The following is a 72,089-nucleotide window of genomic DNA, read 5'->3' as shown; positions in this document are numbered from 1 at the left end:
TATTCTTAGAATTCCTCTTTCTTTCTGCTTACATTGCCCATCTGTTATTGTATGCATCCAATAGAGCCCTTAGCATTTTAATCATAATTGTTTAAAATTTTTGGTCTGATAATTACAACATCCTTGCCATATCTGAATCTGATTCTAAAACTTGCTGTCTCTTCAAACTGTTTTTTTGCCTTTTAACATATCTCGTAATTTTTTCTTGATAGCCAGACATGGTTTACCTTGATAGCCATACATAATGTAAATAAGCATTTAGTAATGTTGTAAGGTGTGGGTGGGGAAGAGAAATGTTCTATAGTTCTAAGTCCTGTGACTTAGGACTGTACACTTCACAAATTCTTCTCCATTTGCACTTCCCACCCTCATTTCCCTCCCCCACTTAGGTGGGACAGTACGGCTAGAGTTTGATATTTCCCTTTCCCCAAGTCAGTTAAGCTCTACTAATACCCCAGTAGGTTAGGGTCTGGTTAAATAGTTTCTTCTGAGGGCAGGTCTTGTTAAGAAGAATAGAATACTCTGGCATATTTCAAAATAATTCCATTCTCTTTCCCCTGCTGGAAGCATGAGGAGGTTTTTTTTTTTTTCTCCTCTGATAATCACTGAGAGAACCTGGGAAAGCTCCCAGAGGTAAAACTCATAAAAGTGACAGGGCCCGAATGACTGGGTCTCCTTGGAGTTTTTCTGTCTTTTCCACATTGAGCCTCCAAAATTTCATCAATAGCAGTGTAGGTTTTTCTACTCTCTCCCTGCTCTTCACAGGTTCCTATGGAGGTTTCTGCTCCAGTAACTCATGCTGTTCTGTATTCACCTGTTAGTCTCTTCAGTTTCGAAGGCCGTAATTAGCCCTGTGACCTCACTTCTCTTACAGACCTAAGAAGAGTTGGTAATTTTTTAAAAAGACATTTTAAAGAGCAGTTTTAGGTTCATAGCAAAATTGAGAGGAACTTACAGAGGAATTCCCATATACTCCCTGCCCCTACATAGTCATAGCCCCCTGGTTATCAATATTCTCCATCAAAGTGATCGATTTGTTACAAATATGAACCTACATTGACACACCATAACCTTCCAAAGGTCATAGTTTATATTAGTTCATTCTTATTATTGTACATTTATAGGTTTGGACAAATGTATAATGAAAAGTATCCATTACTACAATATCTTACAGATTATTTTCACTGCTCTAAAAATCCTCTGTGTTCTACCTATTCATTCCTTCTCTCTGACCCTGAGTTGCTGATTCTTTGTTTTTTTTATGCTATTTTTTATTGTTGGATAGAGTGGTGACTTCTAAGCTTCTTATATGTCATACTGGAAATCTTTTAACCTCACTAAATTTTTTTAAATACAGGTTAAGAGCAAGAGCTTTCTAGTAAACTTAAGAGCTTGGAGTGGGTTTTGGACTTAATCAAGGTTTTATTGTATCTTAAACCAAATGAAATGGTTCTGAAATATATGTTGCAGCCAAGGATTCAAGAAAGAATCTGCTATTCATATTGAGGAAATATCATTAAACTTCTTACATCAGCAACCTTTTTACTGTTGTTTTAGCTTAGAATTATTCACAACTAAACATGAATTTCTTGACTTGCTTAATTTTTAAATCTTTAGTACTTTTGAGTCTAGGACACAAAAACACTAGCATGCTCAAATGTGGCAGTCCTATAGTACAGCTTTTCTATAACTAAATGGGAATAACGGCCAAATGCAATTACTTTAAATTATGTATTTTTTTATTACATTCATCGTTATTTAAAACAAAGAGTTTAAATTAAGGACTGTAATTTTAACTGTTTGGAAAAAATATGTTTTTGATTTCTAATACTTGAAGCATCAAAATAAAAAAACCGAAAGTTTCATGACACTGTTGAAGTGTTTCTGGGAATGATAGGCTTAAGGGAAATCTATTTGAAACAGAAACAGTGTGAAAAAGTCTTGATGTGTGTGTGTGACATCATTTTTTCCATGGTCTGTAGATCTAGTCATTCACCTACTGATCATCTAAAAACTGGATCCAGGGTGCTTAAGAGGAATGCCATAAAAGATTCCAATAGGAAACTTCCCCCCCACATATTTGAAAGTGCTTTACTGCCATATTTTAGGTAAATATTCTAGATAAATCATATTGCTGGAGTTTTATATTTTGTTACCTTCGAAAAATATAATTGCTATTATGTCAGGATCTCAGCCACACTGCAAGTGAACATTTACTAAGCAGACATTAAACAACTAAAAAGTTTAAACAGTGTGCTTTATATATAGCAATGTAAAAGACAAATACAAATGTGAATAGCACAGTGGCTGGTTAGCTAAAAACTACTGAAGGATGTGAAATATTAAGAAGTACTTTCCTAACAATATTATACTAATATACTGAATGGAGCCTCATACTGATAGGGAATCTTACCCTTAAAAACATTAAAAATTTTTTAAAAACCCTCTTGCTAAGGTATATTTGAAATTACTATCATATTTGAGATGGGAATTTATATAATTGTTGCTCTAACTTTCTTTAACAAACAAGTCTTATTCAGTATTAATGTACTACATGTAGACATTTAAATGCTTGAATTCATGAATGATACTGAATTCTCATTATAGACATTTTTGAATGTCATTTTGAATGAGTGTCATAATGACTAATGTCATTTAAAAATACCCATTTTTATTGTTAATATGAAGTGGAAAAATGATATTGTGATTATGTTAATAAAAAGGAATCCTTACATGAAATACATGTCAAAATATAGTTGATCCTCATTATTTGTGGATTTGTATTTATGAATTTGCCTACTCACTAAAATGTATTTGCAACCCCCAAATCAATACTCTTGATGCTTTCATAGTCATCTGAAGACATGTGCAGAGCAGCACAAATTTGAGTTGCCTAAGGCTCACATTCCCAGCTAAGGTGAATAAGGTTAAACAAGTGTACTCAAGGTCTATTTAGTGCCATGTTTTTCCAAATTTTTGTTTTTGTTGGTTATTTTGCTGTTTAAAATAGCCTTCAATTATAGTGTTAACGTGCTGTCTGATATTCCTAAGTCCAAGAAGGCTGTCAAATGGACAAAATATAGGCATTAAAGTTCATTCACAAATGAATTATAGTGATGTCGACTGTGATTCAATGTTAATAAATCAACTATATATAATATCAGGTGTCTTTAAACAAAAACATATATAACAAGGGTATGTATTGGTTGACCAGTTAACAAAATGTGACCAGAGGCTTGCAGGAATGTAATACTGTATTATCCCTAAGAGCAGTGGTTCAGTGTTTGCTAATTCAGAGTTTGTGATGACTTTATAGAACATAACTGCCCAGAAAAATGAGAATAGCTGTATTTATTGATGAAGTGATGAGATGTATGGGTTAAAAAAAAAATTCAAGGAGGCAGAGAGAATTGGGTCAGGGCATAGGTAAAACACATTGTCAATGAGTTAAAAACTGGTGAGGCTACCTGATGAGTGTCTGGGGGTTCATTATTTTCTCTATTTTTGTATATGTTAGGCATTTTCCATGATAAAAAAGTTGGTTTTTAAAATCTCATTCCAAGTATTTAAAGACTTGAATTCTAAATATTTTCGTGGACTTTTGCTGTTCCCAATGAATTCAGTACTTGACTCAAAATTTTCCTAATTTGTTTTTCTTTTCTCTAGCATCCTGTTTCTGCCATGTTTACCCTATTCTACTGTTTCAGGTAAAAGAAAATGGAAAGAAGTTGAATATAATCTAATCATTTTGAAAAAAGTTTAACTGAATTGTGCAGACACAGAAAAAGTAAATTATGTCTTATAGGATTTTGTCTACCTCTCCAGAACAGTCAACATATTAAACAAATAAGCTGCTGTCAGTTCTTTTATTTACATAGCTCTCCTTCCTACCTCAAGGACTCAGTGACATCCTGTGCTCTTTTGCTTTTCTGAGAAGAAATTCTCTAAGTGGACTTTTCTGGCAAGGGTTAATACTTACACAATGAGTCCAGCAATGTTTGGTTGAGTTTGTTTGCCTTAAATGGCAAAACATTTTTTTTAGTTTCACGTTCACCTTGACCCTAGAGCATAGAGGACAGTCTCAGGACTGCCCTTGGTAGATCAAAAATGTTTAAACTGACCTGTGAGTTTGACTCAGAGGGACGAATAGGCTACCAGCTCTGCTTGTTTAATTAAAAAGGAAAAAAAAAAAAAAAGCCAGAATAGAAAGAAATAGGAGAAAAATACAGGGAAAACAACATAATTGTACTTCATGCTTTCCTAATGTTTCTTGCTTGTAGGGCTCAAAATATTCTTTAAACATTAATTCAAACATCAGTAGCTCCAAGGTACAGACAGGGCAAACATTATTACCTTCATCCGAAAGGTGAGGTTAAGCAGGGCAGTAAGTGGACAGAGCCAAGATTTGGACTCAGAACTTGACTGCTGTTCAGCAACTAGCAAAGTTAACTTCAGGACCCTCCTCTCCCTTTTCTGGGTGGTTTTCCTTCCTCACCTTAGCTGTAATCCATCCCTCACCACAGGCCTCTTTAGCTTTCTCTTCTTTCATCAGTGGGGCCACCCTATCTAAGCAGTATCCCTCCATCCATCCCCACCACTCTCTCCCCTTCTCCAGCTTTATGATTCTTTTTGCCCTTATCATCTGACACACTGTTTATGCCTGGTTTCCCTTCATTAAGATGATCTATGAGGGAATACTGTATTAATGAATCTCCAATGTCTACTGAGCCCAAAATGGATGTTGAGTAAATATTTGTTGACTAACTCCCTTTATTAAAACCTGCTTTTAGTTAAAATGCAATAGAGTCATTTCAAGGTGGTTGAAAAAACTTAACATAAGACATGTTCTAAGGGTTTTCATTATAATAGGAGAAACCTTGCTGTGATTTAGCCAAAGGAACAAAGCTCTAAATTGTAGCAACTAATAATTTGAAGAAAGTGTTTTTGTACAGCAAAGAATCCCTTTGATGATCTCTGACCTGCATCTGAGGCCAGACCTGCCAAAAGCTATCATCAGAGTCAGAGAGAGAGAAGAAAGGTGGGTGAGAAATTGACTTTGCAAAATGTACATTCCTAGTGGTGTTTAAATTGTGGACAAATAAACCACAGGCTTTCATTTCAACTGAAATATATTTAACATCAGTAGTAAAATCTTTTAGTGCTTTTAAATAACATTCTATTGTGTCCCACATCTTTCTTTATGTCAAGTATCTGACTTTTATTTTATCTAAATAAATGGTTTCCACACACACAGGAAATGAAGGAGGCCTTGCGTCTTTAGCCAAGCAAGGAGAGGGATACTTCTTTAGAGGTCGAGGCCTTCATATAATCAAAGATAAAGCAGAGAAATCCTTCCCTACAAGCTTATCTATTGAGTAAGAGTTTCAGGTAGCTCCCAGTGGCAATCTTTAAGCAGTTATGTGATTGATATACGGAGTCTGTTCTCACAAAAACTCATCAAGACAAACGGTATAATTAGGAGCAAGTCAGGGCATGATCAGACTTTTAGTAGTTTCTGTAAGTGCCAGATTAAAGTCTATTTAGATAATACATATTATGGTTACTGTGTAAGTTTATTTTTGTAAAAATTAATATTTTCATATTGGTTACTTCTAATTTATTCTCAATTGCTGCATATATTTTGACATTTTTGTGCTCAATTGCTTTAATTTATACCCAGTTTTGTTCCAGAAAGCACTTAAAGTGGCTTACATATACACACAGACACATACACACACATACATACATATAAACAATAAAAATTACATTAAAAATTGGTGGAAGAGGAAATTAATATAAAGGAAAAATGAGAGTAGGAAACGTGAAATAATAATAATAATAATGCCTAAACAATGACCATGTGCCAGGTGGTAGGCACTGTTCGAAGCACTTTGTGTATATGAATGCATTTAATCCTGACAACATATTAGTACTATTATTCTATTATTCTACCCGTTTTGCAGATGAAGTAACTAACTGAGGCACAGAAAAGTGATTGAGACCATACAAATAGTAAGTGGTAGAGCTCTGGGGCTCAAACTGAGCACTCTGCCTCCGCCATGCTTTCCCGATTCAACAATGAAGCTGGGAATAAGGTTAATACACAAAGTAGAAATTGTAAGGTCCTGCAGTCCTGCTAGAGACTGACCACAAATTTACCTCTAAGATTTTGGCAGAGAAAATTGAGAGGGGAAAAATGATCAGTTACATGATTCACAGTGTTTAGGAGATAAAAACAAGTGAGTTGCTCAAGAGTAGCATAATTATTTCTGGTTGGGAGACCAGGAAGAAAATTCTCTTGTAAATTCTCACAAAGAAGTCACTATGTAATGAAGTGGACACTATTCTCCAGCAAGGCTGACAGATTTTCATAGGGCTGTTTCTTACAACATCCTTCACTGTGTCATAATGTATAACCAGCACTAAAGCCAAATTCAGTAAAAGGCAATTCTGTAGGAGTGGGGATTTCAGAAGTTGTGGTCAGGTTTGTGGATCTCTGCTGGTCGGGCTTCATTTAGGAAAACATTTTAGGCTATTTAGAGGGAAGAATGGACTGTAGATCCTGCAGGCCACTGTCCATAATTATTATTCCTCTCAATTGAGCTTTTGTAAAACTTTGAGTGTTAGTGAATTTGAGGTTACTTCCTGACCAGGGCTTGGAGTACCACTCTCCTATGCTATTGGTTAAATGTAGAGTTTTAGCCTTAGCAGCCAACTGAACTGGTGAGGGATGGATTGATTTTCTTGTGAAAGTTGAGGAAATGCAAGGATATGATGCATACAGAGGGCTACCCACTCTGAACAGGACCATATTCAATGGAATAGAATCTGGGGCCTTGATCACCAAAAATGTATGGAGCCAAAATGACTGCAAAGATAAAGTTCCCTATAGAGAATTTCACTCTGGAATTCTTAAAGCAGGTGCAACCAAATACCTACCTTGATGATTAAATATATCTCAATAATGGACTCCTGAAATTTTTAAACTTAAAAATAAAACCAATGTAATAAATATGTAGACATAATTCTAAAATAGTATATAGGAGCTTAATCAAAAAAGTAATCAGTCTTTGTACCAGCTCTCTCCCTTCCTCTTTACTTGCCAGAGGCTATCACTTAAAAATTGTTTATTTTTACATTTTACCCAGATGCACCAATTCCTAATATTTTGCCACATTAGCTTTATCATTCTCTCATTCTACACACACACACACACACGATTAATTTTTTGAAGCATTAGAGAATAGTTTGCTTACATCATAAAACTTTACCCGTAAATACTTCAGTATGTATTTTCTAAGTACAACTTGAATATTCTTTTACATAACCACAATTCAACTATCAAATTCAGGAAGCTTACCATTCGTTCAATATTTTATTAAATCTAGCATTCATACTCCAGTTTCATCAATTGTTCCAATAATGCCCTTTAGAGCATTTGTTCTCTTTTAGTGCAAGATCCAGTTCAAGATCAAGTATTGTATTTATTTGTCAGTCCTTTTAATTTCCTTTATTCTGGAATAATTCCTCAGCTTTTCTCTTTCACAATGTTAACACTTATTTTTACATTTTATTACATTTTATTTTTAAAGCTTGAGATATAATTGCCACATAATAAATTGTACAAGTTGATGTTTTGAAATATACAACTTTCCATGTGTTCCTCTGTAAGTTCTCTCTAGCTACCTACTATCTTCCCCATCCCCATACAATCCCGATCTGCTATTACTAGATTCTTATATTTTTAGAGTTTTATATAAGTGGAATGATAAAGTGTGTACTATTTTTTCCTTTCAGCATAATTATTTGGAGATTCACCCATGTTGATGCATGTATCAATATTTCATTCTTTTTTATCATTGAGAAGAATTCGTTTGTATGGATGTACTGTATGTGCCCATTCAGCTATTGATGGACATTTAGGTTGTTTCCAGTTTGGGGTAATTACGTAATTAAGCTATGAACATTCATGTACAAGTCTTGTATGGACATAATTTGCCTTCTAGGTAAAGATCTGTAAGGGAATATGTGGATTATATAGTGGTGGGGGGTGTCATCTATTAAAGTCATTTGGGGAACTTGTCTGAAAGCTGCATTGACATTGCAAGCTTACTATTTGTGTTTATTTCAAGAGGGGGCTAAGTTCCTTTCCCCAGCTACTCCTAAGTGCCAATGCTGGAGAGCAGAGTTAAAACTATATTGGGAAGATGGAGGAAGAGAAAGATACAAGTATGCTAAATCCTCATCTATCATAACAGGAAATCAAATGTCAATTTCTAAATTAATACATTTTAAAAGCACTATAAGCAAATTACTTAAATATCTGAGAGAGAACTAAAAAAATAGAAGTTAATAAAATGGTTGACTCAACATATAACAAAACTGTTTTTGCACTTATCTTTTGTCTATTTCTAGGAAATCTACACTTAAGATACACACCTCAACAATATGAAAATACATATATACAAAGTTTGCACTGCAGCATTATTTGTAATTGCAAAATATGGTAAATAACCTAAATGATACTAATTTGGCCAAAATGGTATTCAAAAATACTGTGTATAAATGGCATGTGAATACATTTCTCTTTTAAATTCTAACTCTTGAGGCTGGGCGGAGTTTTTATGCTAAAACTTTTCACACCAAGGCATGCCAGCTTTTGTTGCCAACTAGTTATGGTTTAGGACTGAAAACTATATTCTAGAGTTTAATTGGAGAATTGCTGTCTGGGTTCACTTTTTATGGCTGATCCCGTAGTGGATGAATTGGCCTACTTGTGAGAGAACACATTTCATGTAGCATAGACCTGTGTGTGGGTATTTATCCACTGGATTTATATAGTGTATATTTTTTCTCAAGTGAAAAATGTTAACAAATATTTGCTTGAAAATAAGTTAACAAGTTTAAATACCAGGACAGTAAACAAAAGGAGAAAGAGTAAAGATACACAAGAGGGGAGAAGGGAATATGGTTACTTGGAAGAAGATAGAGAATGAAGCAAAGACACCGCCCCCCACCCCCAAACAACTCAGTCAGCTTAGCAGGCAATGTAACTGATATAGTAAACAACTGAGGTTATTTGATTTTGATGCTAGAAGGCACAATTATTACTGTTGTAATTTATTTTAACAAAAGAGAACGTGGCTTTTATTTTTGTCATTTTATATAGCAGATTTAAACACATCTAAGTATTGTTCAGTTTTATAAAGCTAAAGTATTTACTTTGCAAACTTCTCAAATTTCACATGCAGAAAGTCATGCAAACTAAATGAATAAGCTATCAACTGTTTAGCACCCTAAAGTACTTCAGCAGCTCTTGAAGGTTATTAAGTATTAAACAAATTTCTTTTGCTCTTAAAGACCTAAAAATCTACCTTGTTAGACAACATATGAAATAATTATAGATGGATAAAAGTTTGTTTTCTTATAAAAACAAAGTAAGTTATGTGGTAGAGAGATACTTTTAGAAATTGAGAAATCAATGTGAGTAAAGAAGTCAGCAAAGTCTTCAGGAAGACAAAGTTTGAGTTTAAAGGATGAGAGATTTCGGGGAGATAATTTTGTTTCAAATTAAATTTTACCATGTGCATCAATTACCACCTCAGTCTAATGTTCTGTATTACAAAAGTAGACAATTACCACTATCACTAATTCATTCAAACAGACTTCCGAACCACTGGTCTCTGTTGCAGAGTTCCTACTCTTTTGACCTCTTCATCCCCACTATTTCCTTTGGGGCTCTCTCTCATCTGGATTGAGTAGCACTTTCTCTTCAAAGTCTCTACAAATAATTATTCATAGGCTTGTGAAACTTGAAAACAATACTACAGCAAAAACTTAGGTGGTTGAATCCTTCCCAAATTTCTACTCTCAAACCAAGAGTTTTTATTAGAACTTAATTTGTGCCTCCAACTTGTGGCACTTTGGGTTACCTAGAATGTTTCTAGGCCCAATATGTATATAAAGCTTACGGCTGAGATGTGCAAAGAATCTTCGGAGTTGCTCTTAGGTTCCCTAGAGAATTGAAGTCAGGTAACATCAAGAGGAATGATGGGTTCTACCCAGTAACAGGGGCAAGGGTAAAGAAGACTGAACTCTTAGGAACATGGAAGCACATCTGAAGCCAAGGGAAAGTCTGTGCTCTGCCTAAGAACACAGAAGGAATTGAGAGATGGGGGTATATATGTATTCCAGGCCATGTGATTCTATTCTTTATAACTATTTACTGTTGTATCTATAGTGCCTTGGATTTACCATACATGTTTCTTAAATGAGTAATATTATTCAGAAGTCTTCAGAATCATCTGGTAAAGATGCTATCAATGCACAAAATTCTCTTAAAGAGTTTATAGGAAAAAAGCCATTTTTTTAAAAAAAAATAAACACAAGTTTTTGTATCAGAAGCAGTACTGAGGGAATAACATTAGGCTTTTGAGCTGCAGAGAAAGGGAATAACATTAGGCTTTTGAGCTGCTGTCTATGCTACATGAAATGTGTTCTCTCACAAGAGATTGATGAATCCATGGTAGGAAAGAAATTCAGTGCAGGAAAGAGCATCACTGAGAAGAGTGACCACTGACAGTTGGCTATTGGAAGCTGTGGTATCCATCAAGGGCAAGGGCTAGGTGCTGCCAGTCAAGGGACTGGCCCTTGCGAACAACAGAGAAGGTCCCTTTAGGAACATGATGTAACCTGCCCCTTCAGGCAGATTCAGTCAGACAGCCTTTGCAGAAGATGGCGAGTCCTCTGTGTATTATCAGTCTTTACTTTTGTTAGTCTGGTCTGACTAGACGATCTCTAGTCAAGTCTTTCTGTCTGGGAATTAAGTCTGATGACCTGAGTGAGGGAGGAAACAGGGTCATAATTTTCCAGCATTCTGATAACTTGAGTGAATTACATAAGCTCTAAATAGTAAAATGGCTCTCAGGTTCCAAGTTGGGAGGGAGTAATGACAGGAAAATGAACTGCACATATTCTCTTCCAAAGTAGTGCCAACCAATTCCATTTTTTTTTAATTCTGTAATTTTCCTACCTCTCCTAATTCAGTAAACTAATTTTTATGGCAGATGATTATAAATTTGTCACTTGGGGTTCTGCAAAAAATTTTAATCTTAGTTAGAAAAACATTTCGCTTTTTAAAAATTTAAAAATTATAGAAATTTTCAAATATAAAAAATAGGATAGTATAATCAACTCTTATTTATCCATTATTCAGCTTCAATACCTAACAAGATATAGTCAGTCTTGTTTCATTTAACAACCACCTCCAGGCCCTAAATTATTTCTATTTTTTCCCTCTCCCTCTCTCTCTTTTTCTCTTTCTCCCCTACCACACACCTTAGTTATTGGATTATTTTAAAGCAAATCCCAGACATTATCATCATTTTGTAAATATCATTAGCTCACCTAAACAAAATTTCCCCTCCCCAAACAATACTTAACATCAAATATCCAGTCAGTATTCTAAATATTCCCAGATGTTTCATAATTTTTTTTTTTTAGTTTATTTGTTCAAAATTTAAACAAAGTTCACACATTGCCTTTGGCTTGTATGATTCAAAAGTCTCTCTCTTTCATTTCTCTTTTAATTTATAGGTTACCCTTCTTTTTTTTTGTCTCTTGCCATTTCTTTTTCATTAAGAAGCCATGTTATTGCCTTACAAAATTTCTTTTTATTTTTGTTGCCTGCTATGTTTGCTTTTTTAAAAGAACACGTCTCAAAATGAATACCTGATAAAGTAAGTAGAAGAGATACTTTTACCATTTGGCAAATGAGGTGATCAGGGTACAGAGATGAAGTAAAGCAGTTTGCCCAGACTTGGAGTTAGTAAGTAGTTGAACCAGGGCTAGAATCTAGGAAACCCATTATTTAGACCTGAGAGCTTTTTTTACCCCCAAAATGGGTCTCTTATTTCATAATTAAAGCAGTATTAAAAACACCAAAAATCTTGAGGAGACTTTTGAATAAAAAGTTATCAGCAAGATTTAATAAGTTTTTATGATTTCTTAATAGCAATCCATGTACACTAAGTTATATAGACACCATTTTTCATGAATGAGAATCATTTGCGAAGTCAAGCCTCAATATATGTATGTATGTTTATATGTCTACAGCAGTATGTGTGCCTTTATGATTTTCTTGAATTTATTCTTTCATATCATTCACACATTTGAATATTTATTTGCTATACTAGATTATAAACTTTGCACTTAATACAGTGTTAGTTTCTTTGTAATTTCTCATTGTCAAATGTATGTGACTGATATTCAGGATCTTTTCAGTGAAAAACAAAGGCAAACTAGGCAGTGCGAATTCTCATGTTACTGAGGTAGAAACAGCATTTTCTGAGTAGTGAAATATCTATTGTCTCTGCTTACTTTTCACTGCCATCTACTGGTGCCTGATGTTGTTTCTGATTAAAATCCTTCAGAGATGCCCATCATAGGCACTTTTAGAGAGAAAAAAAATATGAAGTTACAAAAATTCTTCGAGAAAATTCCTTTCAAAGGAATAGGTGCTTTCTTGATAGCTAAATTTATGTTGTGTAAAATAAAAATTACTAACTTCTAAAAAAGTTTCTATAATATCTACTACAATACCCCCTAAGCATTAAGGACTGCTAATTAAATTTCTAGACTAGCTACAACTTTTAAAGCATAAAATAATTATAACTTCTAGCCAACAATTTTTATCACAATTGAATTACTGGCAAATTAATTTTTAAACAAATTTAACAATATAGTACAACACTTCTTGTTAATTAGAATATACATTATACACTTATGTACTAGATTCTGAAAACAGAGCAGAACATAAGAAAACCACGGATTCTATCCTCAGGGAAGATAATTGCAAATGTTGATGAGGAAGTAGAAGATATTTATCTTTTAAGCTTTTTCTAAGTTTATATAAAACATCAACAAAATGAATAAGATTTAATCTTTGTAGTAAAACAGGTTATTTTTTCTGCATTTTATTTATTGTTATAGATAATACAGATCAAACTAAATTTCTAAAGCTCTGATATAGTGATTTAGATTTAAGCCTTTTGGTATATCATGTTATTGAATTTTGTATTGGTGACTTACTTGAGAGAGAATGAATTGCTGAGGTTTTTTAAAAAAAATTTTTCTTCAGTTAGACATTCAATACTTTATATTAGTTTCAGGTGTATAGCATAGTAGTTAGGTATTCATATAATTTATGAAGTGATCCCCCTGATAGTACCCATCTGGCATTTTACATACCTATTACCATATTATTGACTATATTCTATATGCTGTACTTCACATCCACCTGATTACTTTGTGACTAACTTCTTAATCCCTTCACTCTTTTTACTCATCCCTCTAAACCCCTCCCGTCTAGCAACTATCAAAATGTTCTTTGTTGATTTTGTCTGGATCATACAGCCATTGCTGATAGTGAGATATTGAAGTGTCTTACTGTTATTGTATTGTTATCAATTTCTCCTTTAAGATCTATCATATTTACTTAATATATTTCCATGCTTGGGTGTTGGAAGCATATGTGACTGTTTTATCTTCATGTATTGACTTCATTATATCATGACCTTCTTTGTCCCTTGTTACCATTTTTTGGCTTGAAGTCTATTTTGTCTGATATGGTTAGGCTCGACTTATTTTGCTTTCTGCTTGCTTGGAATATCATCTTCCCTTCCTTCACTTAGATATGTGTCTTTAGAGCTGAAATGAGTCTCATGCAGGCAAAATATAGTCGGGGTTTTTTTTTTTTTTAATCCATCCAGCCACTCTGTGCCTTTTCATTGGTGAGTTCAATCCATTTACACAATTAGGGTGATTATTTTACATGTAAGGACTTAACTACTGCCATTTTACCTTTTTGCCTTCTGATTATTTTGTCTTCCCATTGTTTTTTTTTTTGTTGTTTCTGTCTACCTTTGTAAGTTGGTGATTTTCAATGATTTTTTTTTGTCTCCCCTTTTGAATGTTTTGTGTCTCTGGTCTAGATTTTTGCTTTGTGGTTACCATGAGGTTCAAATAAGACATCTCATGGATAAAATAATTCTTATTCTGTTGATAGCAGTTTATCTTTATTTGTCTATAAAGTTTTCATTCTTTTACTCCTTGGCCCATTTATATTTTTGATGTCACAAATTTTTTCTATGCTGTGAATTTGTTACCAAATTTTAATAACTTTAGCTTTTTTTTTTTTTTTTACATTGCTTGGCATGGCATTAAAAATTTTTTTAAATTAAGTCAACATTATATTAGTTTCAGCTATACATCGTGATATTTATATACCTTACAAAGTGATAACCATAAGTAACCATTTGTCATCATATAGTTATTACAATATTATTTACTATATCCCTATGCTATACATTACATCCCCATAAATTATTTTATAACTGATAATTTGTACTTGTTAAATCCTTTATTCCTTTTACCTTTTTTGTCTATCCTTTATCCATCTTCCCCTCTGGAAACCATCAGTTTGTTCCTTTTATCTATGAATTTGTTTCCATTTTGTTTGTTCATTTGTTTTGTTTAGATTCCACATTTAAGTGAAATCATATGGTATTTGTCCTTCTCTGATTTCACTTAGCATAATACCCTCTAGGTCCATCCATGTTGTTATGAATGGCAAGATTTCATTGCTTTTTTATTGCTGAGTAATATTACATCATATATACATACACACACTACCACATCTTTATAAAGTCATTCATCGATGGACACCTAGGTTGCTTCCATATCTTGGCTATTGTAAGTAATGCTGCAATAAACATAGGGGTGCATATACCTTTTTGAATTAGTGTTTTTGATTTCTTTGGATAAGTACCTTGAAGTGGAATTGTTAGATCATATGTTAGTTCTATTTTTAACTCTTTTCCCGTTTGCCTCGAGAATACTCACCCTGCAGCGCTTGCGGCTACAGCGTTTACCCCAAGATAACTCGCAGATTACAGTGCTAACCTCACCCCCAAAATTTGCCATGAAATATCTTACTTTTATTATTATTTTTCACGTTGCTCTAGTATATCCATAGTCTTTAGAAACAAATGAAATCATTCTACTTAAAACACTGTTTTTAGTAGTTTGATCGCTGAAAATGTCAAATCCTAGAAAACATAGCATTCCTATGAGTGATGTTAAATGAACACTGGCAACGAGCTACACTTTTATTTTCTAAATGAGAAAAAGGCTAATTTTTTGACGATTCTCTATACTGTTTTCCACTGTGGCTGCACCAGTTTAAAATTCCACCAACAGTACATGAGGGTTCTTTTTCCCGCATTCTCCCCCTAACTTTTGTTGTCTTTTTGAGAATAGCCATGCTGACAGGTGCTTCATTGTGATTTTCATTTGCATTTCTTTGATGGTGATGTTGAACATCTTTTCATGGGTCTGTTGGCTATCTGTATGTCTTCTTTGGAGAAATTTCTATTCAGGTTCTCTGCCCATTTTTAAATCTAATTGTTTATTTGATGTTGGGCTCTTTGGTTCTTTATATAGTTTGGGTATTAACCTTTTATCATATACATGATTTGCAAATATTTCTCCCATTCAGTAGGTTGCCTTTTGGTGTTGTTTCCTTTGCAGGGCAAAAGCTTTTTACTTCGATGTAATCGAATGTTTCTTTTTGCTTCTGTTGCCTTTGACCTAGGAGACATATCTTAAAAAACAAAAAACCAACCAAAAAACCTGCTAAAACCAATGTCAAATAGTTTATGGTTTGTTTTCTTTTGATTTTGTGGTTTCAGGTTTTACATTTGTCTTTAATCCATTTCATTGTTTGTTACGGTGTAAGATAGTGGTTCAGTTTCATTTTACAGCATGTGGCTATTGCGTTTTCCAAACACCATTAATTGAAGAGACTGTTCTTTATTGTATATTCTTGGCTCTTTTGTCATAAGTTAATTGATCATATATACATGGGTTTATTTCTTGGATCCCCATTCTGTTCATTTGATCTGTTTTTATGCCAATACCACATCGTTTTTACTATAACTTTATAATAATTTTCGAAATCAGGAAATGTGCTACTTCCAGCTTTGTTCTTCTCAGGATTGATTTGGCTACTTGGGGTTTTTGATTCCATACAAATTTTTAGGAGTTTTATTTCTGTGAAAAATACCATGAGAATTGTGATGGGAAATGTATTAAATTTATAGGTTGCTTTGCTTGTATAAACATTTTAATAATATTATTCTTCTATGAGCATGGAGTATCTTTGCATTTGTCTTTTCAATATTTTTCATCAATGTTTTATAGTTTTCAGTGTGCAGGTCTTTCACCTCCTCTGATAAATTTATTTCTAGCTCTTCTTTTTGGTGTAATTGTAATACTTTGTTATTACTGCATAGAAACACAACCCTTTTATATTGAATCCTGCATATTTACTGAATTTGTTGATTAGTTTTAACAATTTTTTGGTGCAGTCTTCAGGGTTTTCTATATATAATATCATGTCATATGCAAATGGAAAAGTTTTACTTCTTGCTTTCTGATTTGGATACTATTTCTTTTTCTTTCCTAATTGCTGTGGTTAGTTTCTAGTACTATGCTGAATAAAAGTGATGAGTGGGCATTCCTGTCTTTTTCACAATCTGGGTGGAAAAGCTTCGTTTTTCACCACTATGATGTTAGCTGTAGGCTTGTCATATATGGCCTTTAATATGTTGAAGTATGTTCTCTCTATATACCATAATCAAGTGGGGTTTATTTCAGGGATACAAGGACAGTTCAACATCTGCAAAATCATTATGATCCACATTAGCAAAATGCAGGATAAAAATCATGATTATCTCAAAAGATACAGAAAAAGCATTTGACAAAATTCAATACCCATTCACAATAAAACCCTCAACAAACTTGGTACAGAGGGAATATACCTCAACAAAATAAAGTACATATATGACAAGGGCACAGCTAGTATGATATTACTAGAAACATCAACCATTTCTTAAACCCTTCTAAAAATCTCAAGAGGCAGGAACTCATCCAAACTCATTTTAGGAGACCAGTATTACCCTGATATCAAAACTAGACAAGGATATTACAAGAAAATTACAGACAACTATCAGGATGAACACAGATGCAGAAATCAACAAAATATTACCAAACTGAATTCAACAATACTTGTGTTGGAAGAGTTTGAGAAGGATTGGTATTCATTCTTCTTTTGTAGTTTGGTAGAACTTGCCAGTTCATCTAATTTTGGACTTTTGGTACGTTTTCATTACTGATTCACTCTCCTTACTAGTAATGGGTTGGTTCAAACTTTTTATTTCTTCATTATTCAGTCTTGGTAGGTTGTATATTTCTTGCAATTTACCCATTTTTTTTCTTGGTTGTCTAATTTGTTGGCATTGAATTGTTTACAGCACTTTCTTATGATCCTTTGTATTACTCTGTCTGTTGTAATGTCTCCTCTTTAATTTCTGATTTTACTTGGGTCCTATCTTTATGAATCCAGCTAACAAATTGTCATTTTTATCTTTTCAAAACACTGGCTCACAGTTTCATTAACATTTTCTATTTTCTTTTTAGTCCCTATTTCATTGATTTCTAACTGGTTTATTTCCTTCCTTCTACTAACTTTGAGTTTCATTTGTTCTTTTTCTTGTTTCTTGAGGTTATAGTTAAGATCTTTTTTCTTAGTGTATGTAGGATTTTTATTGTTATAAACTTCCTGCTTTTGCTGCATCCCATAAGTTTGATATATTTCCATTTTTGTCTCGTTATTTTTTGATTTGTCTTTTCATTTCTTCTTTGACCTACTGACTGTTCGGTAGCAGGTTGTTTAAGATCCACATGTGTGCTTTTTCTAGTTTTCTTCTTGTAATTCATTTCTAGTTTCATACTATTTATGGTCAGAAAAGATACCTAATATAATTTCAAACTTCTTAATTTTATTAACACTTTCTTTGTGGCTTAACATGTGATCCATCTTAGAAAATCTTCCCTGTGGACTTGAGAATGTGCATTCTGCTGCTTCTTTGGATGGAATACTTTGTAAATATTAAGTACACCTGATATAACATGTAATTTAAGTCCAATGTTTCCTTACTTATTCTATGTAAATGATCTATCCATTGATGAAAGTGGGGACTGATATACCCTATTATTGTATTGTTATCTATTTCTATCTTTGTTTTTAGTATTTTATATATTAAGATGCTATGCTGGGTACATAAATATTTATAAATGTTATGTCTTGCTGTTGGATGGTCCCCTTTACCATTATATAATCTTGTTACTTATTACTGTTTTTGTGTTAAAGTCTATTTTGTCTGATGTAAGTATAGCTATCCCAACTTGCTTTTGGTTTCCACTTGTGGAATTTCTTTTTCTCTCCTTTCACTCTGCGCCTATGTGTATCCTTAAAGTTGAAGTTTCCTGTAGGCAGCATACAGTCTAGTCTTTTAAGAAATTTTATGCCAGCTATTCTATGTTCAATTGGAGAATTTGATTATAGTTAGATTAATAATTGACAAGTAAGTTCTTACTAATGCCATATCTTAATTGTTTCTGGGTGGTTTGTAGTTCCCTTGTTTTTTTATGCCTCTTTTGCTGCTTTCCTTTGTAAAGGGCTGTATATAATTTAAGACATTTATTTGGGTTTATTGGTAGACTAAAGAGTAAGAATTGACTAATTATTATGCCAAATTCTGTTAAAATGGCTTAAAAATATCTCATTAAAAACTTTCTCATAGCTCTATAAATGTGTCTCACAGGAAACAACATAGTAATTCTTTTCTGATGACTGTACTTCAAAGAAAATTTCTGCTTTGAATACTGTTAGAAAATGAAGAACCAAGTTAAAGAAAACTTTTACAATATAAAGTCATTATATAATTTTATTTTTCCTTTATCTTAATCATATACTTTAAATAAAAAGATATAAAAGATGTTAAATAAAATTTGGGAAATTAGAATAGGCAAGCATCGTTAATGCCCTAAACACAAATTCCAAATGGTTTCTTTCAAATAGCCACGTATGTAGATGTATCCAATTTTCAAATCCAGCTGCCTGATTGAATGCACCCTGGTCTGACAGAAATAATGCCAGGTAGTCAACCAAGGCCAAGTGCACACAAAAATGGTGCTGAGAGAAATGGTACTCTTTGGAGGTGCTGTTGTACTAATGTGGCCATTAAAACCTTTAATTCTGCCAGCTGTTTTTGAAATACCCAACGACACTGATATGATTGCAGAAAATAATCTCCTGAAGTATATTACCAATATGATACATATTAACATGACTCCCAGGTAGCCCTGGCTTTAGAGCCGATTCCACAGGTGCTTACTTAGGCCAAGTAATAGGATATACAGTACTTACTATTTTATTTACTGCTTAACATGTTTCTCAATTAAGGTTGGAATAACAGTTACAGGTAATAGTGTAGGTACCTATAATCTGGTTTATGGACTTGGTGTCAGAACTGTGAATTACACACACTTGGGAGATGGGGCCCATAGCTTCGATTCCATGGTACTCCCCTCAGTGTCCAGCACACTGGTATTCACATAACTGGTAGAGTTATTCAGTAAATATTTACCAGGACCTCTTTAGGCATTCCATTCAGGATTCTTGTAGAAACAAGCCAATTTAAAAAATTTTCTAGGCTTTGAAAATTTAATTAAATGAAAGGCACTTGCCATTACTGATCATAATTCAAAAAGGTGGTATTAAATTAAGGCCAGAAGTGGTGATTATTCTAGATTTGTCTACATGTGTAAAGTGAAATCCAAGAGAAAGAGTTAAGGAATATACTAGAAACAATATGGGAGAGAATATAAAAAATAGGGTTACAGTTGGAAATGAAAAAAAATCTATTTTTTTCTATAAATTACAGCTATAAAATATGAAGAAATATTGGGGAAGGGAGGAAAGTGATATTAAAAAAATAAACAAAACTCTTGCAACATAATAAAGCATAATCCCAATAGGTTTTTGGGAAACCTAAAGTTTTTAAAAAAGTTCATTGACTTATTTTGATTAATTGGGATTTTTACCATTCCACACATCCTGAATTACAACTAACTACATGTTACTTAACAATATTTTGTTAAAATGCAAGGAAAAATTTTTGGATTCTTTTGAGTCTGAACAACTGCAAAATTAAAAGGTCCCATGCTTAGATTTACATACTTAATTTTCTTACAAAAATAACTTCGCTTATTGTGCCAATATTTATCTGAACATGGTGGCCTCCAACAATAAATTAATAACTGGAATAAGCACTGTATCATTATGAGCTATTATAAAACAAAACTGCAAAGTTATTTTTCCTGTTTGAAGAGATTAGACAGAGTGAAAAACCACAACTATGAAGAAAAAAGGCAAATGTAAATAAAACATACTCATCAAAACAAAGAAGGCAAAAACATAAATACTAGAAACATATTTCAAAAGTAAATTATCACAGGGAAAACTTTCATGAAAAATATTCAGAAAATAAATTAACAAGTATCTTTAAAACAGAGAACTCTAAATACCTGACATATTTGGGATACTCTACAATGTGCAATTACTATAAATAATTTTTCCTCAGGTATTTCTGAATGCTGTAGAAATCTATAGAATTTAACTGTTACAAAAATTTTTTTCTCAATTGTGAAAAATTAAAATCAATTCTTCAACTTTTAAGAAAGAATGAAAAATCTCTTCAATATAATATAGCATGAAAATAGGGTATCTGTTTATTTTGCCTGCCACATCGTATTTTTTAAATGAAATGTATGATTCGAGAATCAATTTTGGAGAATTTTTATGAGAACAAGTGAATGAAAACCAAGTTCTTTCTTCTCATGCAAGCCATAACTTTTGATAAAAATCTACTTTGTACAATTTAGACATATATGTATATAATAGCAGAGCAGGCTTCTATTCAAGCCAGCCAGCCTAACCATCATTTCCAGGGGTCTGCAATCTATCGCTCGTGGACTGAATGTGACTTGCCTATCTGTGTATGTCCCTCAGCTAAGAATAGTTTTTACATTTTTTAAAAGGGTTATAAACAAAACAAAAACAAAGAAACACATGTGACAATGGACCACATGCGCTCTACAAAGCCTAAAATATTTATCTGGCCCTTTATAGAAAAAGTTTGCAGACCCTTCATTCATGCCAGACAGTGCACTTACAAGTCCAATATAATGTTCATTCATTCCCATCAAGAATGTAGTAACAATCTAAAAAGATGTCTTCTGATGTCATCTGTCTGAATTTTTTTTTTCTTCTTCAGTATCATTAAAGTTCATCCTACAATAATAATGTAAAAGTAATTGAAAAAGTATGAGTTTACAATATTAAAAACAAGGTAAAGTAATATAAACTAACCTAAATTTTACCTTCTCAAAAATATTCAATATTCTTATTTAATGAATCGTATGAAAAACATGTCTTGCCTATATACAACAATGGAAAAGAATATTGCACTGTTCTTAACTTGCTCATGGCGGATATTACCAGTAGTTTTATGCACTTCCAAAGTCATATTCTGATATGCTCTTTAACTTAATTTCAGTTATGCTATTTTGGTTTATGACTAAGTGTTTTCTATTTCAAATGTTTAACTTGAAAGTCACAATTTTAAAAATAAAATCTTGAGAAAACTAACATAGCTAAACCACTGGAAAAACATTTTTGTTTACTGAAACCAAGAAAATAAAGATTCATAATGACATCTTTCCTATCTTTAAGATTTGGATAAAGTATAATTCTTGAAGCAGGCTCTAAGAATTTCTGTATTGGGGTCTGTAGTTCTAATATGGTTCTATAAAGCAAGATGTCTCTAATGCTCTCCAGAGACTATGCTGTTTTTTTTTTTTCCTTCTTTCACCTTATGGGGAAAGAATCTAAGAAACTTCATGTGATTATATTAAATTCCATTCAGAAAGCATTCTAGCTTTTATGGATTCTCTGGTCTGTTTCTGCGTATGTACTAGACTGACAATTTAAAGAAGAAAAAAATAAACAGCCTTTGTGAAGAATAGCGAAAAAAAGGTTGTACTGCTTCCTGATAGATTAAAAATTCAAGGAGAGGCCAAGATGAGTAAGGGTTCCAGTACATCCTGACTATACCAAGAACAAAAGAAACTGCTATCCAAAATGTGTTATGAGGCTCCACTATATTTATTCCTAACAAGTCAATGCTTTATATTGCCATTTGAACCAAATTTAAATAATTTATGACCAGTTACTATTTTTTGTTAAATGGTTTTACTTGTCTAAATGTCTAAGCATTTCAATGTCTAGAGGCTATATTCTGATTCTTATGTTTTCCAAAAAAGAAATTTCCAACTACTTACTGTTTTTTGAAGCTTCATTTGATCTGTTTAGTATAGTAAGAATAACTTTAAATAATGTTTGCCAAAGTTAGCTCTAGACTCAGTCCTTCTTACCTTATTTCTCTTTCCGTGTTTTTGGAGATTTTCCAATTTTTCATATATTAGGGTAGCAATCTCTTTTGCATCTCTAGAATCTATTTGCTCTCCCCAAATAGTTCTCTAAAATTAAAAAACACCTTTCTTATAATCGAAACATGACATTTCCATCTAAGAAATTTGGTTAAATATTCCTTAAAGTTCTAAGTGTTCGAAACTCGAATTTCTTCAAGGAAATAATGCTGCAAAAACAGTTTACTGTTATTTAACTGAAATAAATATTAACAATACTGTTATGGGAACATGTAAAATAATTCCTTGAGAAAATGCAGTGCTTACTTCAAATGCCTCAAAACACCTAAACTGTATAAGAAAAGACATCCCCAGAGGACCCAAATCATTCCAATTTAATATAATCACTGGCAAAGGCAAAAACTTGACTAAGTACACAATGGGAAGCAATGGCCTGGTTCTCATCGGCCCACAGCAGGAAGATGGCTGAAAAGCAGGGAAGGGGGCAAGTCAATACATCCAACATATTCTGCTTATTTTGGATCTGAAGCCCTGTTTCATTCTTCTTGGTGGGAATCCCACATGTGTATGCTAGTATTTTGTTTCTTTGTATAACTGTCCACCTGGTATTTGTTTACTCCAATCGTTCTACTTTGGCCTTCTCATCTGGCCTGGACTTCGGGATGCCACCCCTGTCGTTCAGTTTAAATAGGGATGTTTTGGGTTCTAATTTGTCCTCTGGGCTCCTCTGGACACATGGTAACATCATCATTTCAAAGAACTCCCGATTGCCTGGTCAATTCTGTGACTGCTCATTATAGTGTTATTTCTCCAACTACATTTTACTTGAAAAGGTCCCTATTTATGTCACCCGTTTCTCAGTTGTTCTGAGAATTGGGAAGTAGAGATAGCAATTCCAAAAGAATGAAGATTCAGGCTCTGGTATAAGCAGCTCCTTTACTCTCAAGTTCTGTCTACCCTAGGCTGTTCTTAAGATAGAGTTAGCCTCTTAAACTAATCAAAGTCATTCACTGAAAAATCTAGATGTCTGACAATTCTAGATTTCTGAAATTTATCATTTAATTTCTTTATTTAGCTCTATTTCAAAATGTATTATAATTATCAATAAACAACAGAGCTTAATCTGATATTCTTTCTCAAACAGTATGTTAAAATATTTGAAATTATTTCAAATGTTTTACTAGAAAACACAAATATAGTACATGGCAAATATTTATTTTATCACAGTTCTGTTGTTGAAATGTCATTCTTTTACTTGGGAAGACAACAAATGTCATGATTACTTTCAGTTGACAATTATACTGGCTGAAATACATATGCTTTTGTACCAATAATCATAGAGGTTGTCACCAGAATTGTAAAACCCACTGGTAGATATCTAATAATAATTTGGGGAAAAAAAAAAAAAAAAAAAGGTATTGTCAGTGACCAAAGAAAGGAATTATGACTGAAGCAAGAGACCCTAACTTTTATTTTGTAGTCTAAACCATTAATAAACATTCCTCAAGATAAATGTTCAGGCATTAAGGCTATTTCAAAAGTATTATAATAGTATACTATACTTTCCTGGAAAAAAAACTGATTATAAAGATAATATATGTTAATTTTATAAAAGCAGGAAATACAAAACTTCACAAAGTATTAATTACCTTGAATTCTACACCGATAAAAAAAAAACACTTAATATTTCGGTATATCTTTTTAGTAGTTTTTCTATTCATGAGTATAAAAATTTTAAGGCAGTGGATATCATCAACTGTGAGACAAAAAAAAACAAAACAAAACACAAAATCACAGTGTATATGTAAAAAGGAGTTTGTTTCAGTAACAGGCAATAAAATAATGACAAATGGAGAAGAAACAAGAAAAAAGCATTACTAACGCTAAAAACAAATCTTTTGATGCCGGCCTGCTAAAACAAAGAAACGAAGAGGAAAAAGCCTGTACACACCTTTGCTCTTTCGTAGGGATAAAATTTAACAGTTGGATAGGCTCTGATACCGGCTTTCTGGCACGTTTGAGCATAAGCCTGACAGTCTACTTTTCCAGCTTTCACTTTTCCTTTAATCATCTGAAAAAAGAAAAATATGGTTTGCCATTCTCTTTGGCATAAAGTATTTTGACAACCACAAAGCAATACGATACTAAAAGTTTCCAATCTTTATAAATCTAAGTATTTGTTATTTTAAAAACTTAGTTTTAATCCTTACCATTCAAAACGAGATTGTTTCCAAATTTTTACTGGCTCTTTAAATCTCCTATTTGTCCACCACCACCTCCCCAATATCAAATAAACTCTTTTGACCTAACGAGAAAACTGAGAAGCTTTACCCAGAACTATCTCAACTTCCTCGTACCTACACCTTGTCCGTCATACCACAAACATCTCAGATTCTGTCTTCACTCCACCTTTCTCTGGTCTCATGTGCTGAGGTAGCACTCTTCATCTTGTGGAAGGCTGACCACTCCAACTCTCCAGGTCTTCCTTGTCAAATCTCTTACTCTCTTCAGTTTTTACACACATGATCAAAAAAAGATTCCTTCCATAACTGCACTGGTTCCCCTAGCTACCACCCTGCTTCTCTTTCTTTTTGACTTTACTCTTTTACTACTTTTTCTCTTGTCATTTACTTATTTATGTATTTATCAACAGATTTTGGTCTAACTTCTGTTTTTACTGCTCCCCCCACTGAAACTGCCATAAATTCACCAATGACTTCTATTTGACCCAAGTGAGTGGATTTCTTTTCAATCTTCTTAATGGGTACCTGACATTGCTAACCATTCTTTTTTCTTTCTTGGCATTTACCACTATTTTCTCTTGGCTTTCCTACCCCTCTATCTGTTCTTCATTTCTAGAGAGGGGACCTCCTTCTACACCTGCCTTTAAATTATAATATCTAATTACAGTTCTATTTTTGGTCAATAATTCCTTCACTGTGAACACTCTCTCAGGGAGGTTTTATATACCCATATGATGCTGAACCCCAACCTCTCCCCTCAATCTCACAGTCATGTACTGGGCTAGCATGTACTGGGATGGCTTCAGCCAAAGAAGCACCTTAAATACAAACAACATTTCTAAACCGAACCTTCCATCATATTAACCTACTCTTCTTCTGTCCTAGCTACTCAGTTCAGGCCAGAAACTGGGACCATCCTAGACTCCTTCCTCTCCCACCATTACCACAATCAAACTCGAAATCCTATTCTTATATCTCCCTTGTATTTCCCCATTCTTTCTAACACCATTGCCTCAATCCTGGTTCAAGTTATCTTCTCTCACCTTGGGACAACTAAAATATCTTTTCTGCCTTTAGTTTTATCCCCAAGGCTGGGGTACTCAATAGGCAAACTATTTAGGGCGCCAGCAAAGCTGCAGGCAGAAACATATATGCGTGTACACATACACACATCCACATACCTCTCCCCTCCGAAGGTGAGAGAAATCCAGACAAAACTAGAAATCTAAAGTTTACGTCATTTCTATATTTATTTCATATATTCGTTGCTTTGTATTCTCAATTACTTATAGGAGGGCCCCATATTGTTTTTGGTACTCTAAATGTCTTTCTCTGGCTTTGCTGGCTTGTGTTTAGTCCATCCAATATGATCTGCCTAAAATGTAAAATGGTTTTGGCCATATCCAATCATTCTCCTCTAACGTTTATACAGAACACATTCTGAACTATATGAATCACCGAGGAAGAGTGTACAATATGAATAGTAGGAGGAAAAGGACTAAACCTCCTTCTCCTTGCCTGTTTATTGAACCTCACTTTTTGCCATTCCCCATCTGGTCTTTATATTCTGATAGCACTGGACCAAGGATGAAGATCTCCAAACATGCCCCACTCTCTTATGTCTTTTATCTTCGCAAATACTATCTTTTTTCCTTAGAGTACTTTCTAGCCAATCCTCTTAAATGCCAACTCCTAGTCATGTTGTAATTCTTATCTCAAATACTAACTTTTCTGTGGAGCCCTTCTGTCTTCTCGTAGCATGACTCTGACATTCTTTTTCCCATGTTCTTGCCTCACTCTAATTTCACTATAACAATAATCCTGTTGTAGTACATATATTTATTTGCATTTTATTTTCCCACTAATATAAACTTTAAAGACATGGAACTTTTGTCCTTCCATTTTTGTAGCCCAGTATTTATTTCACTTGGTACTTAAGATTTATTGAATAAATGACCTTTGTCATGTTTAACGATTTTCTGCTATGTTTAAACATTTTGTTAGCACTGTTGGAGAATGACGTCAACATCGTGGCCGGAGTGAGAAGGCTCCATTGTTTCTCCCCTTAAGTTTACAACAAGTTGAACTATAACTCGATAAGAGTATCCTGATCAACACACAAACGTGCCTGAGAGATCCACGTATCAGGATATACGAAGGTGGGCATTTTGGAATGAAAGGGGAAGCAGGATGGGGGAAAGACAGGGAAAGCAGCCACAGAAGCAGTATGGCATCCACAACAGCTCAAGCAAGCATGGTAGCAGAGGAGGAGTTGGCTGCAGCCCTCACATTGTGAGCCTGAGACTGGGCAGAAGCAGTTTCCCTCCCAGAAAAGGCAGTTCCCTTGCCCCCTCCATACTGTGGCAGAACTACATAGAGGTAACTGGGAAACTTCAATTAAAACAGTAGCCAAGTTATTACTAGCAGGTGAGTAGACCTGCAAGATAGTGAGCCTGCCTCCCCTCCCCCACAAGCCCCAGCACAGCCCAGTAAAGCCAAAAACACAAGGAAAAAGTACATAGTTCTGGGAGCTTACAAAACCGGTTCCACCACCTGCCACATCCTTCCACCACAGTGGTGGTGTCTCATAACTGAAGCAAGCTGGTCACAGGGAGGACATCCACTAGCGGTACTTTAACTGAAGCAGCCTCACTGTGTTCCCAGAGGCACAAATAGTTCAGGTAAGAGAAAACGAATAATTGAACTATAGCACCATCTACTGGGAAACAAAAGAAAGTATCCTACCCATCAACCTGTAGAACTGTTGAAAGCAAAACATAACACAAGAAAAGAGATCACTACCTCAAATGCACAGACACAGAAACAATCCATCAAATACCATGAACGACCAAAGTAACTTGGGAGCACAGAAAGAAAATGAAGTCTACAGATTTCAAGGAGCAATGTGATTTAAATGACAGAATACAAGACTGCAGATATGAAGAAACTCAATGATATATAATAACACTGAGAAGGGCAGTTTGATGAACTCAAGAATATAATTAATGAACAAAAGTAGTACTTTACCAAAGGGATTGAAACTATAAAAAAGAATCAAACAGATATTCCAGAAAACACTGGAAACAAAGCAGCCCAGAGGTAAGAATTAGCAAACCTGAAGATAGAAACAACCCAAGAGGAAGAAGAGAGAACTCAGAGTTAAAAAAAATGAAAACTCTATGAGAACTATCTGACTACACTGGAAACAGCAACCTAAGGATAATAGATATACCTGAAGAAGAGAAGAGAGCAGAGAGCCTACTCAAAGAAATAATTGATGCAAATTTCTCAAGTCTGTGGAAAGCACTGACATCAGAATAGAGGAAGCTAACAGAAAACCTAATTATATCGCAAAATATTTCCTCCAAGACACATTTTATTCAAACTGTCAAAAATTAAAGACAAAAGAAGAATTCTCAAGGTAGTCAGGCAAAAAAAAGACCGTAGCCTACAAAGGAAATCACATTAGATGATAATCAGATTTATCAGTAGAAACATTACAAGATGGAGAGAGTGGAAGGAAATATTCAAAATATTGAAAGAGAGGAACTATCAGCCAGGGATAATATACTCATCAAAGTTATCTTTTAGCTATTAAGGAAAAATAAAGGCTTTCTCAGACAAACAAAAGCTGAGAGAATTTGCTACCACAAGACCTATATTACAAAACATGTTGAAAGTAGCTCTTCTTCCAGAAACAAAAAGACAAAAGTCTACAAAACTTTGAGTAAGATAATAAAGAGAAGCAGGCAACTGCAAATCTACTTCAGAATAGGTTATTAAACAATTATAACAAAAAGGTTAAAGGGGGGGAAAAAGGCATTAACTATAATTACAACATTTTTGTAACAAATGCACAAAATCAAAAGAAATAATTTGTGATAACAAAATCATAAAAGGGGAGGAGGAAAAGGACTGAACGGGTACAGGTAAATGAAGAGGCAATCAGAAGAAAAAGGACTATTGTGTGTATGAGACATTTTATAGAACCCTAATGGTAACCACAAAATAGAAATTCAGAGTTGAGACATGAAACAAACAAAAAAAAGGAAATGGACAAAAGAAATTGTAAGAAACCACCAAACTGAAACAGCAAACAGAATTAGAAGGAAAAAAAAACAATGGAGCAACAGAGCTACTGAAAAACAAAACATAAAATGGCTGTAATAAGTTCTCATATGTCAATAATCATCCTAAATTTATATGAACTGAACTCACCAATCAAAAGGCACAGAGTAGTGGGATGGATTAAAAAACAAGACCCGGCTAAATGTGGCCTATAGGAGACTCATCTCAGCTCCAAAGACAAAAAGAGGCTCAAAGTAAAGGGGGTGGAAGATGATACTTTAAGCAAATGCTATGCAGACAAAAATGGAGGTAGTAGTCCTTATATTAGACAAAATAGATTTCACGGTAAAAAAGGTAACAAGAGACAAAGATTGACATTTTATAATGCTAAAGGGGACAATTCATCAAGAAGACATAACACTTATCAATACGTATGTATCCAATCTGGCAGCACCAAAATATATAAAGCAATTACTAACAGACCTAAAGGAAGAAACTGACAGCAATGGATAGATCACCCAGAAAGAAGGTCAATCAGGAAATAATGGCCTTAAATGACACAATAGACCAAATGGACAAAATTGATATTTTTAGAATTTCCCATCACAAAATGACAGAACAGACATTTTTCTCAAGTAAATATGGAACATTCTCAAGGCTAGTTTTGTGTAGGGGCACAAAACTAGTCTCAATAAATTTAAGGCTATTAAGAAATCATTCCAAGCATATTCTGCAACCACAATGGTATGAAATTGGAAATAAACTACAAGAAAGAGGAAAATAAACAAACATGTGAAGATTAAACATGTTACTAAACAAATATTGGGTTAAAGAAGAAATAAAAGATCAAAAGATACAGAGACAAATGAAAATACTATATACCAAAATTTTTGGGATGCAGCAAGAGTGGTAGGCAAGAAGCAAGTTTATAGCATTATAGGCTTACCTCATGAAACAAGAAAAATCTCAAATAAACAAGCTAATATTACACTTTATAAAACTAGAAAAGGAAGAACAAATGAAGTCCAAAGTCAGCAGATGGAAGAAATAATAAAATTAGAGCAGAAATAAGTGAAATCGAAAATAAAAAGATAACAGAAAGAAAAAAAAACCTAATGAAACAAAGAGCTGGCTCTTTGAGAAGATAAATAAAATTGATAAAGAAAAAAGAGACTCAAAATCAGAAATGAAAGTTATAATGGACACCACAAGAATACAAAAGATCATACAAAATACTATGAAAGGCTATACGCCCCCAAACTCAATAAAATAGAAGAAATGGATAAATTCTTAGAAATATACAACCTTCATAGACTGAACCATGAAGAATTAGAAAATCAAAGCAGGCCGATCACTAGTAAGGAAATTGAAACAGTAATCAAAAACCTCCCCCAAATCAAAAGTTCAGGACCAGATGGCTTCACTGATGAATTCTACTAAACATTCAAGAAGATTTAACACCCATCCCTCCCAAACTCTTCAAAAAAATTGAAGAGGAGCAAATAATATCCTAATTTTACCAGGCCAATATTACATTCTAAGGATGCAAAGACGGTTCAACAAACAAATCAATGTGATATACCAAATGAACAAAAGAAAAAAATCACATAATCATATTAATAGATGCAGAAAAAGCATTCGACAAGATACAACATACATTAATGATAAAAATATTCAATAAAATGGACACAGAAAGTACCACAACATAATAAAGACCACATATGAAACACCCTCAATTAACATACGCAATGGTGACGAGATGAAAACTTTTTCTCTAAGATCAGGAACAAGACAAGAATGTCCACTCTTGCTACTGTTTATTCAACATGGTACTAGATGTCCTAGTCAGAGCAATTAGGCAAAAAAACCCAAAAAGCATCCAAATTGGAAAAGATGTAAAACTGTCACTATTTGTAGATGACATGATTCTATATATAGAAAACCCTGAAGACTCCATCAAAAGACTATTAGAATAAACAAACAAATACAGTAAAGTTGCAGGATATAAAACCAATATACAAAGATCCACTGCATTCATATACAACAATGAAACATCAGAAAAAGAAATGAAAAAAATAATTGCAACATTTATAATTGCAACAAAAAGGATAAAATACCAGGAATAAACCTAACAAAGGAGGTGAAGGACCTGTACACTGAAAACTGCAAGACATTTTTGAAAGAAATTGAAGACACCAAGAAATAAAAAGATATTCTGTGTTCATGGACTGGAAGAATTAACTGTTAAAATGGTTGTATTACTTAAAGCAATATACAGGTTTAATGCGATCCCCATCAAAATCTCAATGGCATTTTTCACAGAAATTAAAAAAAAAATCCTCGTATTTGTATGGAACCATAAAAGACCCCAAAGAGCCAAAGCAATCTTGAGAAAAAAAGAACAAAGCTGGAGGTATCACACTCCATGACTATAAAGTATACTACACAGCTACAATAATCAAAACAGTATGGTATTGGCAGAAAAATAGACTCACAGACCAATGGAACAGAATTGAGAGCCCAGAAATAAAAACATAAATAGGTAACTAATTTTTGACAAAGGAGCCAAAAATACACAACAGAGAAAGAAAAATCTCTTCAATAATGGTGTTGGTAAAACTGGAAAGCCACATGCAAAAGAATAAATCTAGACTATCTGATGCCATACGCAAAAATCAACTTAAAATGGATTAAAGATTTGAATATAAGGCCTGAAATAAAATATATATAAAAACCATAGACACTAAACTTATGGACCTTGGTCTCAGAGTTTTTGTGAACTTGATCCCAAAGTCAAGGGAAAAATGAGTGAATGGGACTACATTAAAAAGACTTTGCACTGCAAAAGAAACAATCAACTAAATAAAAAGGCCACCAAACGAATGGGAGAATATATTTGCAAACAATATCTCTAATATATATATAAGAACTCATATAACTCAACAAAAAACAATCTACTTAATCAAAGGGCAGAGGACCTAAATGGGTGATATTCCAAAGAAGTCATACAGAAAGCCAACAGATATATGAAAAGATGCTCAATACTGTAGTTATAAGGTAAATGCAAATCAAACCCACAATAAGATTTCACCTCACACCTGTTGGAATGGCTAGGAGCAATAAAACAAGAAATAATAAGTGTTGAAGATGTGGAGAAAAGGGAAGCCTCACACACTGCTGGTGGGAATGTAAACTGGTACAGCCACTATGGGAAATGTATGGAAGTTCCTCAAAAAATTAAATGAGTGACCATATGACCCAACAATCCCTCTTCTGGGTATCCACCCAAAAAATGTGAAAACACTTATTCGTAAAGATGAATATACTCCTATGTTCAATGCAGCATTATTCACAATAGACAAAGCACAGAAATAAACTAAATGTCCTTTGATGGACTGGATAAAGAAGATGTAGTACTTATATATAATGGAATACTATTTAGCCATAAAAAAGATAAAATATTGCTATTTGTGACAACATGGATGGATCTTGAGAGTATTATGCTAAGTGGAAAAAGACAAGAACTCTGATTTCACTCATATGTGGGATATAAAACAAAAAGAACAAGTGAATAAAATAAAATAGTCATAGATACAGACAACAGAATGGTGGTTACCAGAGGGGAAGGGAGTGGGAGGAGGACAAAGTGGATAAAGGGGGGTTCAAATACAAGGTGATGAAAGGAGACTAGACTTTGGGTGGTGAGCATACAATAGAGTATACAGATGTTGGATTATCAAGTCGTACACCTGAAATTTATATAATGTTATTAACCAACATTACTCCAATAAATTTAACAACAACAAAAGAGAATTGTTGAAAAAAATGCAGCTTAAGAGGAAAAGAAGACATTAGTGGTAAAAACGAATAACCTATTTGAAGGACCACTCAATAGCTAAAATATTTTATGACTCACATAAGTTTTGAAATCACTATGCTTGGAATGTTCAGCTGTTTAGACTGGTGGAACTGGAGCTGATTTTCTCATTCTAATGAGTGTTTTGTAGCCCTTGGCAAAGGTTTTTGAATATAGAGGCAAGGAATTTATCAATCCAGATTAGGTCATTAACAGGACTGTTAAGAAACACCAAAAACTTAGACTGTATTCAGTTTATGTATTCAGTTTTATAGGTATTAACTGAATTAGATACTTGGGATATAAATATAAAGGAGACCTGTACCTTGCCCTCAAGAATCTCACAGTCTTATGGAGGAGACAAATAATGAATATGCATTGAATAAGTACACTGATGGAGTATAAGATATCAAGGTGATACTATTTAACTGAGAAGGGCAAAGAACACAGGAGTGTTACTAGAGCTGGGTTTTGTAGGATAAGGAGAAAAAATCCAGATGACTAAGGTAAGGAAAAGCCATTTAGAGAGAGGAAACAGTATGTACATGGTGGTATTTATTCTGCACACCTGGAGTACTTTGTTGTGCCTGCGGTATAAAGTGTAGGGTGGGGGATAGAGATAAAACTGAAGAGTTAGGAAGAATAAGATCAGAGACCTGTAGTCAAAAATACAAGTGAAGGAAACTTGGTTAACAGGAAGCTAAAGATGGCAATATTTTAGAAAGATCACTGGGGCAGAACTGAAGAACGCAGACTGGCAAGATGAGACGATTTAAGAGGCACGTATGATAAGGTGGTGAACAATGATGAAGGCTTGAACCAAGAGGCTAGCAGAGGCCATGGACAGGAGACGACAGATTTGAAAGGCATTTAGGAGATAGAACTGTTAGGATTACTGATTGCCCAGAGGGTAGGAGAGTAAAGGTGGTACGGGAAGAAAATAGGGAAAAAGCAGGAGAAATGAGGCTTCTGGCTGTTAATGTTAGATAATATAGTCAGCCAAGGCAGAGAAGATGTTAGCTAAATGTTTTAATAAAGGATGAAATCTACTGCAAAGATTATAGTCATAGAAATAAAAAAATGGAGCTTTTAAATTTCAGAGGAAACTTAAGAAAAATGTTTTATCTAATTACTGAAATATGCATGTAAATACAATTTATTTTAGTAGATAGACAAGACTTACTCTAGCCAAGAGCTCAAACTCTGGAGCAAAATTCTGGCAAGGTCCACACCAAGGAGCATAGAAGTCAACTACCCAATGATTTTTTCCTTGTAAAATTTTTTCATTGAAGGTCTGAGGTGTTAGATCTATGGATGCCGGAGGTAAAAATCTGGCAAGGAATCAAAATTATTTTTCATTATACAAAACCAAAGCAAACTTCTACAATATAATATTGTAAAACTTTCTAAGTTAAAAATGACTTCAAAGAATGACAATATAATAAAGTACAACCTTATTTTGGTAAATTATAATTCTTTACTAAGTACTTTAAAATGCTAAAATCTTAAACAACTCACAGTAAATTTCATTACAGACAAAAGAGGAATGTAAATAGCATTAAATCTACTTTTATACAATGATACATATTTTAATTACTCACCCTAGACCCCAGATTCTTAGAGAATAGGCATCCCTATTCCAACCACTGTAACTACTGAAAACAGAAAAAATATGTAAGTTGTAAATAGTATTTCCCATTATTGAATATGTTCAAAAAACAATCTCATTGTAGTAATTTAAAAGATGAGTTTAGGCAAATGATTTCATGTAGCATCTCTCTTCTCAGATATATGTAGCTTCAAACTCTGCTTGCTTGGCTTCCCAAATATATTTTTCTCTAGTCTTACATGTCTTTTTGAGCTCCAGTCTGAATGTCTAGCTGCCTGATGGAATTCTACTATAGACCCATGGGAATGACAAAACGCAAAATGTCCAAATCTTTAGTTCCCGAACCTTTACTCCAGTTGTCTGTGAAATTCCTACCCACTTTTTAAGAGCAATGTCAAAAGCCACCTCAGAAATGTTTTACGATTTCTTACAGTTTTGATCCCTTCCTCCTTTGAAATCTATAGTTCATTTTTACTTTTTAAATAATCGTCATCAAATTCTGCCTTGATTTTTTGAGTTTTCTACCTGAAAAACCATGTGGTGTTGTGGAAACAGTATGGGCACTGACACAGACTTGGGTTCAAACTCTAGCTTCAAGCCTTAGTAGCTGTTATCTAAGTTATCTAAGGTCTGTGAATCAGTTTACTTATCTGTAATAGTAGGAAGGGTAATAATTTTTGTTTCTCAGGGTATGTGTGAGGACTAGTGGAAATAATGTGAGCAAAAGATCTAGTATATGCCTCAAACAAAATAGGGACTTAATAAATGTTAGTTTGTTCTCTCCTTATCTTTTTTACTAGATTGGCAGCTTCATGAACAGTGGACTGTTCAATTATCTTTTCATCTTCTGAAAGTCTCATTAGAACATGATCTTAAACATGTTGAGCCCCCCAAAATATTTGTTGGATTAACTTTTAGTATCCTATTTAGTTAGGATAACTTTTAACTATAAATAAATGACTATAATAGTGTCTTCAAATTTTAGACAATACTTACTAATATTGATAAGCTTTATCTGATTTGAGGGGAAAAAATCTTATCTCAGGGTATCTCCGAACATTTTCTTCGGCACAAAAAGAATGATACTGTTGGCAGTCTATGCTGCCCACATTGATCAGTCCAGTTAATGTCTGTAAAAAAGAGAAGATAAATAGATCAAAGTGATTAGAATAAAATTACCTCCATAACTATTTTATATATGTTTACAACAGAGAAACTGTCACTATGAGACAATTATACTATTTATCAGTTACTTTCATCAAATTAAAACACATAGAACATTTACAGCAATAACCTGGAAATCTAATTTTGTAGTCAAGAACTTACTACAATTTTGCATATTAAACAGATGATTCCATTCACCTATTAAACTGGGAAAATAATTTATTCCTAAAATTCAAAATGTTAGAAACCAAGAACTAATAAAGGACTTTCCAATGGTATTTCAAGAGTTACTTTTTCAAATGAAGACATGGGTTGCAGGTAGCATACTGACTCATTCTCAAATTTAAAAATTTTACTGAAAATAGCATAAAATTATATTATCTTAAATGTTAAGATACTAGAAATCACTTTTAACTGTTAGCTTTATTTTTTTCTCTTAAAAATAAATATAAACAAGTCATTGCATTTTCCATTCTGGTATTTACATTTCTTTCCAATCTTTCATGATATATAACGCTGTTTGTATAAAATTTTAAAAATCCAAATGTTTTATTGATTGAGGATATTTTTTCTTTGAAGTTCTACAATATTGTGATGAAACTATATATTTAAGCTCTAAAAATAAAGTAGAAAAATTTTATTAGAAAATGGAGAACTTTGGGTTGACTTCGGTAGAAATTTGGTGAAATCTGTATGGAGTAAGACGCAAAAAAAGGTAGATTATTCTATACCATTCAAATACCGGAGAGAAACTGAATTGAAATCTAAGTGGTATGATCAAAATTGTTATTAAGTTATAATCCAGAAGTGGGTTCACTCATCTCAGTTTCAAAATAATTCTGTTAAATAAACATTCTTAGTAAATGTTAAGATTGAAAATAAACTATTTTACTATACCCGGGCCATTCTTTTCCATTCTGGCATTAAAACTTGACATGGATGACACCATGGAGAATAGAAATCAACCATCCAGACTTCATCATGTTTTCTTTGTTTAACTAGTTCATTGAACGTGGTAGGTGTCAGGGAGATCACTGAAGGATTCATAAGATCCTAAGATAACACAGCTTTCATTACAATAGATATAAAAAAAGAGTTGTTCATAAAATTTTGGTAAATTGTTGGTATCTGTCATTTAGAAAAGTTTGCTTTTGAATAATAAAAATATACTTAAGGATATCTTAAAGAGATTCTATAGTGAATTATTTTAAAAAGGAAGACATGATCCCTAACTTTTTAAGTTTGAGATTTGACCATTTGTCTTCTTAAATCAAGGTATATTTTCTTCCTATTCCTTGTATTGATAAAATAATCTTAGGGAAGGGAAAAGAGGCAACTCTGAGATTATGGGTAGATGAGGCAAGATTTCCAAGAGCTGCCCAGATGTCTACATAGCCATATAGTTCTGTTCTGAAACCAATGATTGGTTTGGAAATGGCCCTTTAATTAATAATGTAAAGCCTACTATTCTACTTTTCCAACATTCTGACTGGAGATACTACACAACCTCTCTACAGAGTACTTCCTCCAAATGTTTTAACAAAGCTTCAGTATATCATGATCAGGTAATATCAACAAAGATGTTAGCTTCACTGGGGGAAACAAAACCAAAACACAAACCCAAAAATTATTACTCTGGAGGAGGGAGAGATGAGTAGAATAGAAAATAGAATAGTCATTACTTAAGCAAATAAGCAAAATTTTTCATTCTCAGAAGGCCCCTGTTAACTATGTTAGTCAATCAAGATTATTATTGGGGGAAGCGGGGGGAGAAGGCGATGCTATTGATGTGTAGCACTTCTGTGCTAGTAATCTAGGCCAGGCATAGCTGCCCAGGCTTGAAAGAGGCCCTCTGTTGGGGGGTGAGGGGGTGGGGTGGGGGTAAGACTGCCCTTACTCACACATTTCCTGAATAATACTGGGCTCACTCCTGTCTCATCTATATGGGCCTAAAAGAAGTAATCGGTGGTTGGGTCCATCAGAGAAAACAGGGAAAGGAGGGGAGCAAAGCTTTATGTGGAAGTATAATTTCATGTATTTGATATTAGTGTCCACTAAGTACAAGGCACTGAACTATGTATCAAACAAAACACAGACTTATTCTCAGAGTTTATAGTGAGTACATAATAAAACATTAGAAAAATTTAAGGAATTCATTTTCTTTTCAGAAAAGGTTTGGCATAAAAGGAATAAGTCCTGTCATTAAGTATTTATACAAAGTATACACATACACAGAGGGATTTATAGCCATGAACTTAAAATAATTTGTTATACCTCTATAATTTATAATACTATAGAATTAAATTAATTTAAAATACCTCTATGAACTCCAAGATCTGCTCGGCAGAGTGATGTCCTTCATATTCATGAATGTTGGACTGGTTAAATACCACTGTTGTTGGATAAGCCTGAATGTTATACTGTTAAGAATGAGAATACAAATTAAGTAAGATTTTATACATTTTACCTATTTGTTTCAAATTTATAACCAGCATACCTTTATCTAAGTGACAACAAGATTTTAAAAACCCATTGCTAAATTGCTAGTGACTGAAAAATTTTAGCCTGAACAAATTTAGCAAAGCAAATGGATTCACCATTGTACTGATGAATACCTGATCCCTATTTATAGCTACTCCATTAGGCATAAAATCCATAGACATGAAACACAGATAAGTGAGCATGGGTAATTATGAGCTTGGTCTCTTTTCATTCTCCTGAGATGCTTGAGGCTAATCTCTAGCTTAAGTCTTTTTTTCGAAACCGTAATAAATATTCCAATTTGTCCAGGTAGAAGAAAATCAAGAAAACAGAAAAGCAAGAATAAAGAAATGTATTAATAATTAAGGTATACACAATCCTATTTTAGGATTTTCTAATCTGTTCCTCATAACAATTCTATCCAGCAGCTAAAATTACTAAGTCAGCTTTACAGATGAGGAAACTGAGGTTTTGAAAGGATATGTGACTTGGCCCAGATTCACCAATAAGTTGAGTAGTGATGCTTGGTCTCTTCCAGGTGAACTGATACCATGGTTTTAAACTCTTACATTTTACTCATTTACCTATAGGCTATTTAATAGTTGAGATTAAAACAGTAGAAAACCTAGAGGAATTCAAATTAAGATAATTATTGTGTCTAATTAATTTTGTATCTTTGCTTAGCATCTTTTCAGAGTCACATGTAAGACATTAAAAACCAAAGACCTTATTTATTTTATTTTAAAACTTATTGTAATGAAATTTTCAAACACAATAAAGAGAAAAATCTAACAAATATCCAACCCATGTATCTCTCCCCTAAATTTAAGGAAGATTAACTTTTTTGCCCCACTAGCAGATTGTTGAAAGTTCTCTTTTTTGATCCCATTTCGTTCCTTCCATGACACTAGAAACAATCAATATCCTAAAATAAGTGTTTGATGTTTTTATATTTTTGCTACATGTATATGTACCCCTAAGTAGTGTACTGTAATGTTTGAGCATTTCAAATTTTTCTGTAATTTTATCATAGTCTGTAGACTATTCTATAAACTGTTTTCAGTTTATATTGTATTTATGAGATTTACCCATGCTGGTAAAGCTAGATCTAGTTTTAAATGTGCTATTGTATTCCACTGTGTGACTGGGTAATTGATTTATTCATATACTTGCTACTGTGAGATTTCTAAATTTTTGTTAATTTGATAGATGGGGGAGGGTCTAGGACTATTGTAATTTGTACACATTTTCTTTTTAAAAATTTATTTCAAACGATTTTGTGATGTGGCTTGACACATTCTTTTACCTTAGAAATTTTTGACACTGTATGAATATGTTTTATTATTTCATGTGCATTTATCTGCAGCAGCTAGTGTGTAATTTGTACCTTCTTGATGCCTAGTGGAGTATTTCCCACATTTACTTCTATATTTATTCTTTAACCTCTTTTATGAAATGTCTGTAAACATCCTCATTTTTTTCTATTAAAAAAATTGATTTATAGTCTTAAAATATTCTGGACACTAAGATTTTGTCAGTTATATATGCTGCAAAAACTTCCTCAGTCTGCTGTTTATCTTCACTTTAAGTGTCCCTTTCTTTGGCGATAGTTTTAACATTTAATGTAGCCAAATTCATTCACATTTATTAATTTTTATACTTATTGTTTTTGTGTGTGTTTTAAGAAATTATTCCTCATACAGATGCCATAAACGTTTCATTTTCCATTTACTTCCATGTTTTCAAAACATATTGCTTATTTCCTCCCTTCTTTACCTCACTTTTTTCTCTTCCCTTTTCCATTTATCTTTTTAAAAAGTTTTAGTTTTTAGAAATTTTAATTGAAAATACACACAAAAGCAGATAGCAATAAAGTCTCAGGTACTCTTGTAGCTACAATTACCCACTCATGGCTGCTCTTATTTCATCTATACCCATTTCCACTCTATTCCTACCCTATTATTTTAAAGCAAATTCTAGATAATTTTCATTTCATCCATGCATATTTCATTATATTTAAAACACAGGGACTCTCCCCCAAATATAATCACACGCACATTTTAATACCTAAAAGTTAACATTAACTCCTTAAAATCATCAGATATTCTGTCAGTGTTCAAATTTCCCCAGTTCTCTATTTTTGCAGTTGGTTTGTTCGAATTGCATCCAAACAAGGTCTAAACTTGCTTTTGAATGACATGTCTTTTAAGTCTATAATCTCTTCATCCCCCTTTCAATATGGCTGTCCAATAAACTGGGTGTTTGTTCTGTAAAGTCCTCTACATGCGGGATTTGAGGTTGCATGACCCATAGTGTCATTTAACATGCTCCTCTCTGTCACTGGATTTCCTATCCATGGAGGGATCTAAAGGCTTGATTTGATTTTTTTCCCCAAGATTATTTTATAGGTATTATTATATACTTTCATCATGACATAGATAATTTCTAGTACTTCTTGGAACTAAGAGTATATATTAATTCACCTAATGAAATATTTTTATGTTAACAAAGGTCTCAAAAAGCTCGTTGCTTTAACTTCCTTCTATTAGCTACACTATCATGAGGAAAGCCAAAGAATAAAAGTTATGGACAGCCAAAAGGTAATGCTAAGTTAAAAAAATATAAAGATCTTAAATAATTGAAAAATCATGAATTTTATCAAGCCAACTAAATGTTTTCCCGAGTTTGATAAGACCGTATCTATATTTAACTATATATCCATGTTTTAATCCATCATAATTCTGAATCATTTTATTAAAATTATTTGTTTAAACAATTTGTTGCTACTCTAAATAAAGGTATATGTTTGGAAAAGTTTATTTTAGTATTAAATCAGAATAAGTTTTTTACACTTTGCCTTACCATGTTACAGAGTCCCTCATGAACTGTACAATCTAGTGTACCAAACTTAAGCTGACCATAAAGATGCTTTGATGCTTTTCGTAGCTCTGGCAATAAAGCTCGACACGGTGGACACCACTACAAAACAAAAAATACTCATAAGCAGTGAGCCCAAAGAAACATCATTTTTGCAAAGAGCAATACGCTAAGTAAGACAAATTAGGAGTTGCAAATCTTATGCGTGTATATACTTAATCCTTAGAGGGCAAGTACATCATCAGTGCTCTTACATGCAATATGTGGCAGTGGTTCAAACTGAATAACATATAGTCCTCATGGTTCAAGGTTATCTAGAAAATATCTTTTTGCTGTGACAAAAGAAAATCTGACAATACTGTATTAATTTTGACAGATAAAAATAACTTACAGGGGCAAAAAAATCAACAAGCCATGGCTCTTTGTCATTGGCAGGAAAATTCTGAGGTCCAAGTGTGGTAACATGAGAATGAACACTTTCTTTGGCAAAGGCAAGTATATCATACAGAATCTTCTTTCCTTTGAAATGGAGCAAGAGAAAAGTTAAAATCCACATTCTGCCTTTTATCCATAGAAAACATTTCAAGTTTTTATACTAAAACTATTAAAGGAAGATAAACTCATGAACAAATTGATTTTGGTGAGGTTTTAGCATTCTCTATGCTATAGCTGCATAGGTTTGCTTTGCCGGGAGTACTCTTTCCTTTATCCTTCTGTTTCTTGGAGGACCAGTTAAAATGTCAAGATCTCTTTGAAATGTTCTTTCATCCTCAGAGGCAGAATTATAACTTCCTTGCAGTGTTCTTTGAGTTCTTATGCTTACCTGAGCTATTACTATGGCCTAACTCCTAAAGCTGTTCCTTTCACCTAGACTTCTTTTATGAATTCAAAACCTGTATTACCAACTACCCAGTGGAAAATTTCCCTGGATGTCATATAAACATTTCAACCGTAATACTATGTCCAAATTGAAGTTATTTCCCCTCAAACTTGTTCATTTTCTCACCTTCCCTAAACAGGCAACAGCATAATCATCTGCTCGGTGCCTGAAAAAGATTTCCCAGAGTAATTCTAGCCTTCTTTCTTTGCTCTTGCATCATAACTCCATCCATTCCATCTTTTACCATTTCCAACCCCAATTTAGGCTACTGCCTAAATTCGGTATGGCAACTGCAATAACCAAGCTGGTCTTTCTGCTCGGTCTTTAATCTGCTTTCTATATTTCTAGTACCACTTTATAAAAACATTAATCTGATCATGTTGTCTCCTTGCTTAAAGACTCGTGATGATTTGCCATTGCCTAAAGATTACATACTTCTTGGCTTGGCAAGTAACAGCTGTCTCAGCCAGTACATGGGCCATTTTCCCATGTGCCCTTTGACTTATTCACTCAATAGTCAATATTAAATCAAGCACTTATTACATGTCAGGCTTTGTTTAAATGCCATAGAATATGCAAAATTTAAAAAGATAAAGTCCTCCTTAAGGAGCTCACAGCCCAGTAGAAGAGATTTCCACAAATATTTAAATATAGTGATAAATGACACCACATTCTCCTGCCTTTTCCTTACTCTTCACCGCTGCTTCCTGAATTGTTCAGTGAATTCCTCTATCTTTGACTATCCCTTAAAAGTGATTTTTAGGGCCCTGACCTTGTCTCTCTACTCTCTCTTAGCCAAGCTCATCTTAGACAACCTCATTCAATTACATTGATACAATGATTATTTATATCTACATTTTTAGCCCCAAATCCTCTCCTGAGGCCCAGGCCTACATCAATTGTGAACTGGGAGTGTCTACTCTCGATCAACTCCTCTACCAGTATTCTTTCCTCACTGAATGATTCACTCACTCAATTGCCAATTACCCAAATCAGAAACTTGGGCCTCCTCTTATTCTTCAACATCTAAATAATCATCAAGTTATATGATATTGTATTACTGATATTTTAAAAATCTGCCCACTTCATTTCATCCACATTACCATTCTGTAGATAAGGAGCTCTCTTTTGTTACATAAATGACTACATCAGGCTTCTAACTCCTCTCCTTTCTTTCAGTCTTGCTTCTATCCATTCTAGGCAGCCAGTTCCACCTTTCTAAATGGTAAAACTAGTTAAATTACATCTCTGCTTAAATGCCGCTGCTGCTTTGCCCTCAGTATAGAGTCCAAATTCCTTTACCTGACAGAGGAAACACATTAATTTGGATGCCTGGTACTCTTTCCAGCCTTAAGTCTCATTCTTTTCCCACACTTCATATTCTAGCTATCCTGGAATTCTTGCTAAGAAATAATGAGGTTCTCTCTTTGAATCCATAAATACAATTGCTGGTTCCTTTGCTTGGGAGGTGTTTGCCACTTCTTTATTTGGGAAACCAATACTTATACTTTAGATTTCAATGAAGAGATTGCTTTTTTTTTTTTTACCTCAGAAAATTATTCTTCCTAAGTGTTCTTCCTAAGTGTAACTCATACTTGTCTCTTGTGGTAGTCAGGTTCCAAGATAGTCCAATGATCTCTACCTCATGGACTCACTGTACCAGGGTATGTGACCAATAAAATATGGTGGATGTAATGGTTTCTTTCATTGGAAATCAGATTATGAGACATTGTTGCTTCTGTGTATATGTCTGTATGTCTCTGATCATTCATTCCGAGAGAAGCCTGCTGCCATACTGTGAGCAGCCTTATAGAGAGGCCCAGGTAGTGAGGAAGTGAGGCCTCCTAACTATCCCAGGCGTTATCTTGGAACCAAATCCTATAGCCACAGTCCGACCTTCAGATGACTATAGCCCTTACCTACCTTGCCTGTAACCTCATGAAAAAAAAAAAAACAAACTTAAGCCAGAACCACACAGCTAAGTTGTTCTTAGATTCCTGAATACTAGAAACTGTATGAGTTAATAAATGCCGTTTTAAGCTAAGTTTTGGGGTAATTTACTCTCAGAAATACGTAATACTCCTCACTTCAGACACTGAAAAAGTTGCTCATTTACTTGTATGTCTTCTCAACTAGTCCATACTGTTCTTTAAGGTAGAGATGAAGTATAATTCACATTTTTTCCTCTCCCCTATACTGTAACTGGCATATGTGATGCTCAATACCTATTTAAACCCAAAGAAATAATATGTTATGTTATAAAGTTACTGACAGAACACACAAAAAAGTATTTGGTGATTCATGGTATATTCCCCAGGGGATAAAATGCTTTAGGCTAACTTAAGGGTGATTTGGAGTTTACTAAATATTTTGAGAGGCAAGAAGGAATGACTGCAATGCAGGAAGAAGCCTTGTATGAAGGCACAGAGGAGTGAAAGAACATGGTATTTTCAAGGATCCATAAGTAGCTATAGCTAAGATTATCAGAAGGGGCAGAAGTGAATGATGAGGCTGGAAAAACCAGCAGAGGCAGAATGTACTCTATTAATTTAACAACTATATAATGAGTTCCTACTAAGAGCCAGACACAGCAATACGTGCTGGAGATAAGAGTGGTGAGCAAAACAAAGTCATTACTGCTATGCTAAGAAATCTGAAGTTTATTTTAAAAGAAATCAGGAGAGTCAAAAGTGACATGAGAATGTTCTAGATGTTCTATGGCAATAAATGAAAATAACGCAAGTAACCAATTGTAAACAAGAAAGGCTATGAGATGATAACTGTATCAGAGGATATTATAGTACACGAAGAAGATGATGGACCTGTAATAAGGTAGCAAGCACAGAGAAGAGGGGGAACCTGAGAAATATTTCAGAGGTAAAAAATAGAACTCTATTATTAAAACTTGGTAATTTCTAGCACTTTGAGGAGGTGGCATCTGATGTGTCTGTAAGCCTAGGCTTTGGAGTCAGACATACTTGGATACAAAATCTACTTTAATCAGTCACTAGTTGTTTGTCATGGGGCTAACAAGTGATTTAACCTTTCTGAGTCTGTTTTCTCTCTTACTAGATTGTTGTGAATAGAAAAAATAGAAAGGCAAAAGAACAGAAAGCCTTTAGAAAAAGTGTGACTTAGAGAAAGCACTGAATAAACAGTAGTTACTGTTTGGTTCACCTGGCCAAGCAAGCCTTTGCTCATACAGTTCCTATGGCCTACAGACACTTGTTTTTCTGTATTGCTTTGGGAAACTGAGCACTGAAATGTCACTGCAATTCTAATATCACCCCCTGACCTCTACTGTCCTCTCAACTGCACCAGATGACATTTTAAGCCTCTTGAAGGCGAGGTCCATGTCTTAAAACTTTGCATTCCTAATACCTAAAACAGTGCTTGTCACATAACAGGCATAACATCAATGTCTGTTATTCACTTAACTGTGTAATAGTAGTTTGTGTGTCTTTTTTGCTACATTTGACCTTTTTCAGGAGCAGGGAACTATGACGTATCCCAAACCCTAAGAATTGGAACTATTACCTGAATGCAGAGCTAAAGTCCCCAAACAGTTGAAGTGCAGAAGTGTAATTATAAATTAAAAAGAGATGACAAAGCAGTTATTAAAGATGTTTGGTAGTCCAGTGGAGGAAAAATCCAAAGAAGTCTGGATATTGCCCATAATGGCTGAGATGCTACATTTGGCAAACTGAAATGGAAACTGCTGTTGTTATTTTTGTCAACGAGCAAGACCCTTAAATTCCTCACTTGCCTGAAATGTCACCACAGTTCTTGCTTACTGATCAGAATATTGAGTAGAAAGAGATTTTCCCAGACAAGAAAAAGCTGAAGGAATTCATCACCACCAAACCAGTATTATAAGAAATGTTAAAGGGACTTCTTAAAGAGGAAAAAAAATCAAAACTATGAATAAGAAAACACTGCTGAGAAAAAATTCTGACAAGTACAAACACATAATAAAAGCAATAGATCAACCAACACTAAAGCTAGAACACAGGATTAAAAGGCAAAAGTAGGAAGATTATATGTAATCACAACAGTAATTTAAGAGATACACACATATACATGCAAAAGTAGTGAAAAATAATGACAAAAACATAAATGTGGAGGGGGTGAGTAGAAATGGTAGCGATTTCAGAATGTGCTCGAACTTAGTCACTGACTTAAAATAGACTGCTATGAACATAGCTTGGTATATATGAAGCACATGATAACCACAAACCAAAAAGCTACAAGAGATATACAAGAAATGGAGAGAAAAGAACCCAACACAACACTATAGAAAGTCATCAACATATAAGAGAGCAAGAAAATAAGGAACAGATAAGAACTACAAAAGCAATTGGAAAATAACATGGCAATAATTAAAAAGCTATATCAATAATTACTTTTACTGTAAGTGGATTAGATGCTCCAATCAAAAGATGTGGTACACATAGAAAATGGAATATTACTTGGCCATAAAAAAGAATAAAATCTTAACTGTTTGCAACGATATGGATGGACCTAGAGAGTAGTGTGCTAAGTGAAATATGTCAGACAAAGGAAGACAAATACGGTATGATTTCACTTATATGTGGAATTTAAAACACAAAAACAAACACGACAGAAGCAAACTCACAGATACAGGGCACAAACTGACAGTTGCCAGATGCGAGGAAGGTTGGGGGACTGGATGAAAAAGGTGAGAGATTTAGAAGTACAAATTGGCAGTTACAAAATAGTCATGGGGATATAAAATACAGCTTAAAAATGTACTCAATAATATTATAATAACTATACATGGTGTCAGGTGGCTGCAAGACTTATCAGGAGTATCACTTTGTAAGTTATATAAATGCCTCGCCACTATGCTGTACATTTAAAATTAATATAATATAGAATGTTAACTGTAATTAAAAAATAAAAAAATATTTTTAAAAAGGCTTATTAAAGAGTAAAGAGTACAAAATAACTACACATAATTTGAACTATCCTTCCCCACAAGAAACAAATTTACTAATAGGAGAGAAAAATTATTTATAAGAATGTTCATACAAGGTAAAAAGTGAAATTAAAAATTGCAGGCATATCTTGTTTTATTGTGTTTCACTTTATTGTGCATAGATGATGTAATTTTCACAAATTGAAGGCAAGGCTCTCTAGAGCAAAAAGATTACAACTCACTTTACTGTAGTGGTCTGGAACTGAACCTGCAACATCTCTGAGGTATGCCTGTACTATTTGAAAATATAGGTACATTTCTATCATTTTTTTCCCCTTCTTACCATGATGAATTTCATATTCTTTGGTTCCTTGTCCTTTAAATACTGCTAGACATGGCTGAAAAACGTAGAGATTACTACATGTATCTGGTGCAGAGGAACAGTCAAACTTGCCAACCTAAAGTATAAAGAGAAAGTTCAATTTGATGAAAAAAATCTTATTCATTCAATTAGATATTCAAAGATAATCCAAAAATGACAATGTTCTAACAACAGTTTCTAAACAAAAATTAACAGGCTACAAATAGAAGAGACAAAAATAATCAATTTACATTTAACACAGAAACTCAATTTAGTTTAAAAAATAAAAGCCTCCTAGAGAGTTCAAAAACCTGGGAAGAAATTTCCGAGATAATATAAAGTTGTTTAAGGAATCCAACCTTCTAAAAATGTAGAGGATATTTACATAATATTGGGATGGGGAAGAAAGAAAATTGTTTGAGTGAGACCCTAGAAGCAGAAATAATAAAAGAAAAAAGTTAATATTTTCATATATTGTGGAAGAAAACTATTTAAAATACAATTTTATGTATTAAATAAATGAGAAAGCACACTAGCAGAAAGCTAAACAGAATACATTTTTCTTACTTGAATATGTTCATTTTTAAGTAGAGTTTTTAGTTTCTTCAACTCAGGATCATTTGAATTTTCATTTTTTCCAAAATGAAAAAATAAGAGCCACCGATGATGAGCCAAACGATCCTTAGAATGATTTTAAAGAAAGTGATAGAAATGTTAGAGAGAGGAAATTCTAAGAGTTTTGATCTTTATTTCTTTGACTTAACTATCCTACTCATTATTTCAAAATATTCAGACCCATTCATAATCTTATTTTGTAGTTTATTTGGAATAAGGCTGTCTAAATTAATTATATAAGATTACAGAAGTTTGCGTCACGAAATTATAAACTCTTAAAGTAGACGACTGTGTCAAGAAAAACGTTTTTTAACAACATTTAAGCCAAAAAGTTGGGAGGTGGAAGAAGTCAGCCTTTTCAGGTTGAGCAAAAAGTCTGTTACGAATATAGATTTAGAAAGCTCTGGGATCAATAAGTAGAAAAAAATAATTGACTCTACTACAAACTAAATATTTACAAAGCTGCTATTTAATTCTCAGTGAACAATATAAAATATTTCTGTAAGCAAGAACATTAAGTTCCAAATCAAATTCAAAGTTGCTTTGTGATCAAAATCTTGCCTTTTCTGATGGGCCTCCTGAAGCTCTTTAGGACTGGTTAGTTCTTACAAAATACAGACCCTGCACCACCAGCAACTCTAGCAATTAGAGTTTAACCTAGAATTGACTGATAAATAATCCTTTGACACTGCTACTTTTTCTGTAGTGATGAATAAAACAAATGCTGATTTTAAAATGTTAAGACTTGAAATATTACTAACATTTATTATTATTATTATTACAAAAATATTACCTCTAGTGTGTTTGCTGAAAGTAGTTCAAATTCTGGAAGATTATGCATTATTTCCAAATATATTTCTTTAGCATCCAATGAATTAAGAAACTAGAATAAGAGAATCATATTGTAATCTTTTTAATCAATGTTTATTTTACTGTATTTTTTTCGTTTCCATAGAACTTAAAAAAAAAAAGTCACAGAAGTTAAACAGTTTTCAAGCTACTTACTCTAGATGCTGTCTCCTCACAAAAAAAGTATATATTTTGGCAATTATTAAAAATTGTATAACTGGGCTGTTCCTTCAAAAACGTGATGTAAAACAAATTCCATTATCTGGTGTTTTATTGCCTGAAAATTTCTATTAACTGTGCTGCGTATTTTATGATAAGCCTCACAATAACCTGGAGTGACTTTTGAATCATCAGGAGAAAGCTCTATTATGGTTCAGTTCAATTTTTATGCTAACCATGTTTTATAGAATGCCGACATTTTACCAATTCTTTAAGAATTGTTAAAACACATGGTGATCCAAGACACTTCATACCCTGACCATTAATAGGTATTGAGAACTTATAACTGGAAAATTGGAATGGACCTTGTTTATTATAGAGGTTTTTAGAAATAATATCTGAACTCCACACTACCTAGGATTTTGCAGAGTAAAAAAATACTCATAAAGATCTTACATATGTTTTAGAGCTGGGTCTCTTATTTAACATACAAATTCCTGAAAAAGGTGTACATCCCTTCTAACAAATCTCCTTCTGTCCATATTTTATCTTCAGCATATTTTTCTCATAGAACTATCACTGCTGGCCTGATTCTCAATGAAGCAGCTGTTACTACAAAGAGTGCAGCAATGGTTATATCAAGAAGATGTGTATAGGGTTAACAAAACAGAGTTTAAAATACATCTTTAATTACGAACTATTTGCATTTGACAATTCAAATATTATTTAAAAGATCTAAAATTCCATTAAAAACTTGTAGAAACTACCACTGTATTCACAGCTTAATTGTGCTTGACATGAGAATAACCATATGGATAGAAATAATAAGAATAAGAACAGAAAACTCAGTTTTTCCTAAGTTCTTTTTTCTTAAAACTTGTTTTTTTTTTAACATCTATAGCATCAATATTCTTAAAGCTCTATATGAATATTTTGTTACCAAAGGACTTTAGAGGCCAAAACAATTATTTCACACCTCAGTAGCATAGCTCATTCACTTTAGTCACATTTATTATTAAGATTTTACTAAAAACTCCTATAGCAGCTTATATAAATATAAAAGTGACAAATCCACTAGATCATTATAAACCCGTTTCTTAGTGTAAAACTTGGTAATTATATCTATAAAGGATATTGTCCAGTCTCCAAATTTTACCTTCCAGACATATTTAACTAGCACAGTGTTGTTTTTTTAAACATGAATACTTTTAAGCAGGACAAAGACTGTTTAATTTATCACTCCTGTTTATGACATTTCCAGTATCACTCACTTATGTTTCCTAAGATCGCATCTGAGCTTTCAGTTTTATATCAAAAAGCCGAAAGATCTCACTAAAATATGAGACTGCAGTTTACTGAAGGTAGGAGTCTATATTAAGTGTTGGCCAGGGTATAGGCAATATTCATGAACTGATGGCACAGGGTAAACAAACACAACTTTTCTGTAAAGCAATCTCGCAATATGAATTGAATCTAAAATTGCCGCAGCTAAATCCTTCTAAACAGATAACTGAAGAAGTACAAATGAACAAGACTGTTCATTACAATGCAGCTTATAATCATAGAGTAGAAATAACAAATATCTGTTAAGAGAAGGCTAATTAAACCAAGTGTGTCACATTTAGTCAATGAATTACCATTCAGGAACTGCTGATTACTATCATTTTATATATACATATTTTTTACATATATATTCATGTACTACATGTAACACTTATGACTCAGATACTCTTCTTGGCCTTTGGGATATACTAGTGAAAAATCCAAACTTAAAATTTATTGCTGGAGAAAAATAATGAAAGAGTACAAAAGGTGATAAGTACTCTTAGCAGTGGAAGTGGACTGTGGAACGATTTTAAGAACAGCTACAGATTTTCTTGATGAATGATTACAGGATATGAGAAAAGTGGGTCAAAAATGACTCCACAGTATTTCGCCTGAATGATAAAAGATGGAGTTTTCGTCAACTGAGACTGGGAAAGCTGTGGTAGAACAGATTTATGAGAGAATATCGGAAGCTCAGTTACAGGCATCTAAGTCTGAGACATCATTTAATATTCTAGGGGAAATACTGAACAGGTAGTAGGATACAGTACATATATGGAGGGCAGAGACCTGTGCCACTGAAATCATAATTATATGTACACCTAAGTAGAGATCTGGAAAGGAATTTACCAAAATTTGATAGTGCTGGTCTACTAGTGATTTAGTTTTAGTGAATTTTGCTTCTTTCTTTAAACATTTCTATACTATATATGAATTTCTATAATGAGTATGTATCTTTATCCGAAAAAAGGGAAGAATTAAAAAACAGAAAATGAAAGTAAGTTTGTCCTTTATTAGAGTCTGTTCTTTTGGGGTTCTCTAGGGACCCGTTTGATGTCTCATTATTTATCTCAACTCCTTGACAGCTAGCTTGAACCTCAGTTTCCTCATTCATAAAATTGGGAAGGTGAGCCACATCAGTGTATCTCCAAACTGAGTTTATACCAGAATCTAACAGGTGCTTTAAAAAAACAGATACTGGGTTCCAGCCAAAGCTACCGATGATCTATATTTCAACAATTAGACAATATATAAACAAATGGAAACCAACGAAAATTCATTTAACCTAAGAATGTATTTCATACCTTTGGGGTTTCAAAGTACAATGGTTTTTGTCAATTTAAAAATAATTCTTATAGCAGACTTTACAAACTGAAGTATGTATTACACAGAATCCTACAAATTAAGTATCTGTTCTAAATAATTAAATGTTCCACATTCAGATGATATAAATTGATTAATTTTCTTGTTTATTGTTTATAAAACAATATTTGAATGTGTGTGTGCATTTAAAAAAATTAAAATAATTCATACCACAACATTGCTCTTCTCTTTGTTATTTAAAGTAGCTCCAGGAGGAAAATAGGCAGTAGTACTTGTTGTAATATCCAAACTTGTACAAAGGTTGTCCTGGGTGGCACAGTCCATCCATCCTACATTAACAAGACCATCCTAAAATGGAAAGAAACAAAAAAATAGATCATGTTGCAAGTGAAAGAAAAAGCTAAAGGGATTTAACTTTATCTAACAAAAAACCAAAAACAAAACAAAAAAATATTTTTTATTGAAAATTAAACTTAAAAAAAGCCACTCAAAAATGACGCAGATTTGAATAATAAATTTGATCTAATAGATATAAAAATTAAATTATACATACATAAAAATATTATTTTCAAGCACCCCTAGAATTTTCATAATTTCTGTAACTGGTAAACTCCCAACCCACAGAGGGAGCTTCAACAGCATTAACAGTATTAAAAGTATCAACAATAAAGACTCTTTCCCCAATCATACTATGATGAGAAATAAAACAACAAAAATAAAGTTTGGAAATGACAAAAACACTAATATATAACTCTTTGGTTAAAGATTATTTTATAATTAAATTACAGAATACTTATAAGTGAATGACAACAAAAGTACCACATGTCAGAATGTACAGTGAACACAGATAGTTAGAAACTTATAACTATGAATATTTATCAGAAAACAAGATTACAAATAAGTGAGTTAAGTATTCAATAAACTACCAGAGAAAATACTTGAAACCAGTTTTTAAATGTGTTTCTAATATGCTGATATAGTTTTACAAAATAATTGATGCTTACCAACATGCCACTAAGCCTGAGACGTGTCTGTGAACTCAAACAATCTAGAGGGAAAAAGAATAGTAGGCAATTTCAGCTTTATTAAGTCTATACTTTCATTTTCCTTTCTCCCAAACTATCAGGTTGATTCTAAGGCAATTAATTGATCTCTACTGGTAAATACAGAAATTTTCCTAGGTAGATACTAAGGTCAAAGTCCCATTCTACACACATACGTATACACACCCATTCTCTCTCTTTCACTTTCTTTATTCCCTCTCCCCCTTAGTTTCCCAGGATTTCTAGCTAGAGAGAAAAGGAGTAATTTTTTCTCAAGCATCCCTTTGGGATCTTACTCTGAAATCTCTCCTCCTATTAACAGTCCCTTTTATCTAAGAGATCTCATAATTTGGGGAAAATAATATGCAATGGACCTATTTGATAAAGATATGTAAACAATCCTCAAAATAAAACAGTCTTAAAATAGCTTCTTCACTACTTTTATGAAAGTTCTGTAAACATGAATGCTAGGATAAAATGAGAAAGATTTAGAAGAAAGGAAGCTGTAGCATCACAGCCTATAGAGGTAGGTTAAAATTAATCTACTGGGGGTAAAAGTAAAAGACTGTCAGAAACTTTTAAAAGTTTTCCTCATGTGTGAAATGGACAACAATATGTGCATTAGGCCAAAACGAGACAAACTCCTCAAAGAGAGACTAAGTTGATTTTAGTTGCAAGACAATACGTTCTCAACAGATCAGCATAAAGGCTGTGAGGTAAAGTGTGAGGGAAAATCCATGTTGGGATTGTTGAAAATGTATTAATGTATTAGGGTATTTTGTAATACTGGGGCCAATTTTTAATCAATCTCATTGCTTGAATACAGTTTAGTTTGTGGTTTGGTATGTAGAGTATTTTCAACTTAGTCTACTGGGGGAAAGGTTCCTAGAAATGAAAAGTTGTCATCTTCAAATATACAATTTTATGAGATAAACATGTATATATTTTTAATATGTAATTAAGTACAAAACAAAGTTAATAACTCCAAACAAATTATTGTTTTGGGAGGGATCTGTCAATGACTAGTTATTTTTGCAAAGTGCTAAATACATCTGTAGCTATCTGAAGGTGCAATTTATCATGAGAATGATTAAGTGGAAAAACTTGCTCAGTGAACCGTAAATAATACTTAATAATTTTGAAACCTCTTATGTGTAAAGTAATAAAAAGAAATATTCATTAAATTAATAAAAATTTGTAATTTTGAGTATAAATTGTAGTTTGAAATACTGAATAGTCAATTATTATAGTAGCATACTTAAGATTGTCACCTAGAATAAGGGTATACACTTCCAGCTGTAAGATTAACAAGTTCTGGGGATCTAATGTACATAGTGATTATAGCTAATAATAGTATACTATATGCTTGAAAGTTGCTAAGAGAACATTTTAAAAGTTCTCACCACAAAAAAACGGTACTTATTTGACAGGATGGAAGTGGTAAGCTAATACTAAGGTGGTAATCATTTTTTAAGTATATGAAAATCGACATGTTGTACATCTTAAAGTTACACAATGCTTTTATGTCAATTATAGATCAATAAAGCTGAAAAAATAAAAAAATTAAATGTCATGGTCTTTTCATCATAACAGAATAGTTACCTCCTCCTTTGGAACAAAAAGTGATCAGCCAGCCAATACCAGCAGCAAAAGCAGTTTGTATGGCATTAACAAAATTTCCTTAAAAAGAAAAATAAAGCAAACTTCTGATCACTTATTACTTGATAATGCAAATAGTTTTCTTAATTTCACCCTCTTCCAATTCACTGAGTAGTAGTCAGGATTTCCTAAAATTCCTCTTAAGCATGTCAAATTCCTTCACTGGCTCTCCATTTTTTTTTTATCACATAATATCTAAATCCATTATTTCATTAAGAAACTCAAATTGTTAAGTAAAGCCCTTTGTGATCTGAGCTTTGTCTATCCATTCATTCACCCAGCCATATTTTTCCCAATGCCACTCTACCACAGTACTCATCTTTTTGTTAGATTCATGAAATATTGTCAGTTTCCCAAATACACAGTGATCCTTCAAGGCTTTTTCATTTTCATGACAGACTGGGTCTGACCTCATTCAAGAAGTATTTTCTAACTCTTCCTTTTTTCTCCACCTGAGTAGCTTCCCTAAACTTACTTCTAGTACTAGTTACTACATTTAATTTTAGTGGTTTACAATGTCTTCCTCACTAAAATAATGAGGTCCCTGAAGGCAGGGATTATGTATTTTATTACTGCAGCCCTAGTTTTTAACACAGTTTTAGAGATATAACTAGTATTCAATGGAAGATATGAGCATCCCTTTGATATGAATACTAGTCATTTCATAGGTAGTTCAGAGTAGTTAAACAACCTACCTACAGTCACTTGCTGAATTAAAAGCCTAAGGTTAGAAGAGTTTAAACTTTAAAATGAAACTGGATAGGCATGAATTCAATGTTGGATATAGTATATTTATGAAAGCAATAAAACACTTGGTTTACTAAACATTTAGTTGTACTTTGAGAGTTGCCTTTTCATCTAGTCTCGTCTCATATCCATTCTCCACTTCCTAATGGTTTTAGTTTCTGTATATATATAATTCATTCGTTAAATGCCTACTATTTAGTAAAGGTCAGAATAAGTAACACAATTCCCTTTCTAAGAAACATGGAAATAATATTTAAAAATTTTAATATTATGACGAATATATTAATGTTACCACTGAAAAACTTAAAATACCAATTTCAAAGTATCCTTGAAAATCAAACAAATTAAGAAAATAAAATTACCTGTCCATAATTCTGTCACTGTACTTCTAACATGCTGCATGGCGAAACTCACTAAACTTTCCTTTGATCTGTCACCATGGTACTTCACTGCAGCCTTTTTTTTTTTTTTTAAATAAAAAAGAGAAACATCTTTTACTTCTTAAAAACAACCACTTAATACCAAAGACTTTAAATTCCACATTATTTTGAATAACATAGATCTCTTTCAATGCAGTTTATTTCCGAATGATATGCTGAGAATCTTGATTATACAGATTTCATGGAAGACATTTTAATAACATTTATAATAATTTTAGTTTCAGTTTTATCACTTAAAACTGAAAAAAAGGGATATCAGAACTTTATAATCAATGAGACAATACCTGTAAAATACTTTGAAAACTACAGAATATGCAAATTGGTTACATTATGTTAAGACAGAAACTAAAACTGGCAAACATTTAATTTAGAAATAGAGCAAAGTATAGTTGACTCTTGAACAATAGGCTTTGTTTGAACTGTGCGGGTCCACTATTACTAGGAGTTTCTTCAACTGTCTGCAGTTCAAACCCGTGTTGTTGAAGGGCCAACTAGAGGTTGGGAATCCGTGTATGTGGAAGGCCACTTGAGTTATATGTGTTTTTTTAACTGCACAGGCAGTCAGAGCCCTAATCCCTGTGTTATTTATTATTCAAAGGTTGACTGTAATGGCATCTAAAAAGTATTCATAATATAATCCAAAACGTTTATTACTAGAGCCTAGTTCGATGTCACCAAAATAAGACTTAAAACTAGAAACATTCTACAAATTCACATACTGTGTTTTCTCTAGTATTTTCCATGTTAAAAAATTCCACAAATATAAAAAATGGCAACTTTATCCCTTACCATTCCAGACCTAAAAATAAAGAGGCTGGGATAACTGTTGACTCCTTTCATTCGGCAAAGCATTCTATCATCGCCACAGTTAACAGCTCCAATTCGAAGTAATCCATCCACTTCTTTAGCAAAGTCTCTCCACTATGAGAAAAAAAAGAAAATAATAAGATCATTTTTCTTCCCTTGAATACACTTCAAGCCATGAATTCTTAAATGAGAATATTTTTAGCAAATAAAACCATATGTGTAATTACATAATTATTTCTAATAGTTACAACTGCTACAATAGAAAAAGAATCCTAATTTATTAAACAGAATTCAAAATAACAAAACTGCATTAAACAGGATGTAAAACATACATACCGTGGGAGCTAAGTCGTGGCAGTGTGAACATCCTGGGGAGTAAAAGTTCACAAACCATAGTTCTCCAGAATTAACAGCAGCATCTAAAAGTACATGAAAACAAACAATCAAATTATTTACTAAAGGTTTATGCATATTTTCATTAAAACATTTTTGAGATCAGAATGAAAAGAAATTACACAGCTTTCAATACTGCCTTTATAATTTTTTCCTATAAGAAAACATTATTTTAATTGCCAAACTAATTAATACCTTAAAAAAAAAACTCTTCTAAGCCCATACATGAATAAGCAACAGCCCTGAACTGCTTGATACATGTAAAAAGAAGCTGTAAAAAGAGAGAATGCAACGGCCAAACGTCATGTAAGAGTTGGTGTGGAAGAGAGAAATGAATAAAGAAATAGAGAGAAAGAGTGAGATTTAAGCTTGTTTACTATCTGCAGCACAGGTTAAACATGTGGTCTATCAATTCTAACAGCTACTTCAAATTCTGAAAGAATGAGATAAGAGACCTACAACACAGTTAAGAACCTTGGGGATTAAATTTAATCTTTGCCCTTAGTAAGACATTTGCCTTGTAAAACTACGTTATTTGAAAGTATTAGATTCAAGGTTTTTAACAATTCAAAACAAATACATATTTGCTAAAATAACATGTAAACACCATAAAGTGTCTAGCCAACAATACATTATACATTATAATCTATGACTTGACACAAGTCAACAAAATTCATACATTTAAAAATTTTAATATTGCAAAGATGTGCTCTAACATTTAAGATAAAAAGGTGAAGACAATTTGCTTTTGGTTAAAGAGTTTCCACATAATTCCATATCAAAATCAGTTATTAATTTTTAAATAAAATTTTCTTGTTATAGTAAATTATAGTAAGACATCAAAACTTGATACTATTCTAAATATGTATAACTGATTCAGGTTAGTAACGTGCAAGACTCATTGTTTACCTACATTTCAATTACAAGACACACAAATCTATAGGAATAACAGTTAACCCACATATTACAAAGTATATAATTTAAGATTGTTATCAGCTGTTTTTTGGCAATGTTTAGGAAGTGTGACAGACTAGTTGGTCAAAATATTTGTCATGTTGATGTAAACCACCAACTACTTCCAATTTAGGTAAAATCTCAATAGATTTAGTGTAAACTTTAATAGAAATGGGATATTTCATTAGCTATAAAAATGAGGTGGTTATTTACATATAAAAAGAGAGCAATAATTAGACAAGGTTTTAATTACTGTTCATAAGTCTTAAGTAAAAATACGATGCACAACAAATCTGAAAGGCACCTAATTTGAGACAAAACCTTGTTTGCAGTAAAAATATCTTCTATATTGGTACTTTGTTTTCACAGAGCACTTCTAATATATTTGCCCAGTTCTCACTATTATTGAATAAGGTTAAAAATGTTAATATTATGTTATCAAAGCTCAATGGGATGTTTTTGCATAATCCAATGACCCAGAAGAGAACAAATATATTTCCAAATGCAATTTTTGGCTTCTAAACTATACAACTACAGCTGATGTCTGTTATGGCTATGCAACTATAGCTTGTTAGCCTAGAAAAATGTTAAAAAACGCAGAAGTGCTTTGAGTTCCTCTTTAAGTGCTCGAGCTTGTCTTCAAAAGGATGCCTGTATTGTGTGGGTACTATTCACTATGATTAGTATAAGTGCAAGATGTTCTCTGTTTTTGCAGATATTATCTAGAACTGGTTTATAATGACTGATATTACTTTTCTATGACATAGAAAATAATTTGCTAAGAACATTAAAAAACTTTTATTTTTCAATTATAAAGTTCAGTATATTAGTTTTGGAAGTACAGCATAACGGTTAGACATTCATATAACTTACAAAGTGATCCCCCCCGCAATAAGTTGCTAAGTATTGTACTTATGTGACACCATGTACAGTTATTACAATATTACTGTACTTTACCTCCCTGTACCGTACTCCCCTGAGCTGTACTTTACCACCCTATGACTATTTTGTAACTGCCAAATTGTACTTCTTAATCCCTTCACATTTTTCTAACCCCGCTTCCATATGGCAACTATCACTTTTAACTCTGTATATATGTTTGTTTGTGTTTTGTTTACTGTTTTTTAGATTCCACATATAGGGAAATCCCATGGTATTTGTCTTTCTCTTCTTGACATATTTCATTTAGCATAATACCCTCTAAGTTGCAAATGGTAAGATTTCATTGTATATATGTACATCTTCTCTATTCAGATTTTGATTGGAGTGCTTAATCCATTTACATTTAAAGTAATTGAAAGGTATGTAGTCACTGCCATTTTACTGTTTTCTGATTGTTTTTGTAGTTCTCTGTTTCTTATTGTCTTGCTCTCTTAAGTACGGTGATGACTTTCTGTAGTATTGTGTTCGGGTTCTTTTCTTTTTATTTCTTGTATATCTCTTGTAGCTTTTTGGTTTGTGGTTGCCATGTTCTTAGCAGTTTATTTTAAGTTGATGGTTGCTTAAGTTTGAACACATTCTAAAATTGCTACCATTTCTACTCACTCCCTCTACACTTATGTTTTTGTTATTACTTTTCACTTTTTCTGCGTGTGCAAGAACCTAATCCAATAGTTTTCTAAAATGCAGTGGAAAATGCAGAACTGTATTTTATATCCAATTTCATACAAATCACAGATCAAATTAAATATGCTTACACAATAATCATATACTTACCTAAAATTCTGAAATCCAAAAGCTCAGAGACTGGAAATATTTTTGTAAGTTTGCAGCCAGCTTACCTGGCATGTAAGGCTGTCCTAAACTGATATGGGGCTATGTATTATTTTTACTTCTTTTAATTAGTATGCGTACTTACACATTTTGCTGCAGAAATATTAATTTTTAAAAATAGCGTACTGCCCCACAGTATTTTTATTTTTATTTTGTTCTCATCCAGCTTTTATCCTTTATGCATTATGTGTATACCTTTTATATGGTTTATATTATATTGCATATACAATGTATTAGGATTTTTCCCCCACCTAACATACTCTTAAGTGTTGTAAAAACTTTTGAATAATGTGAAATACATAGAAAAAATATGGTTCATTATAATTTCGAATGTGTCAGTAATACACAAACACACACATGCTCAGAATTTTGAGGATGTTGCTTAGCCCTTCCAAGATTTCATTTCCTCATCTGCAAAATGTGAGGAATAATTGTAGCTACTGCACAGGAAAGTCATAAAAGTTCATTAAAACAATGGAAGTAAAGTTGATGATGATAATAAAAGAAACTATGTGAAAACTTAATTACAGTTATATAATATTCTTTAATATACAATATATACCATGTAGCACTGCAAGAAACCAAAAAATTTCTAAATTTTAAATATATTTGTTCTCAAGAGTTTTAGATAAGAAGTTGTCTTAGCGACTAGTTTTAAAAAATTGTATGTCCACAAACTTACCAAATTCTCGTCTATCCAATGTTATGATTTCAGGATCATCATCATAAATACCTAATTTTAAAAGTACATAAATTACTAAATTAAAATATCATAAAATATTACCACATAAAAATAAGTTACTTATTCCAGTTTTAGTCAACAAAAATCAGATTAGTATACTAAATCTGTTGAAAAATAAGCAACAAAGAAAAACCTGAGTAAATAAACCATTGGTGATACATTTACATACTGATCAAAGATATTAATCTTCTGAAACTGACTGTCATAGGTGTGTGTTTGTGGGGTTCCTAATATTCACATTATTTCATCTCTACAGAAAATTTCTATTATGTTTTTTTAAGCTTTTTATTTTGAAATAATTATAGACTTACAGGAAGTTGTGAAAATTGTACAGACTCTCACAGATCTATCACCCAGTTTCCTCTAATGGTGACATGTTACACAGTTTTAGTACAATATCCAATCCAGGAAATTGGCACTGGTACGTTACTGTTAACTACACTACAGATCTCATTCACTTCTCAATATGTTTTCAGTAAGCGATATCATTTAAAGTTATTTTCTATAGCTAAAAGTCTTAGAATATTTGTAGAGGTAGAGATAAACTTATTAAGTAAAAACTGTATTTACCATAATAATTAAAACCTATGTGAAACAATTTCTCATTACTATATAAAATATACAAATATATTGGTGATGGATATAGATAAGGGGTTAGCAAACTTTTTCAGTAAAGGCCAGTTAGTAAATATTTCAAGCTTTGTGGGACATATGGTTTCTGTCATAACTAAGTAACTCCGTCCTTGAAATGTGAAAGAAGCCACAGAGACTATATGTAAATAAATGAACATAACTGTATGGGTATTCCTCAGAGACATTGTGGGTTTCGTTTCAGATCACTGCAAAAAAGCCAGTATCATAATAAAGCAAGCTGTAATCTTTTTGTGGGAGGAGGGTCTTGTCTCCAATTTATAAAACAACAACATCTGTGAAGCACAGTAAAATGAGGTATGCCTGTATTTAATAAAACTTTATTTACGAAAACAGGTGGCAGGCCAGATTTAGCCTGTGCAATGTAGACTGCTGATATCTGATATATCAAGCTGTAGTGAATATAATTGAAAATACTATTTTGAAAAGAAAGTCAGTCTTAAGAAACAAATACTCCAGCTATAAATTAAATATTTAGTGTAAAAGGACTCCAGTTGTTAGCTTGCATTTGAAGTTAATTAATGACAAAAGAAATATTGGGTACTTGAACCCTTTTGCTTGATACCTGTGTTTACTTTCCCCTTCCTTTGATTTAACTTGTTTACTCCTGCTCTTGCCTCATTTCCTATTCCTGTCAACACCTTAAACCATCATTAAGGATGGCATGTCTACTGAAGTGACCAGTATTAAATTTAAAAGATTAAACTTTAGCTTTTCTTGGAAAATATGATGCTCTAAATATATTGAAAGGCTTCAATATTTAACTTGTAATGCAAATATTTTTTAAATAGCAATCTTTATTTTAAAAGTATTTAACAAGATTATGACCAAAATACCTTCACAGATGTGTAGATAATATCTACATACTATGTAACTTTCCTTTTAAATTCCACTCCCATGTTACATTAAAGAGTCAAGGTGATACATATTAACTACATAAGCTAAGTGGCGAAACAAAATTAATTTTCTAAATTTACTCAAATAAAAACCAAAAATTTCATAAGGAATATCATATCATCTTACCAAAATCATAACGATAATAATTCCAGCTTTCATATTGGCCTCCTTCTTGATTATCTTCAAGTCCCTTTTCTCCATATTTATCATACTTTTTCCGTAAATCTTCATCTTTGAGTACTTCATATGCTCTATTTATTTTTAAAAAATCACTATGTGCATTTGGGTTATTCTATTAAAAAATATTAGATATAACATTTGTTTCAGATAATCAATCAAGTCTCTCCTGAACCTATATGTAGATTTAATTTAATCCTGAGATTTTTGGGAGAATAGATAAAGAGATAAGGAGTAGTAGCACAATATTAAGTATGTTATCATGGGTTGATATAAAAGAGTTTTTAAAAAACTACAATCTCAAAAAAAAAAAAAATAAGTAACAGAAATGAGAACTGATGACCAAAAGGCTGATAGATGCGGTCATACAATATAAGTCATTCCTTCTAAGAAATGCAGCTGAGAAAATACTGACTAATAACCCTTGGAAACTCTTAATATTGTGTTAAGTAGTATTTGTTATCCATAAAACAATTACAAAGAAATTTGTAGGTTATTTTTCTACCTGAGGCAAAATTAACAATCCATCAGGTAATTAAATAAGAACCAGTATCAGAGTAACAACTTAAAACTGGATTGGAAATATTTGTTACTCTTTCAAAGAATTGGTTTTTGAAGAATGCTTTCAGCTACTTAATTGTAGAAAGTCCACCATCTTTTCCATGGAAACTTAAATATCACATTCTGAAATTTTAAAGGAAAAAAAAAAAACCCTAAAAACAATAGAATGCAGATTTCAGGGAAAGATAACCAACTAATGAGAGTTTTAGAAAAATACTGATTCCACCACTTAGCGTTAAGCAATCAAAATAAAATAATCCTCTTTTAAAAATTCTATCTAGAAAATAGAAAATTATAATAACCATATCTTTCTCTTTGATGAGTGTCAGAACTCAAGAATTAAATTATAAAAATACCATAAGAATAAACTAATTTAATTTTGAAAGATTATTGGATAATCAAATATTTATGACTGGAACTAACTGGATTTGGCTGTTCTCAAGTTTTATTTATAATACTTCTTGACTCTGGTCATATAGACTTATGCATGGAAGAAGACAGTGAAAGCTGAAGCATGCTATTATTAGCATGCTATTATTGTCATTTTTAGCAAGATATACTCTAAGTTCTAAGGAAATCATTTTTGTTACTGTTCTGAAATACTTGATCTCATACTTTGTTACTGTTCTGAAATACTTTACTAAGAAAACTACTTCACAGACATTCTTGTCTGCTTTAGGATTAACATCTGGAATAGAACTGCTGGAAATTAATTTTCAAGTTAAGAGGGAATCGTATTTTTGCTACTGACCAATCACGCCGTTCTAAACAAGAACATTTTGCTGCTTCTGTTTTTAATACAGAAGTTGAATTATGACTTTTGATATGTGATTGTTCTTAAGCATTTTGAGTACTTAAAGTAATTTAAATAGATATCGAAAGTTACTAAAATACCTTAATCAGATAGGTTTAAAAAGAAATTTTTACCTACCGGGTTTTTATCAGGATGAAGCTTCAGTGCCAATTTCTTAAAAGCTTGTCTAATTTCTCTACTGCTTGCAGTTTTGGATACTCCAAGTAAACTGTAAAAATCCTGATCTGTGCCCACTAAAATGGCCATATACACTATTAGAAAACAGAGAATGACCCTTTTCAAGTCTCTGACATAGTCATTTCTATTTAACCAGGCTCCCATTCTTTCTCTCATACAGGTTCTGATTTAAGTACACATTAAGATATACTGTTGGTTCCAGTTGATGTAATATGCAAGTGTGAGAACTTCTGTCCGCATCACTCCAAGGGTAACTCAGAAATTTTCTCCCAAATGTTAGTCTAAAGAGAGGAAACCAGGTAGTTAAAATACATTTCAAAATGAAACAAAACAAAACAAAACAACCCAAGCTCAGCAATAACACTATTAAATAACATGGTCAGCAATACAATCTCCATTAAATAGCAAATCAGGGTGAGTGCCCCAGGTGCCATTCTTTGGGGGTCTCTTTTATTGCTTCCACAACCAGGTATCCAGATCTGTGAAATCATTCAAGATAGCAGGTAAAAGGTAGTGTGTGGTTGTAGCTAGCTAGAACACTTTAAAAACAAATTCAGCATTCGCTCTGATCAACACCAAAACACAAGGGGGCTGGGGGCTGACAACGACTACACTTGTTTCCTTCCTTCTTCTACCTAGCTTTAAGCATTACCCTTTTCTAACAACTGCTTCCTTTTTGGCTACTTCTTCACCTTTTTAAAGGCTATCCAGTTATCATTTTAATCAGATTTCACTTGTAGGAAATATACTTTAGGGGGAACTAAAAGGAAACACGGCATCGTTCCAAAGGGTATTTTTCATATAACCCTTCCAAAAATGGCAGTGAATTTATATTGTTGTAATAGACAACTTACATATTAGGTCGTTTTCTCCCAGAGTTTTCTCAAAAGGTGCTTATGTTACGTATAAGTAAAGACTATATTATAAAAATAGAATAAAAACTGCATGTTAAAGTGTAATTTTATTGTAAAGTTTACGTTTGGTATAAATAAAAGTTGAAAAAGAAAAAAAAAGGAATCAGTTATTTAGACATGCTCACCTGTGTGGGGGAAAATAAACTCCACTTTATCAAATTATATTTAAACTTGCATACTTCCAAAGAGCTCAATGTTTTGAAAAATCTAACTTTCCTATCATCCTGTTTCTGTTCTCATTTAATCTTAAATGTCTATTTAAATTATTTTTCTCCTTACCTGTGGTCTTTGGCTCATTTCTAATCCCTCCTTTTCATGCCACCAACAAAACAATTAAAAAAAAAAAAAACCTTTGCAAAATCCAGCGATGGATATTAACAAATATCCAAACTAGAAAACACTTATTAGGGAAAAACAGAGAACATATTCTTAAACATCACTTTGGGACAAGAGGTGTTTCCTGCTAGTAGTTGTTCTCAGCATGGGTGACTGACTCGCTCTGTGCCGAGCTGCGGGGACAGGTGGAAGCTGCAGGTAAATACAATACGAACGCCTTTTTGCAGCCATTGTTCTAGAATGGAACGCGGGGAGAGGGGAAAGATGGTGTGTGAAGTCTCTGGCCAGAAAAGGCAAAGGAGCCCGAGTAACTGAGGCTAGAGAAACTGGAGCAAGAAGCGAGAGATCGCTAGCCGGAGGAGGGGTGGTATAGGACAGGTAATGAATGGGAAGACGGGACGAGAGAACACGGCCGCCGAGAGAAGAGGGCAAGTTCAGGCGCACAGCAGTTGGGCCCTCCCTTCCCGGAGTGCCCAGGACGCCGCCGGCTCCATCAGAGCCCCGGCCCATGCCCACCTCGGTGTCGCGAGGTCGCCTCCTGCAGCTACTCTCCCATCTTCAACTCCCGGCGGTGCACCCTACCCGGCCGAGCGCAAGGTGTGCGGGAGAGAAACACGCACTCGCCTACCGCCCGGCCGCCGTGCTCGGGATGGGGAAGGAAGAGCCGCACCGGCGGCAGCAAACGCGGCCACCTCGGGTCGGCGCCTAGCCCACCGGTCTGCGCGGCGAGGCGGGGCGGGGCCTGGCGCGGGGCACTGTGGGAAAGGTGTGGACGGCGCGGCCTGCGAGGACCCGCCGCAGGCCTGGCGGGCGCGGCGGCAGCGGGGTGGGGAGGGCGGTGTAGGTTTAGGTTGACGTGGCTGTCCGCGTGGAATCCGACTCCGGTTCCAACCCGGAGCTAAGGGACGAGCTGTAACCGCAAGGTCCGCGCCCCCGCACTTAAGGTCTTGGCACACGCCGCGGGCCGGACGCAGGACAGCGAAGCCCGCCCCTTCCTGCTCCCGTTGCTATGGTGACGGAGAAACCCCGAGGGCGAGTTTAGGCTTGCGATTTTCCTGTGACCCTGTTCTTAAAGGGAAGTCGCTGCTATAGAGGATTTTTTCTGGTTGAGTGGGTGCAGTGAGGCCGAAAGGAGAAATTTTACAGAAAAAGGAAAGCTTGACTGAAGTGACGCTGATTTCAGTGGCAGACTAGAGAGTTTAAGAGGTAGTACTTTTTCCGCCTGAGCCCTGATTCCAGCCGTTTCTACAAGAAGCTCTGGTTCTTTGGGAGCATATTTAGATAGCAAGATCTAGGTGATAGGCATGCTCCTTGCTTTTGTTACTTCCTGGCCTTCTCAGTGGACAGAGGTGGGGAATATATGCGCACACGCACACACACGTTCACATTTACATATGTATAAAACTATGATTTCACACCAAAACTTCCAGTGCCAACACAATTCGACAGGAATCAGTCCATTCAGTTTGGTTTACTCTTTTCTACTTGTGTAACTCCTTTCCCTTACAATGAGAAACCTGGTTCCCATTATCCTTGATATATATGTACTTAACTTTCAATTCCCCCATATGTAACCAATCTCTCGCTGCTATGCAGTTGCCTTCATCGTACTTGGGTTCCCACACTTTTGTACTGGGTTGCTCTTCTGAGCAGATGCTCCGCTCACTTCACTCAGGTTCCAACCTATGCCAAGCTGCCCTCCCACAAGGACACACCCTGAAAGGGCTCCAAAATGCAATCACCCCTCCCTCCCAGTATGGACACACTCTTCACCTTGGCTGGGCTCTGACACTGTGCTAGCCCCACCTAATGGCTTTTGGTCTGAATTATTCAGGACGGGGAAGGCCGATGACTACTTTTTAATAATCTTTTAAGATATAGTACGAAGAATGTATGGTAGGAGGGTAATAGTAAATATAGGAAAACTGACTAGGAGATTATTGCAATGGCCCAGGTGATACATGATGCTGGCTTGGATTAGGGTGGAGTTAGTTCAGATGTAAAGAAATGAACAGATTCAAGAAAAAAAGTAGGAGGTAGTATATATAGGATTTGGTGATGAATTGGTTATGGTGGGGAAGAGAAAGATTTGAAGTCACATCTCTACTTCAGATAATTGACATTAGGAGTGTCCACTTGCTTCGGTGAAACCAAAGCCTTGCCAGCCTCAGTATAATAAATCAAAACTTGATACAATAGGTCCATTATATATGCATAAGATATTTTAGAACAAGAGGACCATTTTGTTTCATTTTTACTTCCCTCTGAGGAACTGCTATTCATCTTTCAAGACCTAGTTCACGTTTCTTCTGAAAAATAATTTTCTCTGAGTCATTCAAGCATATTTGATCACTATGTCTTTTATTATTGCATTTAATATAAGTTATTGTAATTACATTTCATTGATTGGTCTACTATAATGAATTCTTTGAGACCAGGAATCAGATTTTATTTTCTCCTCAGTGCCTAGCTAGAGTAGTGCTTGGCATCTAGTCAATGTATGCATTATGATGGAATAAAGAATCAATATTTATTATGTGCAAACAGGAAAGAATGGACCTTTGTTCTTAAAGTCCTTATTGTCTGACCTGGAGGGGAGCGACGTGAAGAACACACATTTACACGTAGAAACATACAATAATATAATGTTGAATGAGTGATTTAAACAATATGTTCCATAGGGACTCAATTTGGAGCTCAACTACTCAGAGTAGAATGAGAGGACATTATGAGTGTTTCTAAATAAAAAAGAATCCTTTAATAAACTTGGAATTTTAGAATTAGGTAGAATCTTTGAAATCATGAAGTTAATTTCTTAAATTCATAGAGGAGGAAACCGAAGCCCAGGAAGGTTGACGAGTGACTTGCCCAAAGACACTCAAATGTAAATGGTTGAAATGGGAATATAACCTGTTTTCTGTTTTCTTAGCCAGTGTGAAATGATAATGGTAATCATAGTAACTGAAACTTACATATGCTTTATATTCCAAGGCACTATATCAAGCACTTTACTTATATCAACATATCTAATTGTCATAACTCTCAGTAAATGCTATTATGTCAATCTTACAGATGAGGTAACTGAAGCTAAGAGAGGTTAAGCTACAAGATCAACCTTGCATAGTTAGCAATGGTAGAATTTGGATCCCAATCTGGGCCATCTAGATATGGAGTTCATAAGGAACATCACAATCAGCTAATTGAAATATTTTTGATGGCATTTATTTAAGTTAAGTGAGGTGTTGTTTTATAGATTTAAAAAATAATAACATAATAACCTATCACGAGTGCTAGATTTTGGGGGTAAATTGTAATACTTTATTAGATCAGACCTAATTTGTTAAGACAAATTGGTTGATGTCTTAAACTTGCCTGTAGCATCTACTAATAGAATTGATATTCAATGTACGGGTTGAATTCAGTTGAATTTGCAATTGTTTATACTTCTATAAGAATTGTAATTTTATATTTTCATCTCCAATAAACAGGTCTACCTTTAGCTGTAACTGACATTTCTTTTGTGCTTATTTCTCTACATCACAATTGACACTACAGTTTTATTAAAAATGTTATGTGGTAATTAAACTAACGAAAGTCAAAATCAGACAGAAATATATACACACAAACACATATGTATATATACACACATATATGTCTATATTTTTGTATACATTGGTTTTTCTTGGCACTAATTCATAAATAAATACTTGCTAAATTGAATTGATAGCAAACAAAAATCAAAGATGGGTTGACAGTCCTAGTTAAATATTTTCTCTTTCCATTTTACCTGACAACAGAAGACCAAGAGATCAGATTATAAATTGATAAAATATGCCTGCAAGCCTACCCACATCTAAAATCTTTAGAGATGATAGAGAAGTTTATTCTTTTAAAAAATAAATCCACATCAATTTTGCAGAGCAAATGCCCTCAAAGGACAAGGAATTTTGAGGAATCCCTGAAATGTGGAAGACAAAAAATGTTGAATTGACAGGAGAAGTCATTGAGCAAAGCACAAAGGTGAAGAATGCAGCAAAATGTGAAAATGGCTCTGGATGTTTTTAAGGAAAGAAGAGAATTACAAGGAAATGAGAAAATTGGAGATGTTGGTTGGTTGAGGAACTGTATATAGTGTAGCCTCCTGTGTTAGGTATCCCCAAAATTATCCTCAGATTTGATAATTCACCAGAATGACCCAGCAGACCAAGAATGTAATTATACTCAGGGCTAAGATTTATTACAGGGAAATAACACAAAGCAAAATCAGCAAAAGGAAAAGGTACTTAGGCAGACTCTGGAGGAAATCAGGTGGAAGCTTTTAAGAATCCTCTCCCTACAACTCAACAAAAAAACCAAACAATCCAATTAAAAATTGGGCAGAAGACCTGAACAGATACTTTTCCAAAGAGGAAATACAGATGGCTAACAGACATGAAAAGATGCTCAAGGTCACTAATCATCAGAGAAATGCAAATTAAAACCACAATGAGATATCACCTCACACCTGTCAGAATGGCTATCATCAATAAATCAAAAAACAGCAAGTATTGGTGAGGATATGGAGAAAAGGAAACCCTCATACATTGTTGGTGGGATTGCAAATTGGTACAGCCGCTATGGAAAACAGTATGGAGGTTCCTCAAAAAATTAAAAATGGATATACCTTTTGACCCAGCAATTGCACTTCTGGGTATTTATCCAAAGAAAACCAAAACAATAATTCGTAAAGATCTATGCACTCCAATATTCATGGCAGCACAATTTACAATAGCCAAGATATGGAGGCAACCTAAATGCCTATCAACAGACGATTGGATAAGAAAGATAAATACCATATGATTTCACTTATATGTGGTATCTAAGGAGCAAAAAGAACAAACTAGTCAAAAACAGACTCACGAATATAGTGGACAATTTGGTGACAAACAGAGGGGAAGGGGTTGGGAGGCTGAGAGAATGGGGTGAAGGGTTAAAGAAGTACAAATTAGTACTTGATAGTTGGGCCCGGGGAGCATGGCAGAGGGAATGCAATTAGCATTAATATGATGGCTAAGTGGAGGGCCAGGGGAGGGAGGGAGCAATTGGGGGGATCATTTTATGAGCATTATAGATGTATAACCAATGTAATGTATACTTGAAACTAATTTAAATAAATAAATTTATATATATAACAAAAGAATCCTCTCCCAGTGGAGTCTCACAAGACATACAACTCATTGCTGGAGTTGTGATAACATGTACAAAGTGTTATGTACAAGGACAGCTCATTAGGGACCAAGTGACTAAGGCTTTCATTGGGAGCTGGACATATAGGCATACTATGCTTAGCAGGCACCAAAATTCTAGACCTCCCACCCCTGAAAGAAAGTAGATGTTTAGCACAAATCACATTGTTTTTGGAGTTTAGGCACTGTGAGCCATTCTTGTCATTTAAGGAAATTTTTTTTTTCTTTGAAAGAGCCAAAAGATCAAAAAAAGAGGAAGATTTTACATGAGAGGAAATGGAAGATCTAAATATTACAAAAAAGACTTTAATATGTATGTCGAAAATATACAAAGGAATAAAGTAGAGAAAGTTTAGAATAAACTTGTCTGAGACTGATTCCTTGAAGGCTGTCCCCTCAGAAGGGGTTGGGTCTTTTGCTGAGCATGGAAATCAGGTACAGTTGAGCTTTTAAGGACCTCAATACTGGTAGAATTCTGAGGTGATTGGTCGGTCCAACATCTGTAACCACAAGGCTTAGATTCAGAACCCTGATCATGTCAGAGAAGTGCTAGTGTTATTCCAATCAAAATCCCTACATCACAAGGGTCAAGATGCTCTTCCAGAGTCTAATATTTGGCTTCTAGATGCCTGGATCCTAGTCCAGGATGTGATAAGCAGTGGAGGATCTGCACACCTATCACTTTATTCCCAGGAGTTTTATCACAGGCCTGGAGTGTTTGATGCCTTGTCATTTGATATTTGCTTGCTCAACAATTTGTACAAAAAGTAGGGCATCTGGCTCAGTATACCAGAGTACCACAGATCAAAGACCTACTCTAGAAGTAGGAAAACCCAAATAATGCAGTATGACTAGCTTCAAGGATTGGGATGGATAATTACCAACTGTTTGCAGAAACTAATCCTTTGCAGTCCCAAGTTTCTTAAAGCAATACATTTGCTAAGAATGTTAAAACCTGGGGAGATTGCCAATATTGCACGGCTGTTCTTTAAGGCCTTAGAGAGAGTTGTGTAGGAGGTGAAGCAGAAGGGGAAGAGTGAACTGTAGGTGAACTGCAGATGAAACTACTGGTTGGATATTCTGATGAGTGGACTGTGAAAAGAATTTTAGATAAAGACCAAATAAATAGACCATTTCCTTTATTCAATTTCCATAATCAGAGCATTGTAGGTTGTCATGTAACCAGGGTATATAGTGTTCTTCTGTCAACACTACATAATATGAGACAGAGAATGTTATTAAAACACTATGTAGAATAAGGGGGAGAAGTATAATGTGGCTCTTATGATCACTACCTCTCTCCCTGCTCCTATGAAGGTGATAATCTGAAATCATCAGATCATGTGAACTGACAGAATTGCTGAATAGGCCTCTACAATGAGGCTGCTTTTAGGAAGTATATGTAGTTATGGTATCTAAATAAAGGAGCCAAATGTAATAACAGATTATTAATATCACTTTGGATGCTTTTTAATTCTTTCTCTTGATTAATTACTCTGGCTAGGACTTCTAGTACTATGCTCAATAAAAGTGATAAGAATGGGCAACCTTGTTTTATTCCCAATTGTAGAGGGAAAGTTTCTAGCTTTTCATCATTGAGAATGATGTTAGCTGTGGGCTAGTCATATATGGCCTTTTTCATGTTGAGGTATTTTTCTACTATACCTAGTTTGTTGAGAGTTTTCACCATGAAAGGATGTGGAATTTTGTCAAATGCTTTTTTGGAATCTATTGAAGTGACCATATGATTTTTATTTTATTTTTTTAATGTCATATGTTAAATTTGTTGATTTGCAAATGTTGAAGCATCCATGCTTCCCAGGGAAAAATTCCACTTGATCATGGTGTATGATCCTCTTAGTGTACTGTTGAATTTGGTTTGCTAATATTGTGTTGACAATTTGTGCATCTATGTTCATCAGGATATTGGCCTGTAATTTGCTTGTAGTGTCTGTATGAGGTTAATGCTGGCCTTAGTTTGGATGTGTTTCCTCTTTAATTTTTTGGAAGAGTTTGAGAAGGATTGGTATAAATTAATCTTAGGATGTTTAGTAGAATTCACCTGTAAAGCCATCTAGTCCTGGGGGGAGTTTTTTTTTTTTTTTTTTTTTTTTTACATTACTGATTTAATCTTACTATTAGTAATTGTTCTGTTCAGAGTTTCTATTTTTTCATGATTTTATCTTGGTAGGTTATATGTTTCTTGGAATTTATCCATTTCTAGGTTATCTAATTTGTTGGCATATAATTGTTTACAGTAGTCTGTCTGTATTTCTGTTAGTGTAATGTCTCTGCTTTCATTTATAATTTTATCTGAGTTTTCCTTTTTTCTTGCCAAGTCTAGCTAAAGGTTTGTATAATTTATCTTTTTAAAAAATTAGTTCTTAGTTTCATTAATCTTTACAGCTTCCATTAATTTATTTCCACTCTAATCTTTGTTATTTTTTTCCTTACATTAATTTCGGGATTAGTTTGTTGTTCTTTTCCTACTTCCTTGAGGTGTAAAGTTAGGTTGTTTATCTGAGACCTTTCTTTTTTGTAACGTAGGCATTTATTGCTATAAAATTCCCTCTTAGAACTGTTTTTGTGGCATCTCATAAGTTTTGATATGTTGTG

General features: G+C 33.6%; 1 protein-coding gene across 3 annotated transcripts; it reads right to left on the bottom strand.

The window, feature by feature from the left end:
* Positions 1 to 19,318: 19,318 nt before the first annotated feature.
* DNAJC10 (DnaJ heat shock protein family (Hsp40) member C10) lies at positions 19,319 to 64,961 on the bottom strand. Of its 3 annotated transcripts, none has more exons than XM_039855858.1 (23): positions 64,192 to 64,561; positions 62,939 to 63,279; positions 61,396 to 61,561; positions 59,662 to 59,712; positions 56,196 to 56,278; positions 55,842 to 55,973; positions 54,975 to 55,068; positions 53,809 to 53,886; positions 52,168 to 52,211; positions 51,374 to 51,511; positions 48,300 to 48,389; positions 47,459 to 47,572; positions 46,874 to 46,988; positions 41,103 to 41,230; positions 40,697 to 40,813; positions 37,672 to 37,773; positions 36,251 to 36,406; positions 35,186 to 35,319; positions 34,182 to 34,235; positions 33,764 to 33,911; positions 24,365 to 24,484; positions 22,399 to 22,503; positions 19,319 to 21,256 (listed from the first exon to the last, which is right to left on the bottom strand). In XM_039855858.1, the coding sequence occupies exons 2-23, from the start codon at positions 63,152 to 63,154 to the stop codon at positions 21,245 to 21,247; spliced, it is 2,397 nt and encodes a 798-aa protein (XP_039711792.1). In that variant the 5' UTR covers positions 63,155 to 63,279; positions 64,192 to 64,561; the 3' UTR covers positions 19,319 to 21,244. The 3 variants fall into 3 exon arrangements, with proteins under 3 accessions (XP_039711792.1, XP_039711793.1, XP_039711794.1); XM_039855859.1 differs by lacking the exon at positions 64,192 to 64,561 and adding an exon at positions 64,765 to 64,961 and having other exon boundaries at positions 19,323 to 21,256; XM_039855860.1 differs by lacking the exons at positions 47,459 to 47,572; positions 48,300 to 48,389; positions 64,192 to 64,561 and adding an exon at positions 64,765 to 64,961 and having other exon boundaries at positions 19,323 to 21,256.
* Between the last annotated feature and the right edge of the window lie 7,128 nt (positions 64,962 to 72,089).

This window comes from Pteropus medius, unplaced genomic scaffold (genome assembly GCF_902729225.1).
Source record: "Pteropus medius unplaced genomic scaffold, Ma_sr-lr_union100, whole genome shotgun sequence".
Classification (NCBI taxonomy): domain Eukaryota; kingdom Metazoa; phylum Chordata; class Mammalia; order Chiroptera; family Pteropodidae; genus Pteropus; species Pteropus medius.
This window is presented reverse-complemented; position numbering and strand designations above follow the sequence as displayed.

Coding starts and splice junctions, on each gene's coding strand:
- DNAJC10 (XM_039855859.1), bottom strand. CDS start 63,154: ATGAGAGAAAGAATGGGAGCCTGGTTAAATAGAAATGACTATGTCAGA. Junction 55,069..55,841: donor TTATTTTTAGGTCTGGAATG/GTAAGGGATAAA, acceptor AAAAAAAAAAAG/GCTGCAGTGAAGTACCATGG. Junction 36,407..37,671: donor AGATCTTGGAGTTCATAGAG/GTATTTTAAATT, acceptor GTGTTATCTTAG/GATCTTATGAATCCTTCAGT.